The sequence below is a fragment of the Trichomycterus rosablanca genome, chromosome 20 (genome assembly GCF_030014385.1).
Source record: "Trichomycterus rosablanca isolate fTriRos1 chromosome 20, fTriRos1.hap1, whole genome shotgun sequence".
NCBI classification, from domain to species: Eukaryota; Metazoa; Chordata; class Actinopteri; order Siluriformes; family Trichomycteridae; genus Trichomycterus; species Trichomycterus rosablanca.
Window position 1 is genome coordinate 22,150,184 of NC_086007.1, and position 72,089 is coordinate 22,222,272.

General features: G+C 38.7%; 4 protein-coding genes across 4 annotated transcripts in view; 2 read left to right on the forward strand and 2 right to left on the reverse strand.

Moving 5' to 3' along the window:
* The first annotated feature begins 1,252 nt into the window (after positions 1-1,252).
* Positions 1,253-32,432, forward strand: caln1 (calneuron 1). The gene is made up of 6 exons (XM_063016597.1): positions 1,253-1,412; positions 9,219-9,343; positions 14,695-14,838; positions 18,130-18,242; positions 28,885-29,041; positions 31,695-32,432. Exons 1-6 carry the CDS (start codon positions 1,294-1,296, stop codon positions 31,820-31,822), a joined length of 786 nt encoding a protein of 261 aa, XP_062872667.1. The 5' UTR covers positions 1,253-1,293; the 3' UTR covers positions 31,823-32,432.
* A 10,728-nt stretch (positions 32,433-43,160) lies between these two features.
* Positions 43,161-50,560, reverse strand: galnt17 (polypeptide N-acetylgalactosaminyltransferase 17). The gene is made up of 12 exons (XM_063016345.1): positions 50,311-50,560; positions 49,609-49,792; positions 49,127-49,293; positions 47,982-48,156; positions 47,613-47,810; positions 46,860-46,977; positions 46,526-46,711; positions 46,142-46,279; positions 45,850-45,945; positions 45,133-45,294; positions 44,525-44,671; positions 43,161-44,416 (listed from the first exon to the last, which is right to left on the reverse strand). The coding sequence occupies exons 1-11, from the start codon at positions 50,528-50,530 to the stop codon at positions 44,525-44,527; spliced, it is 1,791 nt and encodes a 596-aa protein (XP_062872415.1). The 5' UTR covers positions 50,531-50,560; the 3' UTR covers positions 43,161-44,416.
* A 5,645-nt stretch (positions 50,561-56,205) lies between these two features.
* flot2b (flotillin 2b) lies at positions 56,206-66,211 on the reverse strand. Its single transcript, XM_063016914.1, has 11 exons — positions 66,010-66,211; positions 63,929-64,010; positions 63,729-63,819; positions 62,240-62,363; positions 62,027-62,145; positions 60,910-61,023; positions 60,708-60,827; positions 59,570-59,784; positions 59,077-59,260; positions 58,489-58,638; positions 56,206-58,254 (listed from the first exon to the last, which is right to left on the reverse strand). The coding sequence occupies exons 1-11, from the start codon at positions 66,056-66,058 to the stop codon at positions 58,216-58,218; spliced, it is 1,287 nt and encodes a 428-aa protein (XP_062872984.1). The 5' UTR covers positions 66,059-66,211; the 3' UTR covers positions 56,206-58,215.
* A 4,388-nt stretch (positions 66,212-70,599) lies between these two features.
* Positions 70,600-72,089, forward strand: part of fam222bb (family with sequence similarity 222 member Bb) — a 4,630-nt gene continuing 3,140 nt past the window's right edge. The window contains exon 1 of the mRNA XM_063016776.1: positions 70,600-70,654. The gene's annotated coding sequence lies outside the window, so the exon portion shown is untranslated. The remainder of the gene's footprint in view (positions 70,655-72,089) is intronic.

Below are 72,089 nucleotides of genomic sequence, written 5' to 3' on the forward strand. Positions count from 1 at the left end.
AACTGACCAGCATTGCCAACAATTAATAAATGGCATTTTCTTTTGTAATTGGGACCAGTCTAAGATCAGATTTTTTTCCAGATGAAAGAGTCAGTTATTCACCTGTTTTATTTGTCATCTTGCCTGCATTGTAGCTGTAATTTGCTATAATTGAATAGAAATGTTGTTTAAAACATTTGAAAAGTTACCTTAACTTTTAGAAGTGTCACATTAAGTGGTGTCAGGCAGACACGGATCACGAAAATATGTTTTGGAACTCCCCAAGCATGTGCAGTGAGCATATCTAATTTTGCACAGGGGCTTGATAGGCATGATCAGTCCCTGTAAAAGAACAGCGCACCCTAGTGACCAGGCTTTACACAGAGCGATTCACCCAAAGTGTGGGTTACGCATTTCTATTTCCTAAGAAAGTAAGTGACAGGCAAGGGAAGCTCATAGTTTTAGCCTACTCCTATTTTACTGGCCCTAATTGAAATGCTGTTGTTGATGGTTTGTAAAGTCCGACTGGCGGCCCTTAGGAGGAACTCCCTACAATTTATCTGCTGGCCCATACCAATCAACAGTAATGGTGTGTCCTCCCTGTAGCTATTTATAGACCGTCTTTGTAATTAATAGGGATTTCTGTGGGTGTGCGGCATTTTTTTATTGGATGGGTAAAGGTTAAATCATTTTGACTTGTAAAATGTTAACAAGTTAATACAGTTTTAATTCATCATAAATACATTAATCATAAATACAAGATTGTGTTTAATTGCCTTTGTGGAAAATCAGAACAAAGCTGGTTGGCACATGTCGCACTGTTCATTCTTCTTGTGTGTGTGTCTCAACTTCTTGTTCAAATTTGCAAACACGGTGAGCCAATCAGTAATTAGCAATGCTCACAAGTAAAACCATATTATTAATTCCCCTGATCACAGCTCGTAGCTCAGCGCTGAAAAACGTGCAACTGTCTATAACGGTGATGTTGACTCAGAGTGGCACTATTTGCTGTGTAAGGGCTTTAAGCGAGTGTCTTGGCTCACAAATCACTACGAAGCAGTCTGTCTTCGGGCAGAGCTGCACTTCCACTATGAACTGCAGAGGAAGATCAGCTCCTGTCATTTAGCTCCTCTAATGAAGCAACGGCCACCGCGTTTTTCTTTCATGCGCCAATGGCACGGACAGGTGACGGATAGTGGACGAGGGACTATCTGCTGAAATATCAACTGAGGATTTTCCAGCCGCTGCATGCTCCGACAGGGGAGCGGATCCAGGAGGCAGTCGGGCTGAGACGCCCGCTGCTTCGTCTCTCGGATGGAGGGCATCGAGCTTGAGCTCAGAACAGAGGGGACGGAGGAAGACGGGACAGGTAGAGAGAGCTACGGGAAAAAAGATGGGAATCTGCAGTACCACAGAGAGTGCCGTGAGAATGGGTAAGGGGCATGGAAATACCCGGGTGCCAGGGCTGAACTCAAGCTTTCAGGTTTTAAAGTGAAGGGAGTTTCCTCACTTTTTAAAATGTTGACTATTATAAGGATTCATATTCTATCTACTGATTTTATTTTTCTCTTTGTGTGAATCCTTTTTAGTGGGGACCTCTCACTTTTGTCTCTATGACAGATTGATTTAATTTGTCTTAAATGAATGTTTACTTAATGTTTACATGGATACATTTCAATGTCCTACGAAAGGGGATTTTTATCATACAAACTCAAAACTTAAAATAAGTAGTTTTTTTTAGTGATTTCTTTTTTCTTTTACTCTAATATTTATATGGAAGATGTTGCACTGTTGCTTGGTCGATTTTTTCCCAAGATAAATCTCAGAAGTGTTTGACTTCAGCTTGGCTGTTTTTTGTTTGTTAGTAAATATTACAGTTCCATCCTGATTCTGTTTTTTTTATTTTCCAAATTTCCAAATCCAATATTGACATGCTGACAGCATCCGTAATTATGTGTCATTAGGTGTAATTATGGCTTGTATAACATTATTAAGATAGTATTTAAAAACACATCACTACATGTAATGAATACACATGTGAAGGCACTTGGGTGGTGCAGCGATAAATTATTTATGGCTCAAATTCCCAGCGTTGATATCAACTGGTGCTATCAGGTGTTTGCATACAGACATAATGGCTATGCCTGGGGGGATGATGATGGCTGATGATCTCTTCATCCCCTTCCCACTCGCACATGTTCCCAACCGGTCCTGGAGATCGCACATCACAGTGGAGGTAGGAAGAGACCCATTCTGACCTTCCCTCCCTTAAATACAGTAACTGTGTTTGTGTGGACACCCAGCCAGATTGGTGACTATGCTGAGAATCGCACTCATGACTTTGAAGAATTTGCAGTGGTTAGTCTGCTGTGCCGCATTTTGTGAAGGATGTTGCACTTGTGTACAAGTTGTGGAATAAATAAAGAAACACATAGCAAATAAATCATTTTGCACAAGGATGCAGGTAGACTTGGCGTGTTATTGATTACAGTGTGTGTGATTTCAGAGCAGCATTCAGTGTGATCATGGATTTGAGATAGAAACAACATTCTAGGGCAGACATTCAAACAAGTGATTGCCAGGGTGAGATGATTCCTTCAGGTTGCTGCATATTTTGTCTTTTTTCTGTCATTTTTCTGTCTCCTAGAGCAGGCAGCTGTGTGTTGATCATTTTTGTGCAGAATTTATTATTCTCCGCAGCGCCTACTTACCTGCTAAAGAGCTATTACTGTACCATATCAAGATGCCATGGGTGAGAACACTCTCAATGGTAGAAAGACATCAGCAACCCTGATCTCCCTGACAGCTCTCAGTTCGGAGGAAATACAATCACTGCTGAGCTTTTTGTGAGGCAGTGTGTCATGTATATCCATGTGAGGTCCTCTGATTGCTTCACAAACCTAATTTTGAACTGTTCAGCTTATTTCCACCAAAATAAATAGTTCCCATGATGTGTGTTTCCAAGAATTTGAAACTAGAGACTTTTTCATTTCCTGTTCATTTATGTTCATTGGTAGGTGAACATCCTGATTCCTTCTGAAAGTCTTTTCAGTAATTAGAGTCGAGCTGTTTTCGGCACATCAGTCTGTCAGCTTCAAAACCCTTCTCTCTATTCGACAAGTTTGATGTTGGAGAACTCCAGTGGTCTGACCTAAACCCCACTAAGCACTACTTCTCTAACATCAATTTCTGACCTCACCACTGACTAAATTTCCCAAAATGTTGGTGGCTTCCCTAAAGGGCCAATGGTGGCTTGTTTATTTATATATTTATTTTGTATTTTTGTATTCGTATCTCCAATTCATCTCGCTTGCATGTATTTGAACTGTGAGAAGAAACCGGAGCTCCCGGAGGAAACCCACACAAACACAGGGCAGTGGTGGCTAAGTGGTTACGGTACCGCACTAGTAATTAGAAGATCGCTGATTTAAGACTGATCCCTGCCAAGTTGCCACTGGTGGGGTCCCTCAGCAAGTCCCGTAACTCTTAATTGCCTGCACTGTAATAGGTTGTAATTGTAAGTCACTTTGAATGAATGCTGTAAGTGTTCCAAATAAAAAAGGCTGCTGGGACAAGACTTATTTAGGGTAGCGTTAGCTCAGTGGCTAAGGTAGAGGCCTGGTAAGTGCAAATATGCTGGTTTACAAAGTTGCCACTGTTGGGCCATGAGCAAGGCCTTTAATCCTCAATTGCTTGCATAGTGATTGGTCACAACTGTAAGTTGCTCTGGATAAATTGTGTCTGCTAACTGCCATAAATGTTACAAATAAAAATAGCACAGTGGCTAAAGTAATGACCTGGTGAGAAAAGGTTTTCTGGTTCAAGTCCCACTACTGCCAAATTGCCACTGTTTGGCCCCTGAGCTGGACCTTTAAATGTCAGTCGATTGCCTTGTGATCAGTCAAACCAATCATTTCAGAAGAGAGGAGACTGTTATAGCTACAAAAGGTTGGCCAAACTCTATATGAATCCCCATGTTTCTGGAACGAGATGTCCTACAAGCTAATGGTCAAGCGTTCACATTTTTTAATTCATATAATCTATATTTATTTCAGTTTGCGAGGTTTTCTCCATGACCTTTATGTCAGGAACAGTGGATAACTTTGCTCTTTAGAGATTACACCGATGGGTTAGTCATGCTGTCCCTGAACCTCATGTGGGCTCCTCCGGTCTCTTCCTATTTACACTTACACGTACACTATATGGCAAAACGTATTTGGACACCTGATTGTGAGCTGGTGAGACGTCTGATTTGAAAGTATAATGGTTTTAAAATGGTTCTCGTAAGTCTTGTGAGAAGCCTAAGCTGTCACAAGGCTCTATCTAATGGGTGCGGTCAAACTGGCCCTATGTATATGGACACAGAGAAGTAAACAGCTGTAATTATAACATTATTAAATGGAACTATAATGACATTATAGACCACAACCAAATTAAAAGTCTGTAAAAGAAAACAGACAATTTGTACAAAGATCAATTTATTATTAAAATCCCAAGTGTAGGTAAACTGTAAGCGTTTATTTTTAGGTTGCGTTTTAAATAATTTGCCATCAATAGGAAACTGATTACAGTTCATTAAAACCGAAGGGAACTTGATAATTAGCTTAATTAAATGTGGAGACCTGAACTGCTCAGCTGGTCTGTTATCGCTTCAGCACTATGATTTATTCCCTCGTTCGGGTCCGTCTGAGCAAGACTGCGCACCGTGTACTTACAGCGAGTGAAGGGAACACTAAAAAAGAAAATCCTTGAACGAAGAAATGGAACGTAAAGCTTCTTTCATGTGGAAAATAAAAGCAGGCTATTTCCTTCACTATAATTTGAAGCCTCAAGGTGTTTTAGTGCTGTGTTCAGTGGAGTTCTAGGTATGAACTAGACATTACGTTTCTAGCAAAACACGCAGTGAATGGCAGCATGCGAGCAGATTTTGAGAATATTCTCCTAAATGCAGTGAGTGTTATTCAGTCAGCGTGTGCAGTTCTAAGCACGTCTGAACTGTTTGTTTTAATTAGAACAAGTTCAGTTAAGATAGAAAATGTCTCCACATTTCACCCTCCTTATAAACACTTAACCTTTCAGTATATGCAGATTTGCACTCCTGCCATCCCATAATATTATCTAATACACGTTTGTTTGCATTTGCCACAGTGAGAATGGTCTGACCTCGATGATTTGCTTATTAAGATTCATTCCACACATCAACACTGAGGCAGAAAAGTTTCACTTCAGTATGCTAGGTCAGGGTTTTTTAAACTTTTTTTTTAAGGGACGCACACTTTGTCCAGGCAGCACAAACAATGACTTAATTGATAACTTAACAATGACAGACTTAATTCATAAAAATGTGGTCCCACTGTGGTTTACAAGATGTACCATAAAGCCTCCACAACGGGTGTTCGTGCACAAATTCATTTCGTGTTTAAATGCCTGTTAAAATTAATTAATTTATTATTATTTCTTTCTGCGTCGTGAAAAACCCTGTACCAGGTAAATTATTGAATCATCAGATCTACGAGGGATCTTCAAAAAGTTTCCACACTTTTATATTTTGGTTGGAAGCGGTGAGGATGGGAGGAGTAGTAATCGGTCGTCTCTGAGAGACTGAGAGACGCTTATAGTCCGGATTTAGCACCATCTGATTTCCACCTTTTTGGACACTCAAAGAAGCTTTAAGGGGAAGAAGATTTTCATGTGATGATAGTGTGAAAGCAGCGGCGCATCAGTGTTGATAGCATTAAAAAGTTGTTACGATGCTGGGAAAAATGCATCAGAAGGTGACTGTGCAGAAAAATTCTTAATAAATAGAGTGCAGAAACTATTTGAAGAACCCGTGTAACCGCTGGATTCTCAGGTGGCACTTTTCCACCCGCGTGGTGTTGGTGCTGGTTCCAAATTTTGAAACAGTTCAGTTTTTCCTTCGTAAAATCACAGGTTCTCAACCAGAGAACCCATAATCTTGCTGGTCTGAAACCTGATGTTGGTCAGGAAAGCCTCCATTGGTGTTCCAGTTCATTCCGAAGCTGTTCAGTGGGACTCTCAGTGGAGGTCCGGGCTCTGTGCAGGACACTGGAGTTTCTTTACAGCAAGTTTTATTTTCTGTCATTATACAGTAGATCTTGCTTTGTGCATGGGGCACATGCTGGAACAGGAAAGAGCCTTCCCTAAACTGTTGATAAAAGTTGGAAGCATATAATTACCATTATATAACTATTTATTACACCTGTTAGCAATTGCTGTGACTGAAACACATGAACTCAAAAATTAGAAGAAATGTCCCAATATTTTTTCCATGTTGTGTTTATATACTGTATATTTTTAATATTTAGTATATTCTTTTAATTAAATTTTTTGTATATTCTTAAATATCTAACAGTTAATGCAGTCACTGCAAAAATTGCATAACAATAAATAAAGACATGATAAAGCTGGGGTTAATACCAGGAGCCTGAACGCTGAACTTCAGATCTAGAAGCAGGTAATGAGAATTTTTCAGGGATATGAAAAGGTCATTTTGACCTCAGTAGAAAAATGCCCTCTCACACCCAGAAGATTTAATTTCCCCACCTGACTTGCAATCATCCGTTTCATTACCGTTCACTCGGTCGGCTGTGGGTGTCTCGACTGCTGTGTCTCCACCAGTAACCGTCTTTTACAGCCAGTAGCGAGCAACTGCCAAACATCCTTCAGTGAGCTGAAATGAAACCTGCACCTGTGATGTCTTTTTATCACTTTTAGCTTTTGACCCAGTGCCCATGTTGTCTCTGCTCACTGTTCCTCTATTGGTTGCTCCATCTTTGTAAAATATAGGATTCATGGAAAACTTTTGCCAACATTTTGGTATTTATTGCAACATGTTGCTATGCAGATTACCAGGGAAGTGGGGAAGAGTCACATGGGTACAGATGGCACATGGGGCCATTTACTCCAGCGGAAAGGGTATGGCGGTGCAGATGATTGACATTTCTGTTCCTCTTAACTGGAAGTCACCTTTGCCTTGATGATCGTTAGTTTGCTCCAGGTTGAAGTGTTTCTATTAATCATGGTTTCTTCCTCACAGAGTTGCCTGCTCAATTGTTGGCAACCCGTTTTCTATTGGAACCGTGAAAGCCGACAACATGACATCATGGTTTGTGTTGCTCTGCATGCCCTTATGACTCGTTTCCCAGGATTGACCACGCCTGCGTAAACAATTAGCTAATTGCCTTGTTGATCAAGTTATGCCTGAAATATAGAAAGCTTCATCCCCACTCAACAGCTTTGGAATGAACTAGAACATCAATTGGGGCTTTTTGACCAACATCTGTGCCCAGCCAGCCCAAATTCCCACAGAGTCTTGTAAGAAGCCTTCTCAGAAGAGTGGCTGTTGTTTTAGCGGAAAGATCACATCAAGGTCACTCAAGTTTGTTTTTGAAATAGGATGTCCAACAATATTATGGTCGGGTGTCCAAATACTTTTGGTCATATAGTGTATGTGATTGTGAACAAGCTAACTAAACATGTTAATCCAAAGAACAGAGCTTCAGACTCTATAAACTTTTATATTGGGCCATGATGCAAAACATTTACTTAAAAAATAAATGGGCTTACAATTGGTGGGTATACAATTACTGACTGTAACCCAACTGTTGCCCTATGCACTTTGTAACCTCCCTGTATTCTTCTTCTTATTATTATTATTATTAAATGAAACCCCTGTGGACCCTCATTTGATTTGATGTGGGTGGTGGGCCATTTTCAGCACTGCATTGAATCTAACCTGGCAATGTAATGTGTGTTGTAACTGAAGCAGGTGCAGCAGTGTTGTTAGGATTGTACAAATCTCAGTGTCAATGCTGGAAGGATTGAAAAATATAAAGCCAACAGCATCCTGTGATCAGAAGGAGTCCACTGATGAATGATTAGAGGCAGATTAACATAAAAAGTGCTAATGGGATTTGTGCTCCTAATAAACACATACAACAGCACGCCTGCAAATGATTCACACACACACACACACACACACACACACACACCACAATGTCATTACCATGCTAGTGTCGTTGCAGTGATGAGAATGCTCCAAACATCATCTGGTCAGTGTGCTATCCTACGTGGGTTGATAATTGGGGTACAGGGGTAAAGAAATGTGCAGAGAGCAACAAATGAGCTACAGACAGCAAGTGTACACCCACAAAGTCCATCCCTGTGGTAGGTGTAGCTTATAAAATAATCAGTGAATGAATGAAGTGCTCAGTCAGTGTATGTTTTCTTTGTTCTGATTTTGTTTGTGTTCATTTTATTTGTTTTATGAAACACTTAATCATACAGTTTTACCGTTATCATAGTCACTGCATGGCTGTTTCACACATCATACCCATAATGCAGAAATTTCCCATCTGTAAGATTTTCCACAGAGGTGCACAGACTGTGAAGCAGAAGAACCGAAGAAAGTGATTTGTATTCATTGCAGTGGACTTTGCTCACTGGCTTATTCTTCTGCAGGAACATCACAATTTGCACTTTATGAGGTTTTTTGTAATGTAATTTACGCCACTGACCCGAGTCAGATGAATCTTAAGAAGACTCACCATGCTGGAAACACTCGGCTGATAGCAAACCTTAAGTTAATTAGCCATTTTTGTCTTCTACCTGATGGAATAAGGCCAGTTAAGCGGTTAAGGTACTGGACTAGTAATCGAAAGGTCGCTGCTTCAAGCCTCACCACTGTCTGGTTGCCACTGTTAACCCTCAGTTGCTTAGATAATACACTGTCAACGTAATGTAAGTTACTTTGGATAAAAGCGCCTGCTAAATGCCGTAAATTCAAGTGGAATAAAAACCATTTGTGAGGTCAGAGACTGACTGATGTTTCAATTTATCCCAAAAGTAATGAATAGAAGCTGAGGTCAGGAAGGACTCTGTTTAGGTCACTAATGTTACTCCACACAAAACTTGTCCATCAGTCTCTTTATGGACCTGCCTTGTGCACAGGGGGACAGTCATGTTGGAACCAGAGAGGGCCTTTCCCAAACTGTTGGCACAAAGTCGGAAGCATATTGTTTATTTTATATACTTGATTTTATACACCTGTCAGCAATGTGTGTGGCTAAAACACCTAATTATTAGCTAAAATCCTTGTCCTGCACCCATTATTTCCAGGTGATGCCAGGCCCACACGAATAGTTCCCTAAACCCCTGAGTTCCAGAACCCACTTAAAAGTCCTAATTATTTTTGTTACTTGTCTTTTGACTGTATTCAGGGAGAAGATGCCCTTCCATCATGTGACGGCAGGGCTGCTGTATAAAGGCAACTTTCTGAGCCGTTCTCTGTCTGAACACAGCGAGAGCGACCAGCTCGCTAGCATTTCCGTGGAAGAACTGGGTGGTGAGAGATTTCTTTTATACACATTCATGTTTACATTTCCAAATGCTAATTTGTCTCTGAGGTGTGATTTAAAATAAAATAAAAAGCTTCGTTTGTGATCTATTGATTAAATATTTTAATATCCACGTTTTATTACCCGGCATATAATTTCTAGGGGATTGCTTTCATTCGCAGAGAGAAGCAATATAATGAGTGCTGCAAGGCTGAATTATTAATGTTAGTGTAGAGTACTGGATATCCTGAGGCACCGTGGATTTACAGCACAGCTACAAATCAATTCTTATGTTGCCGTTGCTTCAGTAGTGATTAATAGTTTTTAATGTTAACAGAATGGTGGCATTGATCGAACATTGTAAACACATTATATGGTTAAAAGCATTTGGACACCTGACCATAGGTGTGTTGGACATCTGGTTCCAAAACCATAATCATACATTTGTGAGTTTTTTGGAAAGGTTTTTAATCTTCCTAAAGGTGTTTACTGGGGTTAAAGGTATTGCTCCAAGCAGTCCACTAAAGTTCGTCAACCATTTGCGCTATGCGTTTTTTTACACAAGGGCACAGGCATGATGGAACCAAGATCCAAGTCCTTTTATTTATGTTATATATTTAATTTTATACACCTGTTATCAATGTGCTTGGCTGAAACATTTAAACATATTAATTAGAAGGAATGTCCACATACATTTGGCCATTTGGTGCACGTTTAAAAGTTTAAAATTTAAAACAAATGTATAGGCACAAGCCAAAACATTAAGACACCCCCCCCACCCAGATGGACTACAGTTAGTAAGTGCTTCTATATGGTAAGTTGAGCTGATAAAATGGACAGTGAGTGTAGAAACAAGTAGGTGGTTTTAATGTTATGGCTGATCAGTGTATCTGCAGAAGGTTGTAGGTAAGCAGATACCACCTCCGTCATGTGTGCATCCACCGGCTGCTTTTTTATACTAAACAGAGTTATTTTCGCTTTAAAACTCTCAGTGAGAGTCTCAGTGAGAAATATGCAAATCAATCTTATATCACAGATGCTTGGAATCCAAAAATTCAGTCAGAGTTATGACCACGAACAGCAAGAAAATGTATCTGCAAGCCATGTTCAGACAAGCTTCAGACACAGACAGTTTCTCAAGAGCTTGACTCGATGACAGTGCTTATGTATTTATTCATGGCTTTATATACACAGTAATAAATCGAATGGCTTTGATGTCTGTGCACACGGGATGAAACAGTAACACACTCAGACTATTTTTCTGGGAAAAAAACAATAGCTGGTTTCCATTAGATGTTCTCCAAGCACTATCAAACGAAGGGACTGTATTTTAGATGCACATTGCTGATAATGAAGGGCCATCTGGGTCACTAGGAGTGTTGCTGTATAAAATTAAAATAGGACTGTAGCTTCATCTAATGTCTTTTTTTGATTGGGGTACTGTAAGATACTGTAACAGTAGATGCATTAGTATATGGGGTCAGAAGTTCACTTTACATTCTGCAAGCTAAAAATAAAATAGATGAATAGATGTTCAGAAAAAACAGTGTGTTGATGCCTCAGGCTCTGTTAACTGGAGAAAGCTACAAACAGAAGCTGCATTTTGACAGGGTTCAGTATACATCTTCCAGGTTGCCAGATTTTTCATGAATTGTGCACCTAAAAAAACTTCTTAGTATGCCCTGGCCTTCACTTTAAAACAAGAGCTTTACATACAAGGTATGGGCGATTTATTCATTCATCATTTACTGTATTTATTATTTTTTGAGAGCTTGAGTTGTCACTCACTGGTGGATCGAGTAGCTTTTTCTGCAGTTCCCTTCTGACTTCTCCCTCTTTGCCTTTTGCTGTAGGGGCTTCATCACTTATGCCCTTGAGGGTCCATTGCATAGCCACTTGTGTTTCCTTCTTCCGCTGGGGGCAAAGCAAACACATTATGCTTTTGTTCCTCGTCTTTAGCGATCATGTGGAGAGTGGGAAATATTATTCAGTATACTGCTGTGCAGTTTCTGTCATCATCCTTAAGTGTTCTGAATCATACATTCTATGCTTTTGACCTTCAAATAAAGTGTTGGTGTTTTGAACAGTGTAATTTTTAACCCACTTATTCCTGCCATTTAATTTCCTTCTATACGTCCATGCAATTCAACCCAAATATTACAAGTATACTAAAATGATAGCAGTAACAACTCACAAGAAAGTACATAGTACAAAAAACTCACATCCATTTCCTAGAATTATTTTTGCTTCTTTATTTATTAATTTTCTCCCCTTTTCTCCCAAATTATCGTACCCAATTTGTTTCACGCTACAGGAGACCCCGATCTTGTCCGAAGAGGTTATATTTGCCTGCAACCCCTTCCCTCCGACACGTGCGCAGTCTTCCAACCCCTTCTTATTTGCCCATAGTTTGGTGGATTTGTGCATGAGGTCAGTTTTGCGCATGGAGAGTCACACACTGATCTCCGTGTTCCTCCACTTCTGGCTGCTAACCAGAGTCCATACACAGCATTACAGACCCTCCCACCCAGCCCACCCAGCAGACTTTAGTCTGCCGTTAGATGCGGCCCTGCTGACCCGTAGCAGAGCTGAAATTCGAACCCTCTAGAGTTTTATTTCCGATAGTAAGAGAAGATGCATTATGGTCATTTATTTACCCTCTCATTGACTTTACATCTTAAACAAATAAGTCCTTTGCTTTTAAATGAGGACTAAATACAGATTTAGTTGCTAAATTGGTTGGTTAAAAAATACATCAAAGCAAAAAAACAAAAACTACATTGCTTGTACAGTCTGTTCCTTTTTGAATCCTCCTTTTATACCCAATAATGATTTCCTCACTGGTTTACCAATTCACCTGCTTATTGTGGAACGATGTAACTTTATATTGTATCAACTGTTTTGGACTGTGTTGCAGCCTTCAATTTAAGAATGTGTTTTTTTTTTTTTTCATTTACAAAATACGAGGGTTCTTCAAAAAGTTTCCGCACTTTTTAAAACTCTATTTATTAAGAATATCAAAAACAAATGACATCACTTTTCTACATTTTGCATTTATTATTGTGCATTAAGCATTTTTCCCAGCATCGTACCAACTTTTTAATCCCATCAGCAAAAAATATTCTTGGTTGAGCGTGTAGCCACTGATGCACCGCTGCTTTCACATCATCATCACATGAAAATCTTCTTTCCCTAACAGCTTCTTTGAGCGTCCAGAAAGGTGGAAATCAGATGGAGCTAAATCCGGACTGTAAGCATCTCTCAGTCTCTCAGACACGACCAGTTACCACTCCTCCCACCCTCACCGTTTCCAACCAAGATATAAAAGTGCGGAAACTTTTTGAAGATCCCTCGTAAAATGAAGTTGATCATTGAAAACATTGGAAATCAGACAGCTGAAGTCTTGTATGAAGCAACAATAGGCAAAAATTTCACTTGCAAAACTCTAACAATTAGTACTCTTAGTGTCCTAATGGTTATAAAGTGTAATGAATAGGAAAGTCGATGTATTAGAACGCTTAGTGTCCTAATGGTTATAAAGTGTAATGAATAGGGAAGGTAATGTCGCATGTTGGAGGAATCAGATTTTAAATTTGCTTATATTTACAAAATACAGTAAAGTTGGTCAGTGAGAATATTGTAAAGTGTTCATTATAAGGTTTAAGTATTAAGAGAATTAACAAATCACAGATTCTTGTTTTTATTGTATTTTACAAAATGTCCAACTGTCCCACTATCCAAAAATAAGTTAATAAGATTTTTTAATAGAAGCTTGTAAGGACCAAACACGTGTTATTCAGGCCCTAATAAATAAACAGAATTAAAGAATGATGTATTTTTTTCCCACTTTCTGTCTTTAGCTCCTATTTAACAAATATGAGAAAAGAATTGTTAAATAATTGTTAAATAAAAATCCCAATTAAAAGTCAATGACCCTTCCAACTTCTAATGGCGACTTTAGACAGCTCACATTTTATAGGCCAGTGGAGTGAACAAGTGTTATCAATTTGTCACTGCTAAATGGAAATGATAAATCTCGTTTGGTTTTAACAAGTGACAAGGGCACAGAAAACAATACCCACAATGCATTCTCCGAGGATCAGAAGAAAAATATCAGCAAAGAAAAACTAATTAGTTTGTCTGTGAACTTGCTGTGTAGTGTACGTAGATCACCCCGAAGCTTTTTTTGTAGCATGCTGCTCATTTCCCAGATGGCTTGACTCAAATATATATATTACCCAGCGTCCATTGTGGAGCTCCAGCAGGCTGATGCATGGTGTATTTTTTTTAAGATGTGGGACACTCGGATCTAATTAGAAACTCCTGCTGTACTTCTGCTCAAGTGCCATGAGTTATCTGCTCTCAGAGTGGTGCATGATCGTTAATTAAATTAAACCACGTTATTTAATCATTTTAATCTGTTCTAAAATGGTTAATGTCTCAGATAGTCGTGTTATATTAAATGAGATGTGATAGAGTCGTAGACTGTACAAAAGTGTATATAGAATATACACTGTCGAGTCACATTATTATGACCACGTCCTACTTTTGACGGCTGTGGCAGTGTTATGGTCTGGGAAATGTTTTCCCATGCATCCATGTGGAAGGCACTCTCAGCTGATTTGGGTATGAATCCATCTTTGCAGATCACGTACACCTGTACATGCTGATTGTCTTCCCTGTGGCGGATGGGATCTTCCAGCAAGACAGTACGACGTCACACGGCTAGAATGTTCCAACCGACATTGGTTGGAAGAGCATGACCAAGACTTCCAAGTATTACCCTGGCCCCCTAATTCCCCAGACTTTAACCCAGTTGAGCATCTGTGGGACAACCACAGTAGTCGTGTTTGCTTTATAGATCCTCCCCCACACCCCCTCCAGCAGCTGTGGGATGCAGTGCAGTCAGCATGGCTCCAGATACCTGTGACAACCGACCTTATTGAGTCACTCCCAGCACGTCCAGCTGCTGTCTGTGCTGTACACGGCGGTTACTCTGGATATCGACAGTGTATAAACCTGGGAAAGGCTACAGGTGCATCTCTAAAGACCGGGATGTCCATTTTATTCAAATTCGGTAATAGAATATGTATAGAAAATTGGGTACAGCTGCCACACAAGAAGTGGGTGTCCGGTAAACATTACACCAAAAGCACAACATGCCATGTTGATGGTAAAAAAATATATATGATAGAGCTAAAAGCATTAAGAGCATGCCAAAATCAGATTACCATCTACACAGATGTTGCATATTGGAATGGTTTTGTATGGAGTCTGGAACTGTTGGGGGAGATGGTAAGGTTGAAAACAGAAGACAGAAGAAAACAGTCCTGCCAAATTGTCCTTTTTGTCTTGGCAGAGATCCGTGAGGCTTTCAGGGTGTTGGATCGTGATGGGAATGGCTTCATTTCTAAGCAGGAGCTGGGCATGGCTATGCGCTCCCTCGGGTACATGCCCAGTGAAGTGGAGCTGGCCATCATCATGCAAAGACTTGACATGGATGGTGAGTTCTCAATCCCATACACATAAACCGTCCTTGTATTTCAAATTACTTTTTTTTTTTTTTTTTTATTCAAAATCTTTCATTTCAAGCTGAAAAGATGAAACCCTAAAATGTACAGCTGTTTAGTCTGAGGCTAAAAAAAGAGATCAACCCTCATCTGTATGTACCATGGTTCTTTCCATTCTGCTTATCTGTTGGCTGGAGTTCAGTACAGCAGTTTAGCATTAGAAGAAATTTGTAGTGTTGGTCACAGTTTTACTGCCCTGCCTCAGGAATCAGGTGAATAATTACGTCTGATATATGGACGTGGCGAACCTGGGGGCACAACAGAGGAATGTCCGGTAATTAAACTTAAGCATAAAGAGGGAGAGGGGACTTTTGGAAGCATAAAATAAATTAGCTGGGCTCGTGGGGGTCTTCTGGCTTTTCTGAGTCGATGATCTACCTAAATAGCCCTGATGTGACTCTTGTTTTAGCATCAGTATGTAACAGTATATACTCTTCTGGAAAGGCTTTTTAGAAGATTTCAGAGGGCTGTTTCCTATGTTTATGCGCCAATTCAGTTGAAAGAGTAATCAGGCAGTGATATTGGTTGTGAATTTTTCTAGACCATGTCCTTAAAGACTACGCTTTCCCAGTCACAGGTTCTGGTCACAAATTTAACCTGGACCACCAGAGAGATAATATAACCAAGTTTATGTGATGCGGTCAATTAAAAAAATACTGTTAGTTAACACCAACATAGATCCACTGAACATTCAAGAATTGACATGTTTTATAAGGCAATAAAATGGTTTTGGATGCAGGCAATAAAGAAGCGAAATTCTCTAAGAATCTAGCTGTACTCCAAATATAGCACGTCACCCTTTATATTTTAGTATGGTAGAATTGATTTGAGACACAACCGCAGTGCTTGTGACTAAATTACACGGTTTGTTTATTTTTACACACAGCCATATTGGATACTACAATAGAGGATTCATTTCTTCATGTATCATTTGCTTCACATTGTGTGTGTGGAACTGGTGTAATTTGTCTCAAGCATAAAAAGCTCTGACAGCAGACAGTAACGGCACTATTGTATTTCAGCATTAAAAATTAGTTTCACGTACATGTGCAGCTGAAAAATTAAATGAAGGCCACAAGAACGTTCCTTTTTCCAGTTGTTACAAAATTGGAAGGATAAAATTCATTTTATACACATGTATACAGGTGTGATTGAAATACCTCAGTCAATATTTAGGAGGAGCATCCACATATGTTTGGCCATATTGTGTATGTATTATGAGGCATTTATTACTATACAAATAATGCAGTTAAATTATAATGATTAAAATAATGAAGTGATGTAAAAGAAAACCTATTTATCAGACCAGGCCACCTTCTTCCATTGCTCCATGGTCCAGTTCTGATGCTCACGTGTTGATCGTTGGTGCTTTCGGTGGTGGACATGGCTCAGCATGGGCACCCTGACTGGTCTGCGGCTATGCAGCCTCATACACAACAAACTGTGATGCACTTTGTATTCTGACACCTCTCTATCAGAACCAGCATTAACTTCTTCAGTAATCTGAGCTACAGTAGCTCGTCTGTTGGATCAGACCACACGGGCCAGCCTTCACTCCCCATGTGCATCAATGAGCCTTGGCCGCCCATGACCCTGTCGCCGGTTTACCACTGTTCCTTCCTTGGACCACTTTTGATAGATACTGACCGCTGCAGACCTGGAACTGATCTGACTCAGTCGTCTAGCCATCACAATTCGGCCCTTGTCAAGCTCGCGCAAATCCTTACACTTGTCCATTTTTCCTGCTTCTAACACATCAACTTTGTGATTGATCAAACCTGCAATTGATTGGCTTCCAGTCCAGGGTGTGTTATTGATTGTGGCCAGTTATTGTGGCGAAACCTGACTCACTAGTTCCACTCGCGGACATTTCGGAAAGGAAATGTCATAAAAGCTCATGGTCAGGTGTCTGTATTTTGTCACAGGACACAGGTTGAGAAGCACTGCCTTAAAGGAATCTGACAGGCCCATACACCTACTGCCATAATGCAATATTGATAGACTAAAATGATTAGGGGAAGGTCTCAGTCCCATTCTAGTGGTATAAAATGTATTTAAGAATCTTTATTGTTTGACATTTGAGGAGCTACATTTCTCCAGTGAGTGATCCAAATTCTGGTTATTTTCTGTCATTTAGAGATTTGTATCCACTACAGCTGGTGTGTCAGAGATAACCAGCCACTAGGCATTTAAGACATGACAGGTTTTAGATAGCAAGATCTCTAGCTGTCGCCAATGCTTGCATATACACAAGAGCAGTGTGTGATTCCCGCACGTCCTTCCTTCCTTTGGTCTCCTTTTAGCTTGCAAACCCTCATTTCAGTCTGTTAGGTGAGTATACAGAGAGATAAAGTGTGTTCTCGCAGCATTTACGATCCTGCATTTGGAGGTTAATGGTGTGTGTAATGTGATGGAGGATGAGAAGGAGTGTGTGGAAGTGAGCTGTAGGTTATGGCTAAAGACTCTTCTCATTAGCAGAAAGCTGTTATATACAGATAATTCAGAAAGTTTTCAGACCCCCAGTTTTCGTGGATTTGATTTTGAATAGATATGCCCATTTTACCCACCAATCTACACTTCTCTCAAAATGATGAAATAGGTTTAGGGCCCCTTTGGCAGCAAGTACATCTGCAAGCCTTCTTTGATAAGTCTCTTCAATCATTGCCCATCTGGACAGTCCATTTGGGCAGTTTATTCCACTCTTTATGGCAGATCATAATGAGCTCTATCAAACTGGATGGTGAACAGCTGTGAATCTGTGAACATCAGCTCTTGCCACAGTTGTTTCAGTTAAGTTTGGCGTTTAAGTCTGGGCCTTGGCTGGGCCACTCGACGACAGCCCACCTTGGCCAGCAGGTGTCATGCATGCGGCAAAGAAAATGCAGTAGGGAATTAGAAATGACCAAATGTACTGAAAAATAAAAAAAAGAAAGAAATTAAGATGTTACACACACTCTTAACTGTCTAAGCATGATACGGGTGTTAATAGTGCTGCAAATGATTTATGAACTAATGCTGGACAGTAGAAATGTCCGAAGCTCTAGTCCGGTCCATTTAACCTCACTACCAAGTATGCCAAACTGCAAAAATGATGTAGTCCCAAGGTCCCAACGGCACTCGTAAAGGCAAATATTAATACATGGTTTTTACAAATCCAAGCCCTTAATAAATTTGGGCTGGAGTTAAGGAAATACCACTAATATTTCTTTTTTATTTTTTTGCAGGAGACGGACAGGTGGATTTTGACGAATTCATGACAATACTGGGCCCCAAGCTCCTGTCCTCAGAAACACGGGAAGGCTTCCTTGGACAGACAATAGACAGCATATTTTGGCAGGTATGCACCCTTTGTTTACTTATTTATCGATCTTTACAACAATTCACAACTTTTTTTGGAATTGGGCTTGTATCACATGTCCCTCTGATAAGTCAAATTTAAATGTGACTTTATTTCACCCACTTATAATTGTTTTAGCAAATTGTCTCTTATTATTTTAAAATCATTTAATATATCATTATTTTCTGAGTTGGCTTTGTAAAGAACAAGTCATTTGGAATACAGTGATTACCACTTCTGAACGCGGTGATACCGCTGATCTTATGCTGCTGGAAGTGCATCTGACTCATCCAATCTTCATTTCAATGCACAATAAAGTGCAGTGACTAATTTTCCCTTCCTGCAAGTGTTGTCTGCTTCAGCACTCAATACCTGCTCCTGGGTCAAGGTGAGGACTTGATTGCAGCGGCCAAAGCGGAATGAGTCGATTTCTGTCTATTCTCAATATGTCCCTCGAGGCCACTTGCCACAGACAGCGCAGTAGATCCCTGAACGTAGGAGTTAGATGAGGCTGAGCTGAGCATCATCCCTAGTATATCAGCTACACAGGACATTTCACATAGTTTGATCAAATCTAGGCTATTACAATCAAAACAGCCTTAATAAATTATGAATGAACAGGAGGTGATGGTCTACCAATTATGCCTGAGAACCTAAGATCCATCTGAGTTCCCTTGGAAATACATAAGAATACCTTTCTATTCCATCAAGTATGCAGAATTGCACCATTCCTCAAGCATCGTTTAGTTAGGTCTTCTCATCATAGTCGTTTTGAATTTAATTATGACCTCCCGGGGCTTTCAGTGGGTCTTCATTTCCTCTGATGCATTTAGAATGTACGTACTACGTGGCTTATGCTGCTTGTTCACTGTAGCCACATAGATTACCACTTAAAAGTTTAGGATTTTTGCAATAAAGCAAAGCATTAAAATAGGTTTTACATGTATAAACTTATTCAGATATAGGCTGATTATTTGAAGGTTTCAAAGGGCAGTTGTAGACTAGTGGTTAAGGTACTGGAGTAGTATTCAAAAGGTTGCTGGTTTAATATAAGCTTCACAAGTCTACTACTTAAGTCCTGTCACCAGCGAACCACCACTTTTAAACTCTGTAAGAATTTCTGTAACCCTTGTTTGCTTGGGATTGTTTCTGTCTTAATTATGAGTTGCTTTGGATAAAATAATATGTCAAATGCCTTAATTTAAATGCAAGCCTGGCTTAACCTGTTGTGTTCAGGGCTCAAGGAAGACGAGCATTAAAGCTTTTTTCTGTTGTGCTTTACAAGTGAAGATTATTTTCCTTAGGCAGAGGCCTACACTGTTTCTAAGCCCTAGCATTGCTCAAAATAATACGATGAGCGAAAACAGCATTTTAAAAGAAATTCCTAGATGTAAGGAAGACGCGTTAATAAGTGCCATTGTGATCAAACTCTTGAGGTTCTGACATTGAACTGTCACTCATCACTTCACAAAGCAAAACAGCCGCAATATCTCCCATGTCTAGTTCTTTCATCCTCCTAGCAGCCTGCCTGTGAAGGATTTAGTCCATCGCCACTGCCCAACAAGCGCATTAAACAAAGATAAGAGAGCTAATTCACATGCTGGTGTGTTTAATTACTGCTGCGTGTCAGGCTTATTAATCGCTCTCAGAGTGGGAGGCCACACCTAGTCCTGCTAATACGATGGTGACTCAGATGTGAGGGTTTCAGTAGAGGATTATCGTACCTAATGAAGTCTAAGAATTTTTGAAAAATATTTTTTGTCTGTTTTGTCAAGCTCGATTTCAGACGAGTAAAACCCGACTGCTCAGCATATTAACAACGGCAATGATTACTAGTCCAGCACCCTAACCGCTGAGTTACCACTGCTACCACTGTCCTCATTCTTTACAGTTTAAAATTTTGACTCTCCAGATTGTATATGAGCAAGGCATTAAAGCACCAAAGCATTAAATAACCATTTAGATGTAACCAACGTAGTGTAAAAGCCAGGATCTGTCAGTGAATTAATCTTGGCCCGAACTCATCTCAAATGGATTTAAAAACAGTGGAAATGTTTTCAGTGGTTGGATGAGTCGACATTTCAGCTTGTTTTTTGGAAAAGGACATTGAGTTCCATCCAGACCGCAAGCTGCAAAAACCAACAACTGTCATGACATGGACATGCATCAGTTCCCACAGCATGTGTGGCTTGCAAATATGTGAAGGTTCCATTGATGCAAAGGTTTATCTTTCAATTTTAAAAAGACACACTGCTATCATGGTGACGTCTGTTACTGGGAAGTCCATGGTTATTTTAACAAGACAATGCCAGGTATGGCTTTGTAATCACAGAGTGTGTGTGCTTGACTGGCCTGCCTGCAGTCCAGATCTGTCTTTTATTAAAAAAGGATGGTGCATTATCCCAAGGAGGATGGGTGCCTCCTGAGTCTGGTTCCTCTCAAGGTTTCAATGGAGTTTTTACTTGCCATCGTCGCCACTGGCTTGCTCAACACGGGGTTTTGGTCTGTCGTTCCTGGATTCATGACTCTAAAGTTGCTTGGAGACAACGTCTATTGTACAACACTGTTGAAAATAATTTCACTTGCTAAACTGCAACAATCATTAAAAAGTCTCATTATTAGGAAAGGTAATGGAACACACTGCTACACACATCTCCATCCCAACTTTTTTAGAGTGTGATGTAGGTGGAATGACTGATGAGAGCCATTCAAGGAAAGTAAGACAAAACAGCAAGGCATAGCTGATTAGGTTCAATTCTCCAACTCACATTTTCTTCAGAGTAGGTTTGTCTCCTAATTTAAGGGCTGGTTGCTTTTCTGTCAGGAGAGAAGAGACAAATAGAACGAACAAATAGAACGAACTATTTGGAATAGACGCTGTAATGTACTGAATAAATCCTGCAATCATTTCCCTCAAGCCATTATTCAGCTAAACGTGGAAGCATTATGTGTTTCTCCTCTGTGACCGGTTACATAACTGAACACAACATTGATACTGTAGATTTGTAGTTATGTATATAGAAACAACAAACCCTGCACATGCATTGTGGGCGCACGTATCTTCAGTAGAGTGGCACTGTGCCAATTCAGGAAGCATTGCTACCGCACAACTTTAATCCTGTTTTCACACACACCTGCTTATACCGTTTGTATGGAGGTTGAAGCTTCTTTCCATATATTGGAAGAAATGCCAGTAGGTGGAAAAGCTACTCTAAATGTAAATGAGTTTCAGTATGAATGAAAATACACTTTATTGCCAACATTATGTGGACACCTGAGCATGAGCTTGTTGGTTATGCTCTTCCAAAATAAAAGCCTTGCAGAATGCACCAAGAAAGTAAACAGTAGTAACAAGATGGCACAGTTCATAGATTACCTGCAAGCATTTGTGCTGTTGTTACAAATTTTTGTCTTTATCTAAAAAGCAAGTGTGGCTCAACTATCAGTGATATGAAGACGTTCTATTTCCTCTACAACTTGACATGCCAATGGATGTCGTCATGGTTCATGCTGAAAAACTACTATTCACTGGTTCTGTCTGGGAACTAACATTTATTTTTAATGAAAATGCACCATACAATTCAAAATTAGGTTCACAGACTTGGTTGAAAAGGGCTATATGATGAATGCCAACAATGCACCCCCTCAGCGCTAACATATCTCTGCCCAGACTGTGCAGCTGAACACAATGACTTAATATTTTGTCCTAGTGCTGTTTCCGGCTCAATAAAGCAGGTTGTTGAAACGGCTGAGAGATACAGTGACTCACCTTCCTCCAAAGACTGTAATCTTAGTGGGCACACGGACATGCAGTGACTGACACCTCACTCACCAGCTCATGACAGCAGAGCTCTAATTGTGCTATGGAGACGTCTTAAAAAAAAGGCTAGTAACAAAGAAAAAAGCTGGATATTGATGTAAAAATGTAATTGCAGAGGCATTTTAATTATTCAGAAAGCTCAAACATCTGTAATATGGTGTAATTTACTCCAGGCAGTGCTTTTCTAATCATATTAGATAGATGTTGCAAAAGTCCAGAGGAGAAGTAAGTTAGATTATTGTGAAAATGACACCATCTGATTGTTTCTTAAAGGTTTAAATATTTTATCTGTATTTTATAAGTAAATTTTTATGAACTGAGTACCAATCCTGCAACTGGACTGTGCATATAACCTGTGGTAACTTGGGTCTGGCTGTTGTATTGCTTTGAATATTGTATGTTCTTAAACTTTTTTTGGACTCACCTGCTTACCCATGGGCTGTACTGTGAATAACTACAACTTACCCACAATGTTAGCTAAGTGACCATGAATAAATAGTCAATAGTCAAAGCCAATGAAATTATGGTATTTCGAATGGGCTCCAGCTAGTTTTTATTCCAAGTAAGCCAGACCTTTTTTTTGTTTGATTGTTTTTGTTAGTTAGGTTAGTTTATCAACCTCAACCTCATATACAACATGCATGTGAAGCTGTCTGGATACACAAATCCGCTCCTCAGTCCTTCAGACACGACCAATTCTGTCTGTAGAGCACCCAGCCAGGCCAGTGTGGGCTAACTGCTTAAAAAAAAAGATCTTTGTAAAGGTCTTATGCAACCCATTGTGGAACCCATTGTGGGGTCCTGGCCTCAATGTTAAAAAACTCAGGTAAAATGCAGCCACTACCAGGAGCTACTACTGTTTCACTACAGCCAAGTCTAAGTTTATTGTATATACATTTATAAATAAATTATTAATTGACCAAATATTTGGGGTTTTGCTTTGAGAATGAGGTATAAGTTGTGCACACAGGACACTGTATTTTGATTTATTGTAGTTTCAGCAGTATATCATACTGATTTGTCACAGTTATGAATGATTCATTCTCAAAAATGCCAAAGAATAAAGTTGTTTGCATAATTTCTCAAACTCTTGGAACTAACTGCAGGTGAGTGGATGAAAGAGAAAAGCTTTTTCACTGATGCTCATTCCACTGTGACCTTAAAAATAAGTAAAAATAAACAGCATGGCATTGGTTACTCAAAGCCAATTCAAGACTCAACAAAGCAATGCACGAGTGAATCACTGAATCTGTACCCGATGAAAGAAAAAACAACACATCCATCTGATTGTGGGGAAGCAAAAGACAGGTATCGATTGGTGAAGTGTTAAACTGTGCTTTTAGCCTCGCATATGCAGCAGTGCTGTAGCCTACACTCCATCTGTTCACAAGATAGGCGGCAGATAAGAAGCTACGAATTTGCATGCATAGGATGGTAAAGTGTGCAGACTTTAGTGTGCCAGCATGCCAGGGAATGACGCTGTGCACCTAATGAAACGGGGGACTCCAGTGCTGATTTTAATTTGAGATATGGAAATAGGGCAGTGTGGAACATCTTCCCCTGCTTGACAATAAATATTATATCTAAGGAGTGACTGTACCATGCTGTGTTCATGGTTTGGGGATGTATTAATAAGATGACAATACATTTTTATTTAAAATTATAGGGGGGTGTCAGATTAATGGTGATCAAAAGCTAAATAAAAATTGAATAATGCTGCAAGACGGTGACCCAAAATGCACTATATGACCAAAAGTGGACATCTGATCATGAGCTTGTTGGATAGCCCCTTTCAAACCATGAGCATTAATACAAAGTTTACCCCTCACTTTCCCCACTATTCTGCAAAGGCTTTGCACAAGTGTCTATGGGAATTTGTGGCCTTTCCCAAACAGTTGCCACAAAGAAGGAGGCATATAATTTATTTAATGTAATTGGTTTTATACAAGTGTTAGCAAGGAATAATTAGGAGTGTGTCCACATACTTTTGGAGTCCACACCTTTAATCAGATAAGATGTTGTGGTGAGACACATTATGGGATGTTGCCTAGAATGGTCTCCTCACTGTTGTTTCGAGTCTCTACAGCTAAAGGAGGATATAAAAGTTATTAAAAACAAAGGTTCACATAATTATTGATGCCTGGACTGTGACCAGGGAATTAATGTGTTTAATAAAGACATAAAAAGTACAATTGTTTATGTTTTTAGTTGTGATAGGTGTGTATTTTTAGATGTAGGTCATTCCAAAGCATTGAAAAAAATTGTGTTGTATTAGAATTAAATATTGCTCAATATTGGGATGAGTGCTCTCGTGGTGAAGCGGTAAATTACACTAGCCCTCTATCACTGGGCTACAGTGGTGCTGTGGGCTGGTTGGGTGGCTACATAAAGACATTACTGGCTGAAGGGGTGGATTGGTGTCCTGTCTGGGGTGTATATACTGCAATGCACCCAGTAATTCCAGGAAAAACGGATGCACCATGACACTGTCCAGGGTGTATTGCTATCTTCTGTCCAGTTCTTCAAGGTGGTGCTAGAACCAATGAGATCAGAACAAAGCAGATATGAAAGATAAATAAATAAAAATATGAACTGCAACTCATATATTGAATTAAAGTGCCTTGATCAGGGGCCCAACACTGTCAACTCGGCTGTGGTGGTTTTTAAACCTTGAACTTTCTGATCACTAGTCTAGTACCTTCTAGTAAGCTTCCACTGCGCTGTCATCAAACTGCTCATACTGACCTACCACAGTGGTGTTTTACATTAGGGAATAAATGGAAGTCCTGAATGTACCAGCGTTTTATGACAGAGATTGTGGACCATGGAAAGGTCACTCTGATTTGCAGGCTGAGGAGCACTGCTCACAGAGCAGCAGAGGAGGTCAGCTATATTTGAGGAATAAAGCAATAGGTCAGGGGAGCTTGAACAAAAAAACGTGACTGTGTTCATCCTGGAGCCACATCTGGAGCCCATTCGATATGACATCTTTGTCATGCTTGTGCAGCATTGATACAATCCACCTGCCTGCTTGATTTGCACAGACCAGCGATAGATCAGCATGATGATGTGCACCATGGATACAGAGAGGACTGATATCCGGGATAAATTACCTTCCAGAAAAATAATGGGTCTTTTTTACTGTCTAATTGCACCCTTTTACTAATTCTTGGACAATCTAAAATAAAATCATAGAATGCATGATTATATAGATGTGTCTATAAATATAAGCAGGACCAACAGTATATTCAAATGCTTCTTTGGATACAAGACAGAAATGCACCCTGAATCGGGTGCCAAACTTGCAGGCAACACTCACAAACCCACCAACTTACTCAGCTAAACCTGACTTTTATGCATTCCGGCTTCTTCTAGAACTGCCCCAAACCTTTCCTTCCAGACAACACACCAAAAGAAATTCAGCAGACACTCTGAATCACTCAGATTCGGAATCTCTCCGATTCACTCTGAAACACCTAAGTCGTTTTAAATAAGTGTGTCTGCTAAATGCTGTAAATGTAAAATTTGAAGAGTGATAATAAATTGTTTATTAAATTGCTTATTAAATAAGCACTGTAACGACCAGACTTTACTCCATTTTTGTTCAATTTGCTGTAATACAGTCGACAAATATTATGTGCAGGTATGTTGGCAGAACCTAACGCGAACGTCCACAGATGACACCCACACATGTTCACAGATACGTAGATGCAAGTATAAATATGCTCCTAGTGCAGGGTAAACAAAAAACAACACAGCATTGTTGCCGTCCAGGCTCTACTATAGTTTCTTAAAAATGTACTTTTACAATTTACATACAAGACTAGGATTCTAAAATACACAATATACCCTAAAACAGTGGTTCTCAAACCTTCTCTAATTAGAACAAAACCTTTCAATATCACCTACATAATCAAACCACATGCAGTGACCACTTTCCTTTCCACACAAGTAGTAAACCTGTGTTGAATCATGGTTTTGGTTCTTTCATCATGTCATCCCAATTCCCAAAAACTCTGCTAAAAACATAACAGTGCTGTTTGGGTTAAGATTACAGCTGCCAGTCATCTTCCTCATCTCAGCATGTGTCTCTGATTCATCAGAGCTGGAATAATTATTTTATTAGAGGTATTATTATTTGTGGTACATTCTGTGTTTCAGAATACTCAAGAGTGGAAAAACCATGTATGAGGTGTACACATATTAATTTACTTCATTTAAATAAAGTTTAAGTCATTAGTTTTTAGTGCTTTTTAGTGCAAATTTGTATAACCATGTAGAGAAGCCACCAGTAGTACTCGTACCAGTTCGAAAACCACTGGCCTCAAGTAAATAAACACGGTTCCCAATTATTCAGTCAAGTGTTGTAGCCTCACCTATTGCTAATAAATTGTGTTTCAGCTTTATGGCAACAGTTTGAGGAAGACCCTGACTTATCCAGCTTGGCTGTAACCCTGTCCACAAATCCAAGTCTATCAGGACAGGATTTGACAGTTTGGTTTGGAGAAATGCCAGTGGCCTGCGTAGAGCCCAAAATATTAGTGATGCATTGTTGCCTGATAAATAGCTTTTAAAAATATAGAAGTATTGAAGGACCTGGATCTCCCTGCTAGGCTAGAAAACGATGGCGTAGGTGTTCTGCCCTGGCACCCATTGACAATATGTTTTCCTGTCAGCACTTTTGCTCAGAGATGTCCTTCACTGTGTGTGTTAAACAAGTGGTTTGTACTAAAGCAGAGATGTTGGCAACCTTAATTGGGTCATGACCTTTGGAGCTACAGTCATGGACACTACCATCTTATAACAATGTTAGTGTCTGGTCATCACATCAGGTCAAGTCAGTATATTGTTTGATTGATAAATAGGGTACAGAGCGTGACAAAGTATACAGAGCTACAAATGTTCTACAGTCAGTAATTACCCGAAACGTTTATCGGCATGGTTGGTGTAGCTTATGAAATAATAAATGAACATTTCTATCAGTTAGGTGTCTGACATGTAGCATAAAAATTTAAGGAGGCTTTTGTAATGGAGCAGAGGCATTAATATTAACTCAGTATTAACAGCCATGGTTTTAGAATAGATGTCCAACAATGACTAATGATCAGGTGAATGTTGCAATCCTAAAGTAAGTACTACTTTTTATCTCTAGTTTACACTCATTCTGAGCATGAGAACAGTGAAGTGTTATAATAAATGTATGAGCTGTTTGCTGAGGTCCAGCTCTTGGAACTACTGAACAGTACCATCCAGCTCCAGATGTGTAATTCAGACAATAAATTGAAGAGTGAAAAACAAATAAAGGACCAGATGCTCTGCCAACCACTGTTCACTCATACATTCTTATTAAGATTACTCACCGCCTCACATTGTGCAGGTTAACCTGGAGGGACAGACTTTCTTATCTAGTATATAAATGTACCCAGAAAAAGCTCAGCACTGAGAGAAAATGGAATTCGCTATCTAGCGAGAGGTCTCCAGCAGATCAAAGGGGTACTGATGTCGGCGAGTAATGGCAATTCTCTAGCGGTGGCTTCGCTCAAGGTCAGTGCAATTCGGTTTTTTTTTCTTTCGGAAGCCCAGAACAATCTGAGCGCTCCGTTCTCATCACACAGCGGCAGACTTTACATGGTACCCGTTCAGTCTCCGGAGCGGGTCAAGACCTGGAGAAAGCTGGAAAAGGAAATGATGCGAAACAAATGCAATCAGAAAGCATAACGGAGGGCAGACAGGAAGTGTCTGTGACAGGTGTTCCATTTGTTTACGCTGCTCTTTTATCATTTTAATCATATTTTGCTCAGGGGTTAGGTGTGGGAGTCTCTGATACATCAGCTCTTTTCAGAATGATGTGACCCTTGCTGTGACCCATTACCCCAAATCCAGTTCTACATTTATATATTTTATTATATTTTTTATGTTTGCAATGTTGATTTTGAATCTTAACATCTCATATTAATAAATTGATATACAGTATGTATACAATATGTACTGCTTGAACAAATTCAAAATGTTTTTGTAAAAATAAATTTTAATAGTGTTTTTATCACAAATCATCCACATAATTTGTATAAAGAGGTTTAGAAAATGTAAATGAATTTAAGGTTTTTCATTGCGTTACCACATTTTACCTCTTTGTTGGTGTCAATCAATGCCAATCCATTACAGAGCCTCGACTATCCCACCCCTCAGACATAGTCAATCATGACCATATGTAGACGCCCCACCAGACAGCCAACTGCTTCTTATTTGAACCCTGGATTCTAGCAGTAGTGGTGGGCTAGCATAATTTACTGCTGCGCCACCTGAGCGCCATTTATTTTAGCACTTTAATGAAAATAAGTTTTTGGTTTATAACCTCTTGTGCTGTAATGTCAGCCTGCACTCGAGCTAACAAGGAGTAATAAAATCTGCTCTACTAGCTAGTATTTTATGAATGGGGTGTTAGAGTTATTACCCAAATCATAATGAAGTGTTGGTTTATAAAACAGAGCATTTTGCTTTTAATGGCACACATTCTTTTATCTGTTAAAAGTTTACTTTATTTTTAAGCAAAAATAAGTAGCCCAAGCATCAGGTCTCAGTCACTTTATTTTTATCAGTTGGCACAAAAGAGGTTTTCTCCCACAGTCCTAAAATTCTTGCGACCTGTCTGAGGTGTTTCCTACCTTTCGCCCAGTGAATCAGACCCACTGTGACTCCGAATAGGATAAAGCAGCAGTTAAACAGACAGTGAATGAATGGATGAATAAAAATCTAAGCAGAATCTCACAGAATTTAGCAGAAATCATTTCTTTATGTTGTTTCTCCGCTGCTGTTTTGCAGTTCGATATGCAACGAATAACACTGGAGGAACTCAAGCACATCCTGTTTCATGCCTTCCGGGATCACCTCACAATGAAGGACATCGAAAACATCATCATTAATGAGGAAGAGAGTCTGAATGAGAATTCAGGAAACTGCCAGAGAGAGTTTGAAGGAGGTAAGTCTGCAACAACAGAGATATTAGTGTTTATAATGGTGGGGATCTGAGGGTTAGAAAAAATACAAAATAAATGAAACAGCATTAAAGAAAAATTGATTAAAATTAGGCTTTTATTATTTTCTACAAAGAAATGGACAGTAAAAATAGAAAACTGTTATGAGTTGTGAACATTTGTTTGGATAACTGGACAATAGATCACATGACTGTTCGACCTCCTGACAGGTCAGCATTAGATTAGATTGCATTGTGGATACAGGTGTTATTTGATGTGAATAATAGCTATAAATATTATTTAATGGGACAGTGGAAGTTCAGTGGTTAAGGTACTGGACTAATAATCACAAGGTTGCCTGTTCAAGCCCCACCACCTCCAAGCTGCTACTGTGTGGCCTTTGAGCAAGGCCGTTAACCCTCAATTGTTTAAAATGTATTCAGTCATAATCGTAAGTCGCTTATGTAATCATATGTAATTATAAATATCTCTAAATGTACACTTGGTACAAATGTAAACTTCTTTTCTGGACATTCATTCCCAGTGTCTTCACTGACCAGCTTAATTGCTGCACTTCGCCCATTTTCACTTGATACAGACTTCAGCTGCTTTACAGTCCATGGTCGTCGTCATCTGATTCTTCTTGTCATAAGTTGACATGCATTTCTAACAGAAGATAGATCAAACACATGCACTCTGTCTTTGAAGCCACACTACTGCAGTGTGCATAATACGGTGGCATTGTCTTGCTGGAATAACCAGGACTTTCTGTGAAAAGACTTCGCCTTGATGTCAGTTGAAATCTCTCTAAAGTTCCAGTATATGCCTCTGTGCCAATGGAAGATTCACACATATGCAAGTCACCCAGTAGTGGGCACGGATGCACCCCCATAATATGATAAATGTTGGCTTTGCACCTTTTTTTTTTTTTTTATAACAGTATGGATGGTCTTTTTTGTTTTTGGCACTTGATGTCTGTTTTTCCTGGAAACAAGCTGAAACGTGGGTCCTTCGACCACAACACACATTTCCACTGTCGTTCATTCCTTATAAAAGCTAAAGCCTAGAAAACTCTCATGCGGGGTCTGAGGGCTCAAAGGTCATGCACATATAACAGTGGTTTTCAACCTCATCCTACAGATTCCCAGATTCTAAATCTTTTCACATTATTATGTATGGTAGATGGTAAACACCTAAATTATTTGCAGTCTTGTTTTGAGAAATGTTTTTTTTTAAACTGACTTTTTAAATCTCTTATTATGTTTGGCCCAAAGAAGTGGCTCCTCACCCATCTTTGCTGGCAAAGGCTGAGCCTTTGGTGGATCCTCCTTTTATACCTAAATCATGATACTCTCACCACTTAGCAATTCATCTTATTGTGGAATGTTTCAAAATAGTGTAGCTAAAAGATTCCTTTTTTCTATTGTATTTATGCATTTTCTTCTGACCCAAGCCACTTATTAGTCTAGTCTTTTCCCACCCAGCAGACTTGATAGCCAATTTTGTCTGCTGCAGGTTCTGCCAATTATGCCTACTAGAGGGCGCCTGGCCGACCACCGGCAGAGCTGTGATTCGAACCAGGGAGTTCAGAATCTTAGTGCTGGTGTGCTAGTGCAATTAAATATTTAAAAAATTGTCCCTTAACTTTTATTGCTCCAGGGACACCATTCAATGGCTGACCCTGTGCTCTGACCCCAATTATGCAAATATTATGGGATTTATGCAGAAAAAGAATTTTACTGTACTGTACACATGTATATAAGTATATATGGCACATAAAGGTGTTCTATTCTGTGGTCGATCTTGATTTCAGTGCTGTTAAACAACATTCCTTTTACCTGATCAATTGGCAATGAAGTGTGTCTGTATTTTGGTGAACTGGCTTTTCTCCCTTGTGTAAATGAAAAAAGCCATTTAATTAATAGACCGCATTTATGGCCAAGGTACAGAGGACTTCAGAGTGAGGCAGAATATTTCATGAATCATTAGAATACAAGAGCAGGATTTAAAAAGGTAGCTCATATATGCATAAAGCTTCATTCATATTTATGAGATGTTGTTATTCCCTTGTGTCAGAAATGCACAAAAAAGCTCCTACAAAGAATCCTCAGACAGTTAGGAAAAGGATTCAGCAGATTTCTAATATTCAGTAAAAATATTCTTGAAGTCTGTGCCAAAATATTCAGGCCTTCAGTTGCTTGTATCATGTTCAGTCTTAATTGGATAAAAGCGCCTGCTAAATGGAAGTAGGGCAGCTGTAGCCTAGTGGTTAAGGTACTGGTCCAGTAATCAGAAGGTTGCCACTGTTGGGACCTTAAGCAAGGCCCTTAACCCTTAATTGCTTAGATTGTGTACTGTCAAATATTAAGTCGCTTCGGATAAAAGCATCTGCTAAATGCCGAAAATGTAATGTAAGTAGCTAATATACAATGTGTAAATTGTGGCCATTTATTGATTTATGCTTTTTAGAGCAAATTTAGCTTAGACTCTCCCATCGCGACCCTGACCAGTATAAAGCGGTGGTCAAAAAAACACACATGCAATAAAAATTTGAAAATGCTCACATGCTTTTTAGGTAATATACATTAAACCCTAATGTTGTGTTCTCTAATCTGTTACTGTTGACTCTTGATAACAGTTCTGGGTTTTTTTTTACAGTTCACCCCAAAAAGAAGAACCGGCAGACGTGTGTGCGAAAGAGCCTGATCTGCGCCTTCGCCATGGCCTTCATCATCAGCGTCATGCTCATCGCGGCCAATCAGATGCTGCGCAACGGCATGGAGTAACGGTGCCACTGTGAGCAGGGACGTGTGGGCGGAACCTGCATGTGCATGACCGCCCGTGACGTCATTCCCTCCTGCCTACGAATAAACGGAAAGCCTTGAGCCTGCGATACATTTACATACATCTACTAAAACCAAACACCTTACCAAGAGAACCGAGGAGGCTTTTTATTCTGCTGTTGCTTCAGAAGAGAGTCTCACTTCAACTTACTGGCAGGGACTATAAAGGGCTGACTTTTTGCTTTTCTTTTCTTTTCCCTTTCATTCCACTTTTGTTTCATGAATGCAATAAGGTACAGAAACCTGAAAGCATCTTTCCAGCTTAGTGTTTTCTCCTCAAATTTTTAGCAGGGATTCATTGATGAGCTGCTTCCAGGCGCTGATGTGCTGGCAAATGAGATTTGTTATGAAGACGTCAGTTCAAGTCAATGATTTTGGGAGCTTTGAGAATCAGAAAGAGACCACTTGCACTTGCGGTGTTACTGACATGAGCCTAACAGTTTTAGTCTCATTTTTAGTTGTGTTTAGTTTTTTCCACGACCAGTAGAGGCTTCTTGATAAAAAAAACCTCGAGATTGTTAATAGTGTTTAGGATTGTATCTAGGATTGTGACTCTGCCACTAGGTCTTAATGAGCATGATAAAGAAACTTGACAATAAGTGAACTGAATTAATTTCTCATCCTTATGTGTTACACAGTGGTCAGTATTTATTGATCACATTCTTCCTCATTACTACGTCGTGGCTGTGATTTATTTATCTAGTTCCTACAGGTTCCTGAATCATAGCTGATTTAAAACGTCTCCATGCTTTATTTGTCTGAAACACAGTTTAATTATTTTTTCTCATATGTTTATGGATGTGATTTAATTAGCTCATGCTCGTGAATTACATAAGTCATGTCCACAATTTAATTACCACCTGTTTACAAGTTTCCAAGGCATGGCTATGATTTATTCATTGTTTTCATTGTTTTATTGCTAATCGTGTACCACAGGTTACTAAGTCATGGCCATGATTTAATGATCTAGTTCCTATATGTTACTAAATCAAAGCTGTGGTTAAATAAGCTCTATTCCTGTATAAAATAATGTCATGATATTCCCACATGTTACTGTATTCACAGCTATGGTTTAATTATGTCAATTCCAACACAATTCAAAGTCATTGCTACTTCTGCATTTATTTATTTATTTGGTTCTTACGGGTCACAATTATGGTTTTCTTTCATTCCCATTCCAAATCGTTACAATATCATGGCTATGAATAGAATTTTTTGTTTCTACAGGGTACTAAACTGTGGCCATTTCATTACCTTGTCTACACAGACATGATTGGCTATGTCTGGTGGCCGAACAGCTTAGCCACTGGAAGATGCACTTGTCGGTGCATTCTCAGTGCAGGTCCCAAGCCCGGATAGAAATAAGGAGGGTTGCATTAGGAAGGGCGTGCGGCATAAGAACTGTGCCATCAGGTATGTGAACCAGAATGATCCGCTGTGGCAGAGCAACCAAAAAACACTTTTGATTCCATCACATTAGCTATGATGTAATTATATTTTCCCTACAGGTTACTTAATCATAACTAAGATTTAATGATCTATTTAAAACACATAACATTTGTTTGAGTTAACATATGATGTCACCAGAGGGGATTGATAATGTCTATATTACAACCCCTCCAGATCAAAGTCTCTCAGAGCCATCATTTGAGCCAATCCTTCCATCACTGTAACTCTCAGTAACAGCTGTAATGATGTTTTATTGCAGCATCATTGTGTTGACACTGCACATTAACATTTTGGATCGGAACGCTTTGCTGCTGCAGCGCTCAGGCTCCCATGACTATAAAAGTCAGCTTGTTTTGTTTTTTCCCCACTTTACTGTACTCTTTATGAGTGTAATTATTTAACCACATTCCATTTCTTGTTCTGTCTAAGTGTGCAGTTAAACCTAAAGCCACAGTAGAACAGGAGAGTGAATTTTATAGCTTGTTCTGAAATGTCATCCATAATCACCAGCGTCTGTCTCCAACAGACAAATCTGCATAATTTGCTTTGATGACTCGACCTGCTCTGTGTCTGCTGCAGTCATTTTTAACTGTTGTTTCAAGATTGAATAAGCGGTCTGATTCTCATTCCTGTAGAAGAAACTCAAGACTTCATCACAGTTTATAGTCGCAAAACAAAGTTTGTGAACCCTTTGGTGATCACACAGCCACAAATCGTTTTAAATAATATGATTAATTTAAAGGTCCACAGTGTAAAGGTTCCAAAACCTATACTGGAAAATTCATATAGAGCACATAGAGTCTGCATTGCATAAATTCTTGTTAACAATATATTTCAGATGACTGAAAACAGTTGTAGACGTACATAAAGAAAATTCACTATTCTTGCTGCTATTAATAGAATTGGGGTATCTTGCAAACATCACACCAAGAGCACAATTTGCAGTGTTAAAGGAAGTAAATAGGTTCCACCTGTTGAACGAGAAATCTCTTAAATTTAAATTCTTAAATAAAGTTTTTGATTGTTATGTCCAGTACAAAAAGAAAGATGAAAGGACACCAAAGAGAAACCCCCTCTTCAGAGAAGTAGATAACCTAGCTAAATAAACTCTGGCATAGCTGCGCAATGTTTTATTTGAGGGTTTAAAAAAAAGTCACTGCATGCCTCATCCCAAATGGAAAAGATAGTAAAGAAAGCATTATAGTATGAGGTTAATTAATATCATTCCAAAAGGAATACATACTGGTTATGCCAGTTTATAAATTCAAGGCTTCATACATGAATGTACAATTTTGTAATTATGATAATGTACTTTAGATTTAAGAAATGGAAAGAAACAACTCATGAATACTTATTACAGATGTCCAAGTGGTTCAAAAAACTTTTTTTCACAACTATATTTGGAGGGAGTGCTTATCACGAATGCAGGTGAACTTGTAGAGCTATGTATATAGATGTCCCTTGTACTTGTGTTCAGTGATTTATATGTATATGCATGACTGTGGTTAGGTCTGTATATTCTGCACAGACAGTGTTAGTGGGCACAAATGGGGCAGCTTAACCCAATACCAGTGTGCCAGCTCTCAGCTCCTTCAGCAGCCTCTGACTAAAGCCATATTAGTCTGCACAGACCTTCTGAGACACACACCTACGTTTTGTACTACTTTAAAAGCGAGAACAGAGACACCGTGATTATCCGTTTGCACTGAAATGCTGATCATACCGCATGGAAATGAGGCGATATAAAACCCACAGTACAATACCGCCACCTGCCGGTTTACATATGAACTGTTTTGTAAGCATTGAATTTTGTCCTTATGTACACTATATGGTCAAAATTTTGTGGACACATTTACTAATTAATAATTTGAAGCGTTTCAGTCGCATTCGTTGCTAATAGGTGTACGAAATTAATTATATAAAACCCATTTTTATGCTTTCAATATGCTTCTTCCAGCATTACTTTATCCTGCACAAAGCAGTATCCATAAAAGATAAGTTTCGTCTAAGGGAACTCCAGTACCTCACATAGAGCCCTAAACTCAACTCCAGTGATAGATTTTCAGATGAGTTGGAATGTCAGACCTTTTCATCCATCATCAGTGCCTGTCCTCGGAAATGTTCCTTTGACCAAATGGGCACAAATTCCCCCGGACAGGCTTGTGAAGGCTCCTATAGGCACAAATGGGAAACTATATTAATTCCCATCTTTTTGGATTAGGATGGTCAAAAAGGTCATGATTAAGTGTCCACTTACTTTTGGCCATATAGTAGGTGTATTATGTGTAGCATATTATGTTTGCTAATCAACAATACTTTAAATACCACAGGTATTCATTCATACTGTTTACTAGTGAACAAGGATAATATGAATAGCCAATGATTTTGACATCATAATAATATTAATAATAAATACTATTCTGTGAAAACAGGATCCACTGAGACCCTGACCAGGATAAAGCAGCGGTAAAATGTGAAAATGAAATGAATCCATAAAGGTTTTATTATAAATGGGAATGTGCTGGTGGAGTAGCATGTTAGATTCAACTGCTGTAAAAGCAAATATTCAAAATATTACTGACACACACACACACACACACACTCAGAATACAAATTTGCATGCACAATATCACAATATCTAGCTGCATAGGATAATCATTTTAACTCCAGTTGTTACACCATCTAGATGAGATTGTAAATGTTAAAGTCTATCTAGAACAAATACATTAGCATTAATGCAATAAACGATTTTTATACAATTTGTTTTGTTGGTCATCTTTAATAAGTTGAGCTTAGAAGGTGTGTAACTACTTTGGTAGCCATGTTTAAGGAAAAACAACAGTTCATCACAGAACACACACACACAAACCCTTAAAAGAATAAAAGATGCCGCTCAGGTGGCGCAGCGGTAAAAAGACACGCTGCAACCAGGACTGGATTCTGAGTACGTAGTATCGAATCCAGCTCTGCTTCACCGGTTCGAAGCCGAGTGGCTGTATGAGCAACGATTGGCCGGTTGCTCAGTTGGGGGGTGGGACAAAGAACCAGATGTGGGTCTCTCTCTGTCAGAAGCGACTCTGCCGGCTGATTAGAGGCGCCTGCACAAGAGATGAGGAAGAGTGCCCTGAGGGTGTGTCTCTCCGCATGCAACACTAGGTGGCGCCAAACTCAAAAAAATGTGTGGGTGGCAAAAATCTCCTCGGTCAGGGCAGGGTTCGGCATAGACAGAGAGGAAGCACGATGCAAAATTGAACAATTGGATGCGCTAAAGGGGGAGAAAAAGGGGAAAAATTCATAAAAAATAAAAAAAAAGAATAAAAGGTTCACCTCTTTATTGATTGAGTACTTTATTTATCCCAAAGGGAAATTGTGGTGTCGCAGCAGCAATTACAATTATTACAAACATCACACAATGACATTACAATGAGGTAAATGAAAGAATCAGAAAAATAAGACAGAAATGTAAATACTTTTAAGATATCAAATATAAAAATCTAAAAAAAACTAGTTTTCATGACAAGAATAATGTAGTATATCAGTCAAGATGAGACCAATCTGACCAAAAACGTTCTGCTTTCAATTGGGGTTGAATGTAAGCAAACAAATGCACAAAGGTTTTTAATAGGACACTTTATCTGCAACAACGACCAAGTTTCTGAATATTTTGCTTCGCACATACAGAAACAGGGCAATTTTATGGAAATAATAGTGTAAATTATACTTACATAATATACGAACGCAACTTACGCACTTTGCGCATTCTACGCAAAGTCACGAACACGGCTAAAAGCGTAGGTCAGGTTTGTGAATCGGAGCATGCGTAGTGAGGCTCTCATTCCGTGTGCTTGTGTTTAGATGAATAAGTGCTCTTTTCTTTTGACTTTGTGCTTATAAATGTCAACAGAATTGTATCTATTTTTTTATTTTAAATGAACAAGGACACATGTATTCGGTTACTATTAAAATACACACATTTATTCACCCAGCAAATACAACTACATGGTGAGAAACAAGTAATCTAGTTATCTACAACCCTACTGAGAGCAGCTACTTACAAACATATATGAATTACAATAGTAATATGATAGAGTTATAAATACAGGGTGCTTATAGAAACACAAATCACTGCAATTAGCTTAGCAGCTAACACTACCAACTACCGATGTTGTTGAGCTTGGAAATTAACTCACAGCTGTAATGTCTTTCGTAAAGTTAATGTACTGCACACAGTGCACAAGTCTTTATTGTATATCTTTCATAATAATAATAATAATAGTAGTTATGGTGTAGGAGTTATTTGGGTTTTAGTCAGTATCTCAGATGTGAACTAGGTGGCTAGGCTAGGTGTTGACACTACACGGCTATTCTAACCTTATTAGTAGAGGTGGGCGAATCGATCCAAATATAGATAGTATCCATACTTCAGTTTTACTTTTTCTCCGCTTTATTCAGCACGTTTCTCCTGTTTCATAAAAAAAAAAGTAGAGAACACAGCTGCATCCAATATCGCCACTGTCACACTGAACACTACAGTACACGAAAGCAGTGTTGCCAACTCCTCAGTAAGGAAAGTAGCTATTGGCTGTCCTAAAAGTCGCTAGAAGTCGCTAAATGACGTCATTGCCTAATTTGCATATGATTCATTTGCATGTAATTGACGCTGTAGAAGAGGAATAACATCGTGGGAAAGACAAAAAGTGGGTAAAAAAACACCCTAAATATGTTTAGAACTACAAATGAACATTCTTCTGTTAATTCGTGGTTTGTTTTTGTTTTTTAAGAAAACACTGAGCTACTCTGGGCAGGGTTGCCAGATTGCGACAGTAATTTTCAGCCAAAATGCATGAAAAAACGCCCAAAACACAGGATAAGCAGATGATGTTTAGCGTTTCACAAATAATAAACCAGTTAAACCATCATGACCTACAAATTAATATCTTAAAATGTACAGATCAGTAATTATACATTATAAAGGACAAATTTTTTTTGCTTGCATGTCTTTAAAGTAGCCTACCAAGTTTGTAAAATGCATTATTTGTTAGGACACAACCCTTTGCATGTAAATAAAAATAAACTTGCAAGCAATGAAAGTTCAACCTCTCGTACATATGAGACTTGCTTACCTTCATATTCAACTCAAATCACTTGTCTAACATATGAATCACTGTATTGATGGGCGTGGCAACAGTGTCTTGGACTGGAAAGAATAACCTGTCAATCAAACTTTTGACAACGGGTTGGATGTGGTGGGAGAAGGTAGGGAGAAGGGAGACCTATTTATATTCCACCTGCTTTAGCAATAGCTTTTTTTATTTATATTTTAAGCTGCCAAAATAATTACAAACCAGCCCAAATTTTGTCCACCTGCCAAAGTGTGTTTTTCCCTGCCATTTTCCAACAAAATCCGCTCATTTTGGTGGAAACCCGCCCAATCTGGCAACACTGACTGTGATACTGACCGCCCGTGCTTGAGGACAGTAACTGCAGAACAATATGTGTTTTCACGTTTGAGTCTCCAAAAGTCTCCAATAACACCAGAAAAAGTCGCTAGATTTGTCGCTAGTCGCTTTTTTGAAAAAAAGTCGCTAGAGGGGTCTGAAAAGTCGCTAAATATAGCGACAAAGTCGCTAAGTTGGCAACACTGCACGAAAGCGAGTTCTGTGTCCGAATCAGTGTTGCTAACTCCTCAGTAAGGAAAGTAGCTATTGGCTGTCCTAGAGGTCGCTAAATGACGTCATCTCCTAATTTGCATATTTTATTTGCATGTAATTGATGCTGTAGAAGAGAGGAATAACGTCGTGGGCGAGACAAAAAAGTGAGTAAAAAACACCCTAATTATGTTTAGAACTACAAATGAACTTTTTTCTGTTGATTCTTGGTTTGTTTGTTTGGGGTTTTTTTGTCATTGAAATAGGCCATCACTTCTCAACCCCCAGGTACTTAGAAACACATCTGTAGACTCATCGAGGAGGAGGCTGAAACTCTGCTCACCCACATCTGCGACCAACTTTTTTTTAGAAAGTATGGTGCTAGAACACCATTAATCATTTCCGTGCACTTTGCCCTGTGCATGTTTTTTTTTTATTAAATGCAAATAACAAGCAAACATAGTCATATAGTAAAAAGTAAGACATATGCTCAATGTTTATAATTCAACAGAGAGAAAAAAGAAAGACAAAAAAAACCAAAAGACAACAAACAAAAAAATAATACTATTTGGGATTCAGATAAAACTGAAAAGCTTTAACAATGTAATAGATCTACAACACTTCTTATTTTGCTTCTGTCGGAAATTCACCAATGTATCTATACAGTTACATAGTGTTAGGATGAATCTTTTGGTTCAAAAAGGTCCTGAAGAAAGCAGTCGGGAAGTCCAGAAAGTACTCTTTAAAAACACTTTATTAAGTGTAAAAATGATCTGTGAATATATATCAGAGCTAAGCCGATCGGCGCTCCTTTTCTCCTGCAGTCTAGACACACAACCACGTAAGAAAGGGGCCGAGCCTTTCTCCCCGCCGGTTTTTAAACTCAGCTAGGCTCCTCCTCCTTTACTGCTGGTGGAGCCAATGAAGTGTGCTAACAAGCCCCGGGCTCTGCCTCCCCCCCTCAGTAGGAGTCAGGGAGAGAGCCTAGCCGGCGCCATGTTGGACAAAAGACCACGTGGCCTGGATGTCGTAAAGCTTGGAAAATGCCGTAAAACTTCCCATATTAAATGTACGTTTTTATGTTCCGAAAAACCTAACAATAGAAAACACACTCATCACTCACATCATAAAATGTACTCAAATTTGCATTAACAGGGTAACATTTGTGTAAAATTTTATAAAGCAGCTCTTTTATTTTGTTATTAAAGAACATATTTGTAGGGGAGAGTCAAAACTGAGCTGCTGTTTTTCCTTTGTTGAGCTGACCACTGGAAGGTTACTAATGGAGTGGATTTACGAGATAAGAGCTGCCTTATGAAATTATTATTACATTTCTTATGTACTATATCAACCTCATTTAAAGAAATAGCATAGTTACGTAATGCCCTGTGCATTTTGAAGTGAGTAGCAGCAGTGGAGTCCGACTCTGAATAATGTACGTAGTATTTATTAAACAATATGCGAAAAGTACCCGGATGATAATTCAACTAATCTGTTTACATTTATAAGCACAAAGTCAACAGTAAGGAGCACTTATTCATTAAAACACACGGAATCAGAGCCTGAAGTAAGTAAAAACACGTTCAGCTCGTATAAAACCACCCGGTTTCTTGAGCTCACCTTGACTGTTTAGTGTGTGAAACACTCGTTATGCCTCAGTGCTCTAAATACAACATGGAAACGTGTTGAATGTGATTTTCTTTAGTATTTAAGTTCCTGTACATTGTTTAATGTTTATTTACTCTTCTTTATTTAGTAAATCTCCAGCCAGCAGCTGGACAAGTTACCTCAGCAAAGATCCACATGTTGGCGCAGAAACACCACAAACATTCTAACAACGGTTCAAATTTCCGTTTATTATCAAAACTGTCATAAATAACGAGTACAAATTATTATCCTCATATACTGCAATAAATTATTTCATTTAAATATAAATAAGCAATATTATAATACACATTAAAATGAATGATGTGTCTTAAGTCGGTTTAGTGATGCAGAAGTTTATTACTTGACGCTCATAGGTCACATGTCGTGCTCATGTCAGTCACGTGTGTTTACGTCACAGATTCGCCACTGTGGATGTAACAGCGATACAGTGAAAGTAGCAGCACAGACTTTAGCGTTACTTATTTTATTCTTTCGTAGCAGTGAAAGCTGGAGAAGCAGAAGCGAAATGAGAGGAAACCAAACCGAGACAAACTCAGCAAGGATGCCAGGGATCGTCTGTTAACAGCATTGATAAGCTAAGTTGGTCGCTAGCGGGTGGAACAGCGACCACGTTGCTCTTGTAGCAGTAAATGTTTGTACAGGTTGGGCCATTTATATGGATACACCTAAATGGGAATGGTTGGTGATATTAACTTCCTGTTTGTGGCACATTAGTATATGGGAGGGGGAAAACTTTTCAAGATGGGTGGTGACCATGGCGGCCATTTTGAAGTCGGCCATTTTGGATCCAACTTTAGTTTTTTCAATGGGAAGAGGGTCATGTGACACATCAAACTTATTGAGAATTTCACAAGAAAAACAATGGTGTGCTTGGTTTTAACGTAACTTTATTCTTTCATGAGTTATTTACAAGCTTCTCTTTGTTTACAGCCATTGACATGTCGCAGAGGTTAACACGTGAGGAGCGGATAGAAATTGTGTTGATGTCTGGTGAACGCAGTACCCGGGTCATTGCAGCAGATTTCAATGCAAGACACCCTACGAGACCACCCATCTCCCATGCTACAGTTAGCAAACTGCTTGCCAAGTTTCGTGCCACAAACAGGAAGTTAATATCACCAACCATTCCCATTTTATTTAGGTGTATCCATATAAATGGCCCACCCTGTATAGTTCATGTTGCTTATTTTGCACAAAGAGTGTTTAGTTTTTTGTCTGTCTACCTACAAGTACAAATAAAGTACATATAATGAAATTTTACACAAGTGTACTTGATTACTGTCCTGATTTGCACACACTCTTTAAAACAATGGTTCTTTAGACGATAACAAAGTTCATTTGCATGCTTAAAGGCTTCGTTGCATTATTAAATGTAGGCCTAAATATCGTCGGAAAAAATAATGCAAACCTCATTTAATGTTAGTGATTTGTGTCCTTGATGAGACTTTTAAAGCTAGCACCAGCATATGCCAATCTCCCTGCTGAAACTTTCTCTTGGATCTAACTAATATTTTTTCGTTCTTTTTTTTATTTCTGACAGACTATTGTAAGTTTATGAATACTTAGCATTCAGAAATAGGGTTATTTTTTATGGAAATGATAGTATGCGTAAAGTATGAACGCACCTTACGTAGTTTGCGCACCCTACGCAAACGTAAATCGGCGCATGCGTAGTGTGGCATGTGTTTTGATGGATAATTGCTCTTTTCTTTCAATTTTGTGCTTATAAATGTAAACAGAATAGCATCCAATTTTTATTTTAAATGAGCAAGGGCACATGTATTCGGTCTCTATTAAAAATGTACATGTTTACTCACCTGGCAAGCACAACTACGTGGTATGAGTTAATGTAGTTAATGTACTGCACAGTGCACACGTCTTTATTGTATATCTTTAAAAATAATAATAGTGATGGTGTAGGATAAAGGTTATTTGGGTTTTAGTATCTCTGCTGTGAACTAGTTGGCTAGACTAGCTATTGACACACCACAGCCATTCTATCAAAACACAGTGTAGAGCAGCGTTCACAAGTTTTTACTTAATTTAAGTACTCGTTGATATAAAGTCAAAATAAAAAAGGAACAGAAATCGAGAAAAGAATTATATTTTAAATAAAAATACACTATATTTTTGTGTAGATTTAGCGATTGTCTTTCTGGACTTCTCATTTGTGTTGTGTACTAATACAGGACGGCGAAAATACAATAAAAAGGTCAAATTTGGTCTATTACTTATACATTTACAAAAGTGAATGTAACGACAACGAATATTCGACCTTATTAAAAGAAAAGAAAGCTTGACAATATAATTATACATTACTGAATGACAAATTATCAATGTAGTAAACATAATATAGACATTGATCACTCATTAGAAATAAAGTCCTTTATTGACTAGGTCTATATTATGTTTACTACATTGATAATCAGTCATTCAGTAATGTATAAAGTCCCCCATGAATTCAGATACACACAAACATGTCATTTTAAACCATTAAAAATAGACTATAAAACATCTTAAATAATACACAGTTTTTTATTCACAAGAAAATATTTTACACTATCGTAAGTACATTTCTACATCTTCGTTTTTATTAAAAATACCAGAATCAGTGCTCGGGTGCCTCAACAGTCTTATGCAATAGCTCACCACTCTTGACACACGCTAGCGGTGCCACCGGACTGATTGGGTGCTTAAGATTCTGGTGTTTAAAAATAGCAATAGGCTAACCTTTTTAAATATACCATAATAACTTGATTTTTTGTAGCTAACATTGACATGTACTGTCGATATGTAATTAGTGAAATATCAGATGTGGTGGGATATTTCAAAATGTGACATGACATAAATACATCAAATTAAATGATTTACTGTATGTGCATACACATACCCTGACCAGGGTAAAGGTTATCCTACAACCATTAGCTGTGTGTTGAAAAGTACAGGCCACCCCTGATCAACCAACAAACCAAATGTCACTGATAAGTTTAAATGATTTAATTAAATTCAACAAGACTAGACATACCAAGTCTGGAAAGGGTTTTAAAGCCATTTGTAAGGCTCTGGTACTCCAGCAAACCACAGTGAAGGGTATTTCCAGAAGCCAAAATGACCAAAATTATAATACAAATACAAGAGCACCTAACCAATTTAAGTTGTGACAAACCCCATTGAGAGGACAGAACTTTGGAGAGGCTGAACCTTAAACAGTTTGTGCTTTTTCATGAGCAAAGAAAATGTTACATATTCTTTAATAAATAAATAAATAATTTAAAAAGGTGCTTTGTGTTTTCTCATTTTGCTTATAATAATTTTGTATAATGGTTCAAACCCCTTCGTGTGCGACAAATATGTATAAACCGGGGAAATCAGTAGAGGGCCAATATTTTTACAGCACTGTATTTCTGTAAGTTATAATATCAGAATCTGCCATTCAAGGTCATTTTTATTTGCTCAAAATGACTGAAAGACATGACCTCAAATTTACCAAAATAAAGTGTATCGTTAGTATGTTTTGTGATGACCCTACTACCTGAAGAAGATCTTTCACTTAAAATGATTAGCTAAAAATAAATGTGATTAGCAACTTTAAATAACTTAAATGCATTTATTTTGCTCATCCACTTCTCCCATTTGGTTTCTCAGTAAACTCTGCAGCTCAGGTGTTTGCAGTAGCTCGACAGTCCATTTGAAGAACATAAATTGTCTTCTTCAGTGGAGGACTGTGATCAGTGTCTAACTGTGAAATACTTTTCACCTCTTCTACAGATTCCTAGAGAGAACCAGGTGTCTGATTAAGTCTCCACCACTGTAATCAAGAGACTTGTCAGACCACTGTCGTCCTGTGGCGAGCCAGCCTAATCTGACGAGTCTTACTTACTTAGTGTTTCTGTCGTTGCCTGACTGCGTTTCTGAAGTTCCATCTCTGGCCAGTGCAGCCTCTCAGGATTAGTGCATAGCCGAAAGCGACTTTAGCTGGTACCACCTCTAAACAGCGTCCTGTAGCCCGGTTCACAATTGATTCATTCTGCAAGTAAGAAAAACAGGTGGATAGATTTATTTTGCTTTTTTTTAAATAAAGGAGGTAATTCGTACGTTTTCTCTCAGCTGTCTTTGTGGGGATATTTGTCACAGTCTTGATGAGGATGGATTTTATACCAATATTGAAGCTGGCTGTTGTGCTAACAATGGGAATGGTTATCACATTCAACAAAATGCTGTTACTCTCATCGCTGGCAAACAAATTATAGGGATGTCATAGCCATGGTGGAAATGTTGACACTTGTATTGGATGTTGCTCATGACAGAGATGATGTGTACACTCATAATGGGGAGTGTTTTTTACACACATGACAGGATAGCTGTCAAACATGAGATAAGGATGTCATTGCTCATAACGAAAGTGGTTGTTATTTCTCCATGTTTGTCAGTTAAAGATTTGTTAGAATTAAACTAGATTTTTGTTTTTATAAAGGGTTGTCCTCCTACCTGTGCAAAGTTCCAAGTTTTCTGGCTTATGTTGGCGACTTTGTTGCAGTTGGCCAGCTGGGGTAAGCTGCTGATGCCGTCATCCATCACACAGCATGTGTCCTCTCCAGTGCTGCCCAGTGGTCCCACAAACAAGTAGCCTTCTTTAGTATAGCGGCCCAGCTAGTAAACAGACCGTGTAGTCTGAATGACTATACAGATGTATACAGATTTAACACTTACCCAGCAATCACACAGACAGCGTCACAAACATAATCATTTAGTTTCTTAAAGAGCTGGCAATGGGGGCTCAGGTGGCGCAGTGGTCCTATACACTAGCACACCAGAGTTGAGATCAGAGTTTGACTCTCTGCAGTGACATTACATTAGTGACAAAACAAAACAAACTGGTCGCAACTGAGGGTGGGTAGATCAGACATGTCTTGGTACATCACTCCATTTATGATGTGTAATGACCCAAGACTATCTGCACAAAAGGAAACCAATATAACGATGCTTGACTTATGTAGTTCCAAACTGAAAATGTAACCCTTTTATTATTTAACCATTTATTACTTAACCATTTGGATGTTGTCGCTTAGCTACCACTGATAAAACAGCATGCACAGAGACTGTCATGGCAGAAACTCCCCACAGGCATGACCCATTTCCAGTCTGCTTTGACAGCAAGGGTGGGTTTGAGGTCAGATCTCTGGAGCTCTAGAGTTGTGACTGTACCTGAGGGCCCCAGCCATGGCAGGGGTGAAGGATCGCTGTGTGGTTCTCCTTTATTCCCTGATCCACACACAGATGGGTCACGTTGGTGTTGCGAATCTGCCGTACACACATACACACACGCAGAAATCATGAACCAGCATACTCCAGCTTGTCTTTCAACTTGGAGAAATTTGTATTTCCTATTATCGACCGATCCCTTTCTACACATCTGTTCACAAGCTTGTACGGCCAAAAAAGCCAATCAATGGCTAATTACAAACTACAAGCTGAATTGATTTGATGTCATACTTACTTCTCCGTAAAACAGAGTGCTGTTGTATCGCCTCATTTCTGGGTAGATGTTGTCGAGGTACCACTCGAAGCTCTTGCACTGCAAGCTTTTTCTCAGGGCCACGCGTGCCGATATGTCTCCATAATCGATCTCATGGTTCTAATCACAGAGTAACAGGCTGTACTGTGCATTATAATTAAACATACGGCATAACATGGCTAAAAAATTGTGAACCCTTTAAATTGTATATTAAATTGTAAATTAATTTCACATTTAATGTGGTCTGTGGTCTAATGAACTACACTAGCACACTACTGTGAAGTGTTCGGATTTGAGAAAGCCAATTAGCGAATTATTTTTGATAACTGATGTACAGGCGGAGGTAGCTCCAAACCCCTCCCTTACCTCCATCGGAATATTCCAGGCCATGTAGACATTGGACTTGTACTCGTCCATCCAAACCTCGGCCACGCGCAGTGCATTGCGTCTAGCGTGGAAGGCGATGTCACTGTGGTACGGCTTGTTCGTCCTGGCAATGTGAGCGACCCGAGAGCATGGCAGGACCTCCATACTGCCTCCACACAGCCAAACCTTGGATTTATCCAAACATACATAATACAAGATACAAGTGTCTTTAATGCTCTTCCAAATTAATGGAAAATTAATGGAACCTAAATTGAGCAGCTGGCAACAGTAGCCAGTGCCCTAGATAAAACACAGGCATGGTTGGCACACTAACCCTGATTCCAAGCTCTATGTTCTCTCCACCATAGACATCCATGCCAGCATCCAGCAAGCCCAACTCTCCGAAGTAGTGCCGGTTTGCCACAAATGAGCAGCCTATCATTGCAGGCGTCCTGAAAAGAGTTAGTATTCATAATTTGACTTGTTCTGGTTAGATGTATTACACACATTCAGAAACAGCTATAAGAAATTAGACAATCATCCATCAGGGTCATTCAAATTAAAACAACCACTTGAACTTATTCAGAAAAGTATTCAGGCACTTTATTCAATAAATTTGAACCCCTTCGACAGTAATAACAGCTGCAAGTCTTTGGGAAACACTCTACAAGCTCTGTACACCTTTAATTGGGAAGTTCATCCCGTTCCTCTTGTCAAATCCTCTCAAGCTTTATTTATAGATATGGGGTTTATGTCTGAGCTTAAAAAACATTCAAGGACACTGAAAGACTTGCCCCAAAGCCACATCAACATGGTTTTTGCTGTATGCTTTAGGCTATTGTTGGGTTGAAAGGTGAACTGTTCCTCTGGATGAGGTTTTCTTCAAGGACATTTCTTGTATCTGGCTGCATTACTCTATCCCTCAGTTCTTACCAGTCTCTACAAATACGAGTTAAGACTATACTATCCAAAGTTACATACCAACAAAAAATCTTCCAACTCCTTTGGACTCAAGCTTAGTAATCACAATGTAAACTGAAAAGCTATCATGCAATCTCATGTATTCGAGTGAATACTCTGAACATACCTGATGGGTGCTGAGGTGTCTCCCTCATCCCACCACTTTTTCGGAGGACTGATATACATGCACCACAGCTCCCAGTTGAAACCATGGCCCGAGTGCTCATAGCGCTCCAGTTCGAACGTGTCATATTTAATGTTGTCTATAGACGGCAGGATGATCCTCTTGGGGTTCTGCTTGATTCTGGACAGAACTGGTTCAGCCCTAGTGTAAGGGTCAGACAGATGAGATCATTCCCACTGAAGACAGGATATTCTAACTTCTTAGTCCCTGGACAGTTCATCGCCTAGTTTTGCTTCACATTTGTGATTAAAGTATTTTTCATACACTTTTGGCAGACGCTTAAAAGCTATGAAGTCAACAGAAACTTCTTACCAGGCTGGAGTGAACTCCACATGGGCATCGAAAAAACCAGTCACCTCTCCTGTGGCCACTCTCCAGCCCTCGATTCGAGCGCGGATGAGCCCCTCTCTCTTCTGATTGCGCACGATCTTGACGAGGCCCGGGTACCGTTTGTTGACATATTCCTCCAGTGGCCCTTTTAGTTGTTCTGTTTCAAACATGCAAACACAGGAATGGCAGGAGATGCACCCCATGAGTGTTTTTTTTATTTAGGCCAATATAAAATCTCACACAAAGCATAGAGCAGTCTTTGGGATAGTAAAACTGCATGAAGTTGAACGGCATTCAAATATATTAAAGACATCTTGTAATCATCTTACAAGCTGCTTAACATTATGCATTACTGGCGTTATAAAAACACAGGGGCTTTGTTACTTGCTTGTCTACCTTGTCATCTTAACAAAAATAATCACCACCTCTCTTTTTGATAGATTGCTGCCTCGAGTGTGCTGGAAATAGAACTGTCTCACAAGGAAAAACTAGCACTTGTTTGATGGATCAGACATTGACACCATTATTCATAACATGAGCAAGAATCAATGTGAATAATTCATTTTATTTATAGTTTATTAAAGCCGACATTCAAAGTGAGAAAAGGAATCCAGGACTCAGAGACAGAATTCTAAATCAAAGCACAAATATAAACCAGGTACAAGGCAAAATTCTTTCAGTTTGTTTAAATCATGACTGTTTCTTATGCAATGCTATCTGAGGGCTGAAGTCCTGCACACTCAATCCTGCACTACACAAACTGAGATTTTAACAGATTTTCATTAATCTTTTAACAATATTGTGAACAGTAGATGGTAAAAGACCTAAATTATTTGCAATCTTGCTTCGAAAAAAAAATGTTGTCTTTGAACTGACAAAGTGCTGAGCCATGAGGAGCAGAACATAGAGAGAACATACTAAATGTAAGATGCTCTGAGAGCAGAATTTAAATGTTAGTACCACAAGCTGTTTTAGGAGCAGAATGTAGAGAGAACATACAAAATGTAAGATACTCTGAGAGCAGAATTTAAATGTTTGTACCAAAAGCTGCTCTAGGAGCAGAATGTAGAGAGAACATACTAAACGTAAGATGCTCTGACTTGTAACTATGAGTCTTGGTTTCTCACCATCATCACTGTTGTCGTCCACCAGGATTATCTCTTTCAGCAGGTGGACCGGGGTGTGATTGACAGCCGAGTGCACAGAACGCAGAATGACCGACAGTGCCTCGTTCACAAAGATGAAAATGAGGGAGATTTGAGGCAGGTCTTTGGGATAAAACACCCCTTTGCACCTTGAGGATCAACACACACATTAAACACAAAGAAAGACTATTCATACTATACAAGGTTGATTCCATTAATTAAGAAAAATGTTTTGTTAATTGTTAATTGATGATAAAAAATAAAGTCATTCCCTTTTTTCATTTTGTTTTTCAATTTTATGCTCACAGTGCCAGAACCCGTGGGAGTGATAGGAAGTCTATTTATAGAATGTGCTTGTTTTAGACTGTGGAGTTGTTGCCGGTGGTGGATTTACTGGGATTTGTGCAGTTATTACACCTACAGCTAGAATTGATTATTTAGTTTTAAAGAATAACACTGCTTACTTGTTGGGCCGAAAATCTGGGATCGACCGGTCCAAGGAGATCCTGTCACTCAGAAACGAATCGTAGCCGTACTTCTCTCGCAGATGTTTGGCTTGCTTTTCCTCAGCGGCTGTCAGCGTGGCAGGCAAACCACCTTTGCCCCGGCCTCCAAAGCCCTCAATTAGACCAAGAGATTTTGACAAACCTGTTGAATGTTGTGATTAAGAATTTGTTTTTTAATGAGCCATGTTACAGTCTGAACTGTCATGACGAATCTGCTTTGTCACTTCTTTAGCATTCCTTAAATGGTTATTTATTTTTACTTCATTTGTTTTTAACTTCTAGTTAGGAATTAAAATTGCATGTCCCTCACATGCCACCAAGTCTGCAAATTTACAATCAGATGACACACAATATGGCCAAAGTACGTGGACACCCCTCCTAATTACTTATTGTAGTTTTGTTCAGTCAGGTCTAGTCCAACACTAGTGTCTGACCTCCACTAGTGTCTGACCCAATTGACTACACTGGCACAAATTCCACTTCCACAATCCAAAATCTTGTGAAAAGCCTTTGCTCAAAGTGGACGCTCTTATAGCTGGAAAGGAAGAGTCCCATATATAAATGCCCATGGTTTTGGGACGTCCAAAAAGCTCATTGTTAGGTGTCCACATACTTTTGGCCGTATAGTGTGGCTGTAGCTAGTGGCTAAAGTATAGTTACCATTTAGTTGCCTGTAAACCACATCTTCTAAAGAACCAAGTCTCTTCAGTAGTGCCTCATTAGTAATGCCCGGGTCCAAAGCAGATCCATTAGGGTGCGATTGAGAATCACCAGCTTTACTCGCCCGGAGATCACACTTGCCCCAAAAAGTAATGAAGGCTGCCATGGCGAATGCATTCAGCAACAGCAGCAACTTCCATCTTCTCATTATAAAAGCCATTAACGATGACAGGGTCCTGAATCCAATGAGCCTGATCTAGAGGAGTGACAGCAACAATCATTTGGACCAAACATAATTAATATCAAGGACAATAAAACAAAAACAGTTCAAGTTTACATGTATGAAACACTTACTTTTTGTAAAACAAAAATAATAATTAATTGCTCCGTAAATTGATTGTGGGATTAAGATCCGAGATCCACAGCTTCTTTCCCCAGGCAATCAGCTTACTCAACAAGGACTACTCCCACATCCCTCCGTTTTAATAAATGCTCATGGGTTTCACACAAGCTTCCCGCATTTTAATAGTTAATGCACATATGCACCTTATGTGTAAATAATCTCTATTGCACAATTTTTTATCACTACTATATTGTTTATTTTATTCTATGTATATATATACCATTGTTTATTGTTTATTATACGTTTAGATATAGTGTACCTTTTACTATTTAACTTGTATGTATGTTGACACCTGCACCTAAAGAAATTCCTTGTACATCTGCTACTTGGCGAAGAAAAAGATTCTGATTCTGATTCTGATCTTACACGAAAACTACAGACTTTTAAATACATATATAAAAACTAGACAAAAAATCCTAACTTTCATAAGTTCTTTTCAAAACTTTGAAGACTGAACATTTCATATGGTTAAATTATTATCTGAAAGTAGTTTTACATTAATCTAATTTAAAGAAATACCTGGTACTAGGACACAAACCAAAAAAGTACATAAAAGGGTTTCTTTTCACAACCCCCATTACTTATACCCTCAAAACATATTGCCTGATCACATGACTAACGCTTCTAGAACATTTTATGCTAAGACAGCTGAAAACATTTTCTACAGTTTGTCTTACACTATAAAATCGCAAGTCAGGTTTTTCTTGAAAAATTAACTATTGCATTCCGAGTAAAACATAGCTCTCGGGCTTAAAGCAAGGCAATTTGAAAAGTTTATTTCGTTAAAGAAAAAACTGACACCAACTGGCCCTTGTGTGGAAAGGGTAATTTCCCTCCTAAATGTAACTGGTTGTACCACCTGTAGCAGCAACAACTGGAATTAGTCAAAACATTCAAACACCATCAAATTACCACGTTTTACTGATGGTATGATTTTCTTATTGTGGAATGCAATGTTATATTTACACCACATGAAACAGGGCCCATGTCTTCCAAAAAAAAAACTTAAATGTTTTTTTTGCAAATCAGAGTCAAGCCTAACCGTTTCAATTAGGTTGGCAGTGTTTTATTTTTCATTATTTTGCAACTCTCCCATGAATGATATGTTAGTGAGATCATGACTGACTCACAACCTATACTAGGCTCTCACTTTGGTTCACTGAAGTCCCAGAGCCTTTGAAATAACTTCAAGTAACTTGAAGTAACCCTTTCCATACGTTTGCATTCTATTAAAGAGGTGTTTAGATTCAACATGGCTGACCATAAACAAGTGTGTTTGATTACTGTTTGATTAAGTACCTAGGGATCAACTGCATGGCTTTTTTCTTCAGTAAATATGCAAAGATTATGTAAAATCTGTGTTTTCTGCTTGTCTTCTGACAAATGTGGAAACATTAAGAAATCAAGTGGGTGCAAATACTTTTTGTCCCTTACAGGTGTATGTAAACTTTTGACCTTTGCTGTGACTGATTACTTACTTACACTTTCTTACCATTTCGTGTTGATGAGAAGCATCCTGCTACTGGACCCAGACCAGCCTCTTCTTCAGCTTTCATTCGTGGCGAGTCATTCTTCACATGGACGAAAATATTAAGGAAGATACAGATGTGTGGATTCTCAAGGACCAAAGTAAATCTTACTGTGTTCTGCCATTGCCTGTAGATATGTCCTTCATCTGCTGCTTCTTCACAATTCTGTTAAGGTCTGAAGAGTTCTCACAGAAGAACAGCATTTCCATGGTGCATGTAACCGCACAGAGGTCACATGACCTGACTACATAAAGATAAGGTGGTGATGGTGAAGAGCCGCCCGGCGCTGGAGAGATGATGTGAGAAGGAGAACTACCGCCTCTGATGGTAAAATCAGCACACAAGCGATTTAACCCACAAAACAAAGCGTTTAAGATCCACACAAGCCGTTTTCTTCTAAATTATAGCTAAAATACGCAAAGCCGAGTGCCTGTATGACACTGAATCTAGTCTGTACTCTGTGAGGAGCATAAACGAGGCAATACAGCTGAAAGAACCGTTAAAGCAATGGCTTTGTCCCAATCCGCGCACCACACACTAAATAGGGTGCCTAAATAGTGTGAGAGCTGTGGTAAATATGGTAACAGCTAATGGAAATGAAAATTTCCGCAATTTAGGAGGGCAAAGTTTGAGTCTGGATAAAAACGTTGTGTTAAAATACTAGTTTGACCGCTCGATAAAAAATAATTATGAACGTTTGTACCATGTAAAAGGAAACAGGTCCTTAAACTATACTTGTGTTTAAAAGCCTAAATGTTCCCTCACTGAACCCTTTCGAGGTACATCTGAGGTACATTCATCTGCTACGTTCATTTATTGATAGGTTATAAGCTACACCTAACACACAGGTTGAACTATGTGGGTATACAATTACTGGTTATAGCCCATTTTGCTCTGTCACCCCTATGTACCCTATTTATTAAATTTAAAAGGGACCCCCATCAGACCTGTGTCGATCAGATGTTACTTGAGTGTAATGGGTAATGACATGTTGGTATGTGATGTACTTGTTTAAGTGTAGCAGGCACAGCAGTGTTGTTGGGTTGTATATTATTGTTTGTAACTGTTGTTCCTGCTGCTTTCTGGTTGTCCTCCTTCAGTAATTCCTGAATTCTTTATACCCTCCTTTTTTATGAAGGCATAGGTAAAATCACACCCTGTGGAGTTAGAAATTTACCAACAGCACTTAATAGCAATTATTATATAAAAAGGTGCCCGTCTTCCTAATCTACTTGAATTATTGGCATTAAAAATGTATAGAGGATTTTAAAATTGCAAAATCATTTAAAGTGCAAACTGCAAACTCATTACCTTTAAAAATGAAAGATTATTTGCAGCATAGTACAGCAAAAATTTAAAGCAGAATTGTGAGTATTGTTGATTGCTGAGGCGTTGTCCCTTAAAGTTGCTTGATGTGTGTCCTATGTCATTTTAAGTCACAGTGTCTATCAAATGCCTACATGTGAAAGGAAGAATGGAGATATGGCATCATTAGCCTTATCCATGTGATCCTGATTACAAAAAACAAACAGGAAGTTGCCCTGATGACATAAAAGCAAAGCGGATAATCAGACGTGGACAGGGCAGAGCAACAAAAGTTTGCTATTATTTACTAGTGACAGACACACTCATATCTTCATGGTCGAAAGACTTAAACCGGCGTCGACAGAATTGTCAGGAAATGCTGGGCTTGTCTTAGTGACTGTGGAATGTCTGTGAAATCACCAGTGAAAAGGTTTAGAACAGCCCGTAATTATAACGATGAAATATCTATGGCTCCAGTGACTGAATATGATATGAGGTTCAAATATGATTATGGTAGCTAATGTGTAGATTAACTAAGTATGTGGAAACCTGACCTAAGATGGTTGGTATCTCATTCTATGGATATTAATATGAAGTTAGCCTTTACTTTGCGGCTACAACAGCCTCCACTTACCTGGAAACACGTGCTTACATTTTTTTCACCTAATAGTGCCAACATTTGGTCATACTCACATCTTGAAGAAAAGATCTTATATTAAATACAAAGTGAAATCTACTAACAAAAATAGTAAAGAGAGTTATGGTAGTGATTTTGTGAACAAAGGTTTTGAAACTGCACACCACATGCTTATTATTATGTTAATATTATGTAATTACGTTAAAATTATGTTTTTAGGGGTATGCAATTGAGGAAAACAGCCAGAACAGCTGATGCTTCATGTTTACACACAACCAAAATAGATACCACAATAGCGTTTCTTATTTAATTTATTGCTTTGCATCACTTTTTTCATATTGTGATACAGTCAGCTACAGATTTATTTGCACTTTGATTAACAAGGGCTAAAAAATGCCATGACAGGATGCAAAACTAACTTTTAGTTCAATCACATTAGAACAAGAACAAGTTTTGTTTCTGTTGTTTTTCTTTTCTTTTCACAAAACCAGGTTTCATTTTTTGTATTGCATCAGACCAGGCAGAAAGTAACCAATAGCTTTTAGTTTAATATTTATTTTTAATAATCATGATGCATTTGAGGTAAGAACAGTTTGTAGTGCTTTAGGCCAACACACCCAGAAAGTAACCAACAGCTCTTAATTTGATATTCATTTTAATATTTAGGTTACATAATAATGGTTTGTATTGGCATCAGGCCAGCATCAATACAGAAAATAACCAACAGCTCTTAATTTGATATTCATTTTAATATTTAGGTTACATGTTACATAATAATGGTTTGTATTGGCTTTTTTTATAATTAGGGACATATTACATGCATGTACTGTACATTGTACTGGCATCATGCCAACCCCAAGGTGGGCCATCTATAAGAGCTTTCCATGAACATTTCATTTGTGGATTATCAAAACAATTGTACTGACAGCAGTGTTAAAGGTGGTTGCTATGGATTTGTATCTTTTTTAATTATATTGCCAACAAATTCGAAAACAATAAAGGCCTGCTGTTTTGAATACCCAGTCACCAAGCTATCACAATTTAGTCAGGGTTGCTCAGATCCTAAAGGTTGCCCATTTCCTCCTTCAAATACATTAACTTCAAGAACTGACTGTTCACTTGCTATATTCCACTTCATGAGAAGTGCCAGTGTAACACATAGGCACAAGTAGTGAGAATGGATATTTTAAAACTAATGAAATAGAGAATAAGATTCACATAACATACCAGCATAAAACTCGCTATATCACGGTTCACACAGAACAGAGGGGAGATGCTGGGTTTTAAATAACATCCTATATGCAAAATAATGTGCCACATTCAGTTTCAACCAGCGGCCACTATTAGATATAGATATACTACATATATTTTGATCAATTGTCATTTGGGTCAACTCAAGATCAAGACAAGCATGCAAGATGAACGATCTAGTCTTGGATGCTGGTAAAGCAAGTAAATTGCATGTCCTCCTCGCCAATTAAAATGAAGTTAACGTCTTACAAATCAGCATCAAAGAAAAGAAAGCCTTTTGGGTGGTCAAAAACTGCCCTTAGTCCAACTGGTTGGTGCTTTAAGGCAGAACTGACATCTGCTTGAAAATGTTTAATATTTTTGGAGATGAAGAATCACTTTATTAAAAATGATGTGTTTAAACCTCAGCTGTGCTATTGGCCCAACTGGTGTCTAAACAGACATAATTGGCTATGTCTGAAGTAAGAGATGGCTAAAGACCTGTGATGGACTGATGCCCTGTCCAGGTTCTGTTCACCTCTGGCACTCAATGTTTCCCAGTGAAACCGGACACAGCACGACCCAGATCAAGATCAAACAGTTGATAAAATGAATAATAATATGCAGGATTATTACCATAGTAGTACTGTGTGGTAATTATATAATTACATGTATGATTTGGAGTGTGGAAATAAAAACACAACTTAATTGATACAAATGAGAACTCAATCAAGTCTATAAAAAACAGTTTTGCTGTTTTGTCAAATTAATTTCACACAGGCTACAACAAAGAAATGAATTATTCATTTATTATATTTGGAGACATGCGCAAGAACCATGCAGGTAAATGTGAGTGGAAAATAAAAACGTTCGACATATTCCAGCATGTTACTAATTACACAGTCACCTATGATGTATGTATCTATATTACTACAACTTTAAACTTAGAACTAACTGAAAACGTAATAGAAAACTTGGTTCTGAAGTCTATAGGTCCTAGACAAAGTCTTGTCCTAAACTAAGTTCAAGTGCAAATATCTATTCATCTGTCTATCTATTTGTCTATCTATCTATCTGTCTGTATATCTATCTATACAGCATGTGAATTTAGTTTAGGACAAGACAAGACTAGGTTTGATGTAAAATGCAACAGCAGGCATAAACTGTAGATTATTCTTTTTAATAAATTAAGCAATTATTAGTAATGAGAAATAAGCTGGTTAACTAAATAATGTACATGTATATTTGTTCATATATATAAAAAATTACAAACATAAAAAGTACACAGTATTAAAAGATTGATCATCCACAAAAAAATTATTTGTCTCTTTTCCGAATTAAGTGTTAGAAAATGAGACATATGGCCAATATTACTATAACTTCTCCTCACAACAACGACTGAGCACTGCACAATTCACACAACAATACAAACAAAATTGGTGAAGTTACTGAGAAAGGACAATAGATTTTTCACAGTGATGCAGACAACTAGATTGTTCTTGAATACATCGATGCATAAGCGGACATAAATGGTAGTTAGGAGTGGACATTTTTTTTATGTTTTATATTTCTATTTTCAAAACATGACTAGCTTTTAGTTCTTGGTAGTAGTGATAGTACGTTCGATATGAAGCAATGGTGGAATACAAATTTCAAGAAGTTATTTACATTACAAAATCATTTACTATTTAATTACAAAAACACAGAAATTCTAACCTGTATTCTAGTATCCTGAAAAAAAAAAATACAGCTGCTGCTTTGGCTTTCTTCATTTATTTTAAAAAACGGTTGTTTCTTTGTGTAGTTTGTTCTTGCTTGTCTTGTTTATAGGGACATCTTATCATTTTTATTTCAAGTCTATTTTTTTTTTTTTTTTAATCGATTTAATTCTTGGTCAGGAATTGCATGAACAGCGCATAACAGCACTCAAACTGGCTACTAATCAGCACCCAAACATTTAGGAAAAAAACGAAAAAAACCCAAAATGTATTTACAGTATATACATTTTAGTTTATGTTAGTAATTTGTCAGTGAAAATGTTGTACCATCATATTATGAGTTTAAGCAGGCAACAAGAGCACACAAGCTGGCTAACCTGCCAGCTCTGTAACAAGCTTGCTTATAATTCCACATTCCAAAGGAAAACTAACAAGTGGGATCCAGGTTCAGAGTATTTAATACGTTTACTAACACATAATGGCCATATTTTGTAAGGTTGTGTTAGCACATAAGCCCGGTTTAGTTAAATGTAGAAATTTTTAAAGGTCTATAATAGTGGATTGTTTGGACCTGTTTTAAATAGAAACACGACTTTGTGCTGTGATGTGTTCGTCCCAACAACCATGTCAAAATTAGCCATTCAATCATTTTCTTGCTTTAAATAGCAAATCAGACCAAGCTGAATTTATTCTGAACATTTTCCACTTTTCCTTAATAATAGTCATTACTATATGTAGTGTTTACAGCATAGCAGCTAATGTTAACCAGATAACAGTGCACATAACTAGTATTAGACAACAGTGAGTGATATGCTAAAAGGACTGACTCAAAGACACAGATCCTACAATGAAATAAAACAATAAATAACAACAACAATAAATGTATAAACATAAACCTGAACGGTAACTGAGGAGCAGCAAAACATGCAAATATCCTGGTCCTAAAAACATTAAGGCACCAGTGCAGCAGTATCAAAAACTTCTTTTTATCTCAAGAGTGCTTTTTTTTTTTACTTCTAATATCTCGAAGGCTTTTAAAGTGAGTGCATAAACCATATGGAGAAGAAAAAGGAACAGACTATCTTAGGCTTGAGCATTGGTCATCTTCTGCAGCAGAGGGATCTGTAAAAAAAATAAAGCTTATATACATGTGGTTTTACTGGTGTAACCAGTAACTTGTTTTCTACTTGTTTTTATCAGATTGCTGTTATCTCAGCATTACTGCCACCACTATAAACATGCACAATCAATGTTGTGATGAACACAGGGAATGTGCAGCATGCATACTGTGCTTCGATATAGTTAACAAAAAATATAATTCTATATTCAGTATAATTCAGGTGTATCCTTTCTTACCTTTGACAGATCCACTCCTGTAAGGGCATTTACAGACACGGGCAGTTCAGCCAGCAGACGGTTTACTTCCCCTGTCACTTTGCTACCTTCTCCACTCAGAATCACGATCTCATTGGTCCTGGCCAGTGGGGCGGACACCTTTGCAGCAATCTACAAATAACCAAACAAGAAAGAGATGACAAGAAATAGAAAAGTCTGTCAGATAATTAACAGGTTAATTAGTTGCAATGATTTTGGTATTCCCCGTGCTGCTTAGAAGTGCCTTTAGATCATGATGCTGCCAACACCATGTTTCACTGTAGAGATGGTATCAGCCAGTGTGACGTGCAGTGGCTGTTTTTTGCCAAACATAGTGAGATAGCAAAAAACAGAAAAATCTTACAATGTCATAGAATGTTTGTCCTGTTCAAGTCAAATCATCAAGATTCTATGGAACTTGTCTTAACGGTTTTGTTCATTGGTGGAGTTTTTTATGAAAATGTAGTTAGTATTATAATATAAAAATGTCCACAAATTAAACTACACAGGCTTTATAGCCTAAATGAAAAAAAGCAGAATTAAATCCAAAACCCAGAAACATTTATTCACCTTTGGCAGTGCTTCTAGAACCATGGCAGTCTTAGCTGCCTTTCCATACTGCTGGTAAGCATCTGCCTTGACTCTCATCTTCTCTGCCTCAGCTTTGCCAATCGCCTCAATGGAGTTAGCCTCTGCCTCCCCAATCTTCCGAATCTTCTCGGCTTCAGCGTGTGCGATTAAGACACTTTTAACCCTTTTAAAAAGAAGAAGTGCAACATCACTGTTCATATCAATCATCACAGGTTATAGTACAGTCACGTTTTCTATCCTTTTCCCCTCCCATTAAGAGATTTTTCAGTTTACTATTACATTTGTTCTAAATCTTAGCAGCCCAACACTTATTGACAAGTCTTGCTATGCCCAGTATCAGCACCTTAACCAGACAGCAGAATTCACTCTTGCACTGGGAACAAGAAAAACCCCTATCCAATCTCCTCTCACTCAGACACGGCCAGGCCGGAAGTACCACTGAGACTACAACATTCAGTGAAAGTAAACTTACTTTTGACCCTCAGCCAGTTGCTGCATCTTGTAAGCCTCCGCCTCGGCAGGCCGCTTGACCGTAGCGATCAGCTCCTTCTCTGTTCTTTCAATCTCCTTCTCTTCGATGGTGATCTGCTTTTTCCGTTGCACCACCTCGATCTCAATCTCCTCCAGCCGGATCTTCTGCTGCTCCTTAGCGGCCTGCAACTCGTAAGCTAGCTGAGCTTCAGCTTTCTATTTGGTTACACAAATCAATATATTTTGGGTGCTATATATAGATTCAGGTCATAACTGAAGTAGCACTGTTTTGTATACTCGTACACCTGATGTGTAAATAGGCAAAAGTATGTGGACACCTGACCGTGAGCTTGTCTGACACGATTTAACAAAACCATTGGCAAGGGTGCTCAGATGGCGCAGTGGGATAATCTGCTAGCACACCAGCGCCGAGATTCTGAGCTCCCGGGACAAAACTGGTCTCCAGTCTGCTGGGTGGGAAAGACCGGACTAAGGGGGTGGGGTTGTCAGCGCTGTGTATGGTTGCCCAGGGCGCCTGTACAGAAAGTGGAGGAGCGTAGAAATCAGGATGTGGCTCTCCATACGCGAAAGCCAACATAATGCGCAAATCCACTGACGTACGGGTGAATAAGAAGGGATTGGTAATATTGTGCACACACATTGGAGGGAGTGTGTGTCAGTCGAATATACACCCTCCTTGGACACTGTCCAGGGAGGGTGAAAAAAGACGATAAAATGCATAAATAAAACCAAAAACCATTGACAATTAATATGCTGTCCCTTGCTCTTCCCTCCCCTTTTGCCCAAAATGTTTTTGGAGTGTGACAATTTGTGCCCAATCAATCCAAAGAGCATTTGTGAGGTTAGGAAATAATGTTGGATAAGAAGGCATGGCTTTGTGCATGCCACTCAAGTTTCTCATATTGAACATGTCTTTATGGACCTTGCTTTGAGCACACTGACGTAATCAAGCTGGAACAGAAAAAAAACTTAACCTACAAAGTTGTTTTTTCCCCTTATTTTATTACCCTTTCAGCAATGGGTGTGAATAAACAACTGACTACTATAATCAGAAAAGGTGTCGACGTATTATTGTCCATATGAACAACTTGTTGTGTACCCTAAGGCATTAGCCTGACCTTGCTGTTCACTTGTTGGTTGAAAGACGCTTTTTGCAGCTCCAGTTCCCGCTTGGAGTCAGCCATTTTGGTGTCAGCTAAGAACTTCACATCCATCATTTCCTTCTTGCACTCAGCTTCCTAGAGAGGTTAAGTAGGAAAGAGTGTGAGTTATTGAATGCTATTAGCTAATAGAGAACTAATGAATCCTTCAAGCTCTTACTCTTATTCCAGCGTCTCTCTCTGCCTCAGCCACACCGATGTCCGCATCCCTCTGCACAGCGGCCGTCTGCGTCTTTCCCAGAGAGCTTAAATAGTCCAACTTATCGTACACATCCTGTTAGAGAACATCAGCAATCCATTCTCAGTTTCAAATGTGGTGCTTTTATGGCAGCAAGTGTCAGACAGCTAAACAGAAAGCTTCTAGAAAGTAAGGCCCAGCTGAGTTGGACCTGTTTCTAAGCACATCATTTATCAAAATGAATGCAATACTACACTAATCACTGACCAAAGGTAAGTGGACACCTGACCATGACAAGCTAATTTTCAACAGTTGCTTTGCTATAATTGCCCTCAGGTTGATTCCAACTTCTGGCGACTTCTATTCGGTTACACACAGCAATGGATTTTGGGTGTTATTCTATACAGATTCAGGTCAAAATTGGAGTTGTATCGTTTTGTATGGTTATTTCTATCATTGTATCCATACATCTTGTTGCTGTCTGTCCTCTTCCAAGCGTAATTGTCCATTCCAATGAATTGGTTGTTCTTAAAATGTGTCCACAATAAAAACAAAAGCTTCGGATTGGTTATCTGGGCTTTGTGTGAAAGGTTTTATTTGATTTAGTCAAAAATCGATTTGCTGACTTCTTTGCCAGCCAAGGTACTCTCAAAAGTCTTCGCCAGCACCAAAGTTCAAAGCCATTGATGTTCTTTCTGCCTGGCTTTTGATTGTCCAGCTTTCACATTTAGTAAGGACCACTGAGATGACCATAGCCTGGACACTTCTGATCTTTGTTTGGAGAGACTAATCATTACATCTGAATATCTTAACCAAATCATTCATTATTGTTCTGCCAAGTGCCAGTCTGTGTCATATTTCATGACTGCTGGATCTTTAGCTGTTAATAACTGTGTAGGCAAAAGTTGTCCACCATTTCAACATCTCCATCACTGGTAAAGTTAATGGTCTTTCTTCTTGTCCTGCATTCATCATCTTCATACTGAGCTAAAGTCTCATCTTTTTACTTTTCTTGTAAAGGTTTTCCAGTCTTTTAGATTTTCTGTTGTGTCATCGTCATGTGTTTAATCAATCTTGAATTCTCTTAATCATTACTCACTTTGATAGTGAAGCTGAGGATCTCGATGCCCATTCGGCCCACATCAGGTGCTGCAACCTCACGAACCAGCTGGGCAAATTGGTCTCTGTCCTGATAGATCTGCTCTACTGTCAGTGTACCTGTAAAGTATCACGAATCAAGATAAATGATATATTGATGCAAGTGCTACACATCAAAGTCTGACGTAAAATAAGATTCTAGTGATTGCTTTACCTAAAATTGACCGTAAATGTCCTTCCAGAGTCTGGATCACCACAGCTTTGATTTCCATAACAGATTTTCCCAGAAACTGCTCACAAGCAATAGCCAGCAAGTCCCGGTCAGTCATTACCTTTACCTAGTGAAACAATGGTTTACACAAAAAGAACTGTGGTGTCTAAAAACAGGCTCTAAAAACCAAAGACCAAGTCCGAAATCTTGGCGTTCTAATAGACTCAGATCTCACATTCACCAGCCATATTAAAACCATCACCAAAACAGCCTTCTACCATCTTAGAAATATAGCCAAAATCAAGGGTCTAGTGTGCCAACAAGACCTAGAGAAGCTGATCCATGCTTTTATCTCCAGTAGGGTGGACTATTGTAATGGTCTCTTAACTGGACTTCCCAAAAAGACCATTAAACAGTTACAGCTCATTCAGAACGCTGCTGCTAGAGTTTTAACTAAGACGAAGAGAACTGAGCACATCACTCCAGTTCTAAAATCTCTACGCTGGCTTCCGGTCAGTTACAGAATAGAATTTAAAGTGCTGCTACTGGTCTATAAATCACTGAATGGGTTCGGCCCAGAATACATCTCAGATATGTTTAGAGAATATAAACCTAGTAGATCTCTTAGATCCATGGACTCAGGTCAGCTAGTTGAGCCCAGAGTCCAAACTAAACACGGTGAAGCAGCATTTAGCTGTTGGGCTGCATATAACTGGAACAGACTGCCAGGAGATATTAGATGTTCCGCAAATGTAGAAATGTTTAAATCCAGGTTAAAAACATTTCTTTTTTCTTGTGCCTATGATTGAGCTCGAAATTTTTGCTATTACCCTCATTTTACCATATTTCTTTTAGTTTTTCATGCTCTTCTAAATTGTAGTGTATATTTTACTATATTTTTTTTTTTTAGTTTTCATGTTCTTAATTTTTTATCTCTCTTGTTTTAATTTCATATTCCCTAAATTGTAGGTTATACTTTACAATATTTTCTTTTAATTTTTCATGTCCTTAATTTTTTTTTTATCTCTCTTGTTTGAATTTCATGTTGTCTTAATTGTAACTAAATGTTTGCAAGAAGTCATTCTGAGGTTTTAGATCTCAGGAATGTTTTAATGCTTTTAATTAATTTTTTCTTCCTTATGTAAAGCACTTTGAATTGCCACTGTGTATGAAAGGTGCTATACAAATAAACTTGTCTTGCCTTGCCTTGCCTTGCCTGCATATAGAGTAAAGATCATTAAATACACAAAACATCATGTGCTGAATGTACTAATATTGGTACTAGCAGTAAATTACGCTAGCCCACCACTGCTGGGATCCAGGGTTCGAAACCCCAGCGGTGCTATCGGCTGGTCGGGCTTCTATATACAGACATGATTGGTTGGCTATGTTTGAGGGTGGTCGAGGCAATGTGATGGACTGGCTCAGAGTTTTTACCCCCCACTGTATGTTATTCTATACAAGTAGAAGGAAAATAATATTTCATGTTCACCTGAGCCACTCCAGTGACTGTTATGGCTACTCCTTCTGCTGTCTCCACACTTTCACACTTGGGTTGTAATGTCATAATCTCAAGTGTAATTCTGTGGAATAAAAAAAACAGTCAGTTTGATTTAAGGTACACCGAGTTTTAAGGATAAAATACAATTCATTGCCAAAGTGCCATCAATAGGCTTGAATGCAGAGGCTTACGTTTGTGCATCTGTTAGAAACCACCACGCCCAGGCCCATCCACCCACCACATAGTTCTTCTCATCAGAACCACAACAGCCACCTGCAAAACAGCCAGAATCATTACTTAAGATTTGATCAGATTTGAACACATCATAAAAATGTATATAAACCTGTTCAGAGATGTGTGTGAGATGAATGAAGTATTAAAACATTGACTAACTTATGCAGTGTTGCACTGCATGTTTTACATTTAACCACTTCATTCTGGTCAGGGTTATGGTAAGTCCAGTACACTCGTAAATACCCTGAACAGAGCGCCAATCCATTGCAGGGCTTTGGCAATCCCCCCAAAGACATAGCAAATCATGTCTGCCTAAAATCCCAGCTTGCCAATAGGAACGCTGAGATTCGAACCCAGACCTCAGTGGTAATGGTCTAGCGTATTAGACTACTATTTATATACATCCAAAACAGAAATAATTTTATACTCTACTGTTTAGAAAGCTCTGAGAATCAGCTGATCCCTGACAATGTAAACCTGCAAATGTTAAGCGATACGTTATAATAAATGTATTACATTTAAATACAATTTTAAAGCCATTTTTGTGGTCACCACAGAAAGGCAGGTTACTCTGAATTGTTGCTCATTTTCTGTAAGAATTTTTAAAAAGAATTTTCTAAAATCTAATAAATAAAACTTCCAAAATTTTAAATTTCTTGATGTCACTGATCTCACTAAATCCCGCTCTGATGTGTGTTTTGAATTACTGTTCTGCTGGACCACTTAACTGTGTCCAACCTCTAAGAAATTTAGTTTAGTTTGCAATGACCCACAAAAGAACACCAGGGCATTATACCTCCACCATGCTTCACAGTAGGTACAATGTTGTTGGGTTTGATTTAACTATTTAACTCCTAGCACATGGCAATGTGAACTTGCTTGACTCTGGACATGCCTGTGTTTCAGTAGCTTTGAATTTATGGCTGACATGAATTGGGGTTTTTTCATGATCTTGAAAACAATCACTTGACGTGGGGTCACAGGTTTAAAAACGTACATTAACATAGGGTACTGCACAGTGGGAAAGGGTCTATTTATTTATTTAATTATTAGGATTTTAACGTCATGGTTTACACACTTTGGTTACATTCATGACAGGAGTTCACAGAAGTTCACAAGTTTAATGCCAAACACAGTTATGGACAATTTAATATCTCCAATTTACCTCACTTGCATGTCTTTGGACTGTGGGAGGAAACCGGAGCTTCTGGGGGAAACCCACGCAGACAAGGGGAGAACATGCAAACTCCACACAGAAAGGATCCGGGGCGCCCCACCTGGGGATCAAACCCAGAACCTTTTTGCTGTGAGGGAAGTGCTATACACTGAGCCACCGTGACACCCCGGAAAGGGTCTAAAGTCACCAGCTCAATCAATAATATCAATAACATCAATCATAATCACTAAGGAATTAAAATGCCAAGTCATCAAATGGAATTATATTGTAGAATTTCACACTATTGAATAAATAATCTAAATTTCTGTATGCATATTTTGACCTGGCTCAGCAGACTGTCATTTGGAAAAGCAACAATAAATGCAAGAACTTAAAAATATTTTTTCTGGACAATAAGGATGTGTTTAATCATTTAGTCACAAAAAATAAATGCATGTCTCATAAAGGTGTATGTAAAATTCTGTCTTGAACTGAATATATGACCCAATCAGCTGGGTCGTGACAGTGAAGGGAAGGTAATATCAAATGATTTATTCAACACTTTTTAGAAAAAACAAACAAAATCCTCTTCTGCAGTTACATTATTGCTGTTATTATATTATAGATGCCCAGTCTGTAAGACTAGTTCGGTGCGAGTATAAATGTAGAACATGCAAAGCTTCTGAATGCGAATTTATTTCAATTTTTAATACAGAAATTATTGACCATTTGAGCTAACATGCAGTTAATAAACTACATTTGCTTCTATTGAAATGTTAGATATAATAATAGAAACCGCTGAATAATATAAATTTCAAAAATAAACACACAGTTTATATAATATAGAAATAAAAGAGATAGCTAGCTAACATGCTAACATACCTGATACAACGAGAGCTTCATTTGGTCCCACAGTCAAGCAGCTCCCCATAATAGCATGTGTGGCTAACTAATAAATGCTAAAAATAAATACCAATATATATAAATTGTTAGCTAATTTTAAATCTTATCGAAAGGATAAAATATTTTTTTTCGAAAACCGTTCTTCATGTACCCCACCCCGACCGAGAACTGTTTACCATCACACAACAACACAGCAGTTCCACCCACTTTCTCTAGCGTAACCATGTAGTATCACTGCTGAGCTGGTCAGGGCCACGGGGGCTCCCGGACCACCTGGAAACACTGAGTGCAGGGCAACAGATTTATTTATTTATTATTATTATTTTATCGTCATGTTTTACACACTTTGGTTACATTCATGGCAGAAACGGTAGTTACTGGTTACACAAGATTCATCAATTCACAAGTTTAAACACAGTCATAGACAATTTTGTATCTCCAATTCACCTCACTTGCATGTCTTTGGACTGTGGGAGGAAATCGGAAAACATGCAAACTCCTCACAGAAAGAACCCAGATTGCCCCACCTGTGGATCCAACCCAGGACCTCGTTGCTGTCGGTGCTACCCACCAAATCACCGTGCCTTCCTGGGCAACAGATGTAGAGACACCAAAACCACCAGATTCAAGAGCAGTTTCTTCCCACATTCCATCTCCCTCCTAAACAAATAAATGACTGACAATACAGACCTAAGCGCAACAATATTCACCTGCTGCCAATTGACTACACTGTACTCATCCTACATGCTGTGCACTTTACTGTTTTGTAAATATTCCACATGCTGCTAAATTACATATCTGTATATTGCCTGTATATAGTCTTATAGTTTGTATATTTTTGTGTTTAATGTTTAATGTATACATTGCTTGTACACTGTATTAATACTAGAGATATACCATCAGCCGGAAACAAATTCCTTGTGTGTATCCACATACTTGGCCAATAAATCTGATTCTGATCTGATTCTGATGTACTCACATCTAGGCTTGTTAGAATTTCAACTGTGACACAAACTTTCACTGTGGCAGAACCACAGAAATCTGTGCCTGCGACTTAAGATGGTGTTCACAGGTCAACCATATCCAAAGTGATACACCAGAAAGGCCTTTATGTAGGTGTTGCAGGACAAAACCCTTGAGTAAAAAAAAGAAAAAGAGAAAGGCCTTGGGTGCTCCACTTTGCTAGAAAGCTTAAACTAGGAGTGACATTTAACCACACCTAAAAAAAAAGTGGTTTTATAGGAAGTCACTCCATGGTACAGTGACCCAGTCAAAGTGAAAATGCTTACTCTAGCTTAAATTTGTAGAAAAATCTTAATATTGCTGTACACCACTGCTTTTCAACTAAATGAGTCAAAATCACATTTTGCTAAATTAATGGACAAATATGACAGGCTAACTGTAAACAATAGATGTAGCAACAAGAGGACAATTTTTATTTTGCCCAGCTGTGATGTTTATTATCCTCTATCCCTGTTTATGTTTTTATGACACCCTTTTAATAAAATCTATTGTAGTTGAATTTTAAATATGACATGATGTTTTCTCAGTCCTGTGGTAATCCGGTTTAACCAATCAGTGATCTGCACTTTTTCTTACTCCACCCATATAGCTTGCTTCAGTACACTTGACACGGTACATGGCACTCAACAGACACAAATGGCCATGTCTGAGCGAGCGAGGGAGGGAGGAAGGGGGTATCATATTGGATTTCACCTTCTTACCACCACAATTGGTAAAGGAATACAAAGGTTCTGGCGGTCAGAATTCCCCAGCAGTCATTAAAAAAATGTGGTTGGCAGCTTTACACACAACAATTAAATATTGACCAGTGCACCTTAAAGCTGTCATATATTGCAGTATTTTCTGATTTTAAATGGTTCAGGCAGAGAGGAGCATAGCATATGTGAGCATCTCTGTCTGCCCTGTGTACACCATAAAAAAAAGAACATGGAAAAGAACATGTCTGTATTGTGCATGCATGTGCTTTGACTTTTAGCACTTCCTTGAAAATGGAGTGCTAATGACAAGAACTACGGTGGCCGAGAAGTGCAAAACAAATTTACATTTCAGAAAACAAAATTACAAAAAAACCAAAACAAATTTACAACAAAAGCAAAAACAAATTTACAAGTGCTCGGGTACCCAGTGTTTGTAAATTTGTTTTGGCATATGTAAAAGTGTTTCAGCACTTGTAAATTTATTTTCGGCATATGTAATTTTGTTTTCTGAAATGTATATTTGTTTTGCACTTCCCGGCCGCACATTTCTGACGGAAAAGGTAGGGACAATAAACCGGAAGTGCGTGTTGCTTACCTGCTGTCAATCAAACTGTTTCTCAGCGATAAAGTGAACGGAGTTTGTGATGGTGACGATAAACAAGGTTTTGTCTAGTTTGTGGAAATCATTTTATCCAGTTGACCCGCTATTGTTTTTCTTGTGGAAAGTTTTGTGCAGATGTTTAGACGTGGCGTGTGCATCTCTATTTACCGTCCGCTCTTCTAAACATCTAAGGAATTCCCACAAGAACAACAAAAGCGAAATAATGAAAATAATTAACACAAAATGGACAAAACATTGTTTATTAGGGACGGAACATCTGATACCGAGGCTTGTTGAAGCTTGTTTCACTTTTGTAACACTGGACTCAGTGTATCGGAGCTCGTATTAAAGCAGCATGTGCGGGACTGATGAAGCTTTGTGCTGTGTTTTATCTCACTCACTATATAAGAGACAATCAAACCAGGGTTACCCACCGTCCTGTAACATACACAATCCTTCTTTATCTGGAGACCAAACACCGCGTTCAGTACTGAACTGATACAGGACGCTTTGTTCCGTATTTTTATCAGTGGGAGACGGTGTGGTGTATAAAACAGAAGGAAACTGCTGCTTAATTCATTATATTAAGTAGTGTTCACTTTTATTCTTAGTAACGTGACATAACCTGTTTAATACACCGCTGTATGTGTAGCACAGTGGGCGGAGTGCGTTGTTTTGCCTAAAATATGGTTCTGACTTATTATAAAGAATGAAAATAATAAATTTTAAACACCATAAATAAAACCTTTGTTCTCATGACTGTGTAAGGTCCCCCCCTGCTGCTATAACCAGCGCACACACACCGTTACTAAGAATAAAAGTGAACACTACTTAATATAATTCCCTCAGTCTCCCACTGATAAAAATACGGAACAAAGCGTCCTGTATCAGTTCAATACTGAACGCGGCGTTTAGTCTCCAGATAAAGCAGGATTGTGTATGTTACAGGACGGTGGGTAACCCTGGTTTGATTGTCTCTTATATAGTGAGTGTGATAAAACTCAGCACAAAGCTTCATCAGTCCCGCACATGCTGCTTTAATATAAGCTCCGATACACTGAGTCCAGTGTTACAAAAGTGAAACAAGTTTTAAAGCCTCGGTATCACATGTTCCGTCCCTAATAAACAATGTTTTGTCCATTTTGTGTTAATTATTTTCATTATTTCGCTTTTGTTGTTCTTGTGGGAATTCCTTAGATGTTTAGAAGAGCGGACGATAAATAGAGATGCACACGCCACGTCTAAACATCTGCACAAAACTTTCCACAAGAAAAACAATAGCGGGTCAACTGGATAAAATGATTTCCACAAACTAGACAAAACCTTGTTTATCGTCACCATCACAAACTCCGTTCACTTTATCGCTGAGAAACAGTTTGATTGACAGCAGGTAAGCAACACGCACTTCCGGTTTATTGTCCCTGCCTTTTCCGTCATAAATGTGCGGCCGGGAAGTGCAAAACAAATATACATTTTAGAAAACAAAATAACATATGCCGAAAACAAATTTACAAGTGCTGAAACACTTTTACATATGCCAAAACAAATTTACAAACACTGGGTACCCGAGCACTTGTAAATTTGTTTTTGCTTTTGTTGTAAATTTGTTTTTGTTTTTTTGTAATTTTGTTTTCTGAAATGTAAATTTGTTTTGCACTTCTCGGCCACCGTACTTAATAGCTCATTACAGTTTATCAGAAAGAAGTGGAAAAGATGTAAATCTACAGCCATACAGTTTAAGTCAGCTCATCTGACTGACAAAGACCTTAGTGGGTTATGAATAGAGGTGGATTATTCAGGTAATTTCGTGTTATTGTGGCACCATGGCAATGTGTATGGGGTAAAGGTTTAAATATTTGACAAATGCATCAGTGATGCTCCCAAAAAGAGGACAAGTCCGGGAAAAGGGGGACGTATGGTCACCTTATATCAGGGGGCTTGCTGAATTGTTTACTGTGACATTACCTATCACTCTGACTGAGCTGCAGAAGTCAGTGGCTGCCACTGAAGATGTTGATAATTCAACCATAAGGTGTTTTTCTCACCACCCTTCGGAAAAAAAGATGGGAGGGATGTTAACACAGTATCATGATTAAAGGAGTCGTGTTGCACTCCGGCCGAACGGGAGCGCCTCACATGGGAGCAGCTCTGTCCTCACTGTTGAGAAGAAGATGCGTGGGAAAGCTGCACTGCGCATGCGTGTGGTCTAGCTCCAGTCGGCGACTAAACAGCGCTTCGTGAGGCTGATAAACCCTTAAAAATGGCTTGCTGATGACAGGAACAACTCTTATTCATCTAGAGAGTAAGCTCTGCCGTTTCTTAACTTCAATTTGGTTGTCTGAAATACCTTTTGACTAACTGCTGGGGTTGTGAACCAACAGGGGGTAGCACAAAGAAGACTAGCTTAGGTTTGCTAAACAGCACAAGAAGTGCCTTGCTAGAGATAAGAGCCTTGTTCAATTCCCACCCGCTTTCGGACTAATCTAACCTCCTGGTTCGGGATTGGCTGGCAGCAGCATGCGCCGCGCTCTGTGATTGGTGGCTCGGATGCTAGATTGAGTAACCAGCCAATCCTAGCGCCAGGAGGCTGAATTTGTCTGAATACGTGTGGGAAAAAAAATTATGCTGGCTTTGGAGAAAGACAGGAATTTGTCGCGAAGTAAATATTCAGGTCGCCTCCCAAACTGCGTTCTTTAATACTATATAGTATGTTAGATGTACACTCGAGAAATCGTGTCGTATTATTTTTGACACATTGTTCAGTTTGCTGTGTTAGACGTAGCATTAGCTAAAGCACTTCCCAAGGCTCTGTTCACATTAACCTACATTTGAACAGGACAATAGAAACTATTGAGTGGATCATGGATATTGCTGAGTAAACAAGTCCGAGTATTTCTGCTAATGTAAGCTTTTCTGACTCTCCTGATCTCGTAGATAGGTTGGTTAAGAACCAGTCTGATCTGATCCGTTCTCTTGTCGACTGCTTAGTGCTAGCTCAGTGACTTTCACACATAATAGCTTGGTGCGTGTAGCAGGCTAGTTAACATGAGCTTTTATTTATAGTCCAGTGATCTGTCTGGATGGTTTAATATTGTTGTTTGATTATTGTTTGGTCAGTAATTATGTTGATGCATTAACACATTCAGCGTTGAACCAATCAGTCACAAACGCATACGAAAATTTGCTTCTTCTCTTTCTCGAAGAAGCTTTGAAAGTTTATATATACCTGAAGGACAAACTAAATAGGTTGTCTTGATTTTATTTCATGGACATTTAAATTGGGCCGTGCATTGAGCCATATAACAAGAGGCATTTACATCAAACAGGCCTTGGGAACGTGACGTCACGTCCTGGCTTCTTTTCATACGCCTAGGATCAGTGGGTGCGTTTACATGCAATAATCAGATGACTGCCAAAAAATCAGACTATGACAGGAATAACAATGCTGGGTTTACATGCACTTTGATAGTAAGATCAGAGCGAAAGCCCTCGAGTTTACATAAATGAGTTGGCTTTCTAGTTAGGTAGAAATACTACTTTTTAAAATCTAGTGATGTTCACATATTTTACTGACCCTGAAATAATGCAATCCTAATCCTACGTGTATCTAATCCTGCTGTAAATCAAAATGTACTTGAAATGGCTTAGTTATTTCCATATTCTTGACCATTCGATTGATTTATAGATGGAAGAGCTTTATAGATCAAGAACTGTATTGATCCCGAAACAAATTGCAA

Bases quoted from the DNA above. Each gene is read 5' to 3' on its own strand.
- flot2b (XM_063016914.1), bottom strand. From the start codon at position 66,058: ATGGGGAGCTGCTTGACTGTGGGACCAAATGAAGCTCTCGTTGTATCA. The intron at 62,364-63,728 runs GTGAACATGAAA...TTGTTTCACTAG, and splicing joins CAGTCACTGGAGTGGCTCAG to GTAAAGGTAATGACTGACCG. The intron at 62,146-62,239 runs GTAAAGCAATCA...GATACTTTACAG, and splicing joins ACATTTACGGTCAATTTTAG to GTACACTGACAGTAGAGCAG.
- caln1 (XM_063016597.1), top strand. From the start codon at position 1,294: ATGGAGGGCATCGAGCTTGAGCTCAGAACAGAGGGGACGGAGGAAGAC. The intron at 18,243-28,884 runs GTATGCACCCTT...GCTGTTTTGCAG, and splicing joins TAGACAGCATATTTTGGCAG to TTCGATATGCAACGAATAAC. The intron at 29,042-31,694 runs GTAAGTCTGCAA...TTTTTTTTACAG, and splicing joins CCAGAGAGAGTTTGAAGGAG to TTCACCCCAAAAAGAAGAAC.
- galnt17 (XM_063016345.1), bottom strand. From the start codon at position 50,530: ATGGCTTTTATAATGAGAAGATGGAAGTTGCTGCTGTTGCTGAATGCA. The intron at 48,157-49,126 runs GTGAGAAACCAA...TGTTTGAAACAG, and splicing joins GGACGACAACAGTGATGATG to AACAACTAAAAGGGCCACTG. The intron at 46,712-46,859 runs GTTAGTGTGCCA...GATAAATCCAAG, and splicing joins ACATAGAGCTTGGAATCAGG to GTTTGGCTGTGTGGAGGCAG.